The sequence below is a fragment of the Amblyomma mixtum genome, chromosome 1 (assembly GCF_055824585.1).
Source record: "Amblyomma mixtum isolate Tamu chromosome 1, ASM5582458v1, whole genome shotgun sequence".
Classification (NCBI taxonomy): domain Eukaryota; kingdom Metazoa; phylum Arthropoda; class Arachnida; order Ixodida; family Ixodidae; genus Amblyomma; species Amblyomma mixtum.
The window spans coordinates 191077617-191149705 of record NC_143012.1 but is presented as its reverse complement, the minus strand read 5'-3'; the positions used below and the strand labels follow the sequence as shown (position 1 = coordinate 191149705).

Below are 72089 nucleotides of genomic sequence, written 5' to 3'. Positions count from 1 at the left end.
ACACCAAATATAGAAAATAAAGTACAGATATACAAATAACTTGCACGCCCCCATCCTGTCTCTTCTAAAGTGCGTCATTGGCATTGATTTCTCAATGCAGGCGCTCTTTTTCAGTCGTTTCCAAAGTCAGACATACGTTGATTAGTAACAAGAGGGAAATAAAACGCTTATAGATAACTACCTGTATGACATAGCCTAACAGTATTATTTTAAAAGTATAATTCTTACCGCGCATTTTTATGCATTTCATTTAACTATTTTCTTGATCCTTCACTCTCCACTTTGTTTTCCTATGGCCGTACCCAATGCAGGGCGGAATTCCAGCGATTTCAGACAACGGCCAAAATTCAAGTTTTTTATTAAAGAATCTCTTTGTTCCTCTCTGGCGAAAGTGTGAAAACGTCAGAACTAACTTTTGAATTCAGCTTTGAGAACGTCACGACCCAAGAACAAAGGCTCCATATAACCTCTAGTATTCTCGTCTTTGCAGTTTTCCCAGAACTTCTGAGAGCCTATGACCTCGCAACTAGACTAAAGTTCTGGCAGAAATCTTATTTGTGCTGCTTTTTATGGTCTCTGCGTGTCGCATTGTATCAAAGGTGGTGTCGTAACATCCTTGCTGAGAATAGAAGTGGCGTGTGACGCTCTCTGGATATGCGGCGGGACAAAGCATGCCGACAAGAGTGCATATTCTATTTCTGTCGCGTCACTTTACAGCTCTAAGGGGAGAAACCTGCCTGAATAATGCATAAAAATTGGAGGCGGCTCTTTGCGCGCATTATGTACTTAATGAGTTCCAAGAGCAACGTGCACGACTGTGAAATATGCAACGAAGCAGGAGTCACCAAATGAATTGACTTGTGCCTCCCCAATCCTGTGACCTTTTTGAGCTCCTCGAGCACTCACCTCCACACGAACAACATCGTTAGCCGGCTTTACAAGATATGGCGCGTACGGAAATGAAAGTAAGCTACAACTCTGTAGGTAGCTTAAATGAAGGCTGCATATTGTTCATCGCCGATATTCCAGTTGCCAGCTTTCTGTGCGAAGCATTTTGTGACAGCTGTTACCGGAATTCCAATTATCTTGTAACACAGAGTAAATTGCCAGCTTTCTTGGGGGGAGGGTGAGAGAAAATGGTTTATGCTTGCAAATAAATGTGTTAATCATTTCTATCGCAAAAAGATGTTTACGCTACATCCACCATACAAGAGGATGAAGAATTCATACTGACCACAATCAAACAGCTGGGACTACAGCTTTTATCTTCGATTCCTGCAAGTTCGTAGCCTCCCATTCGGCAAACGAGGGGATGTATCGACGACACCGGAGTTCAAACGTACAGAGGATAAAGCAAAGGGCTGGCATGCGTTTGAAAACGTGTGCGGCCAGTGCATTGCTGCAAAACGCACTAAAGGCCGGGATACATGCGACGTTTTTTTCGACGACATTCGCGCGGCAGAAAACGTCGCGGCGGCGCCACGCCCGGCTGGAGATGCATGGAGCGTTGAAGCGGCGGTGCGCCGCCGCGTATCCCTCGACGCGAAAGCAAATGTGATCAACAAGTGGCAAACACCACTGTGCAAGGAGGTCTGTAAGAACAGCGACGCTGACCACTCTGTTAAAATCAGGAAAGTCACTTCGACACCATTGTACAACTTTTAGCACGCGCGCTTAAGTATCTATAAAGATTTGCGTGCTCGAATGCATGCTGTCGCGTACCTTTGGACGCCCGCTCGACCGCGGACACCATTGGCTGCGGTTTTCTTCGACAAATTCGCTTCAGGGAGGGAGCGCAGGCATTCCGATCCAAGATTCGGCCGTGTACTCCAAAAAAGCGACATTTCAAGTCTGATGAAGCGTTTATTTTTGCGACAATAACATTTCCGTGCCAAAACACTGCGCAGCTCGACGGCCATGGCGGCCATGTTGGCGGCGGCAGGCAGAGGACCGGAAGAGCGGGCTTTCTGCGCTGCTATTGGCTCGCTTCAGCCGCCGCTTCCGGTCTCACCGGACGCCGCGCGTCAAAATCTAGCCGGTCCTGATCTGCGGCGGCGGGCGTTTTTCTCGACGCCGGGCGTCAACACTCCGCCGTCGGGCGAAAATCGACGGCTCGCCGCGGTAAAAACGCTCCATGTATTCCGGCCTTAAGAGCGGGTATGACCACCTGTAGCGTTAACCACGATAGTCACGTGCCAGGTCTTTCCCACTTTCACTTGGTGTTGATTCGGGGAGCCAAAATGGGCTCGAGACCGAATATTGACGCGCGCCGCATCAACGGGCTGCACCGAGTCAGGCGCTGCTCATACCGGATAAGGTCGCATGAGAGTCCTCGCGTGGCAAAAGATATCGAACAGTGTTATCCGACAAACGTCATAGCAGCATTCATCAGCCTTCGCAATTACTCTCTCAGCTTTGAAAAAGTGTGGAGGGTACAAATGTTGAACAATCGCCCAAATTTTGCCTGTCACCAACGTCTACCATCACCTGCACCCCTGCACATCACCACCTGGCGGCCTCTGTCGGCGCCCAGTCGCGGCGTCCCGTAGCCAGATGAGGATTTTTGGGTTGACATTATGAAAACACCACAAAGTGCGACGAGACGCGCTGTCCTGAGTTATAGATAATGATGGTTTACCTTTATCATCATCAGCAAAACTACTAACACTAGAGGACATAGGATTCTCCCATATCCTACCTTACCCCTGTTTAAGTTCGCCCATTTTCTTACAGGCAGCATAACCTGTCTTGTGAAAATATACCTGCGCTAACAGCAGTTAGTTCTGTCGGATATTAAAGCTTAACAATGTGTACCGTATATTCGAAATCCCCGGGATTATTTTGATGAGGTTACTTTAAACGGTGTGTTTTTTCTCTCAGGTACTAGAAGAATTAGGTATCCAGTACGAATCGGCGCCACGACAGCGAGAAAAATTTTTGTTCATAAATCTGAGGCGAAAGGGCAAACCTGACTGCGGCAAAGGCTTTCTTTTATTTTACCTCTCTATTAGAGACACCTAGCACAGGCAGTGTCATGCCCTTTCCTGTAATGAATACGAATTCATTTGGATTTCTTTTCGGTGCGCCGCTATGAAACGTCAGCTAATTTCTATTTTACGTCAAGTGTAAATTGAAAACAAACAGCGTGGTATTTAGGCTTTTCCCAGGTGTTGCCCGTCATCTCATGGTAGAAAACATGCATTCTATCCTCGGTTGAATCATCATCACAACGACTTGATGAATAGTCTACCACATCCCCGCCTCTTGAAAAACTCCGTCATTCGAACCTGAAAGCTACACCAATCACCGCCACCCCTACGACCCTTCCCCCCTCTTTCCCGCCACTCATTTCCCATAACGTATTGAGCGCACACGGATGAAAGTTCACTACAACAGTGTGCCAAAGAACGACCTTCAGTGCCTCCGTTTCTCAGAGGCAGCGTTGCAGTTTCACGCGAATCATACTGTTGGCGTTGTGGTGTTCACTTCTTCCGAGCACACCTACGGTGCCTATTGCTGTCGAGACCACACAATGGCGAGACAAAGAGTCTGGAATGTCATGGTAGACACACTGAACGATAAACACCAGTATATGCTGAGACTTCTCGTTTCGTAGACGCTGCTGCAGCAGCCGCGACGAGCTCCGGATATCAAGTTGCTGGGGGCACGGCCATGCAGTTTCAAAGATGCACCCCTAGGTCCGGGCGACCTGGGGTGCACCTCACTGCGACTTGCGAAAAAATCGCGCCTAGGAAACCTTCTCGTGACTTCTCAAAGGCGAGCAATTCTCACCGTGGCTGTTAGTCCGCCCGTATGACCGCTTTACAGCAGCTCTCGCGAAGAGAAATGATTCGTAGCCAAGTCTTGTTTTATGTGTTTTCATAATAAGCGTATTTCCGATGAACTGTTTCGAGTTAACTTAAAAAAAAATAATATTTGGGCATCCTATGATGTTTCGTTGTGCTTTTCGTCCCAGCTCACACAGGCGACTTCGGTGCGCTGTGCAGAATTTTGATGTTGTTTAATTAAACAAGAAAGTTGGGCTAGTTGGTGCTGGGACACTGGCTGCGACACTTTAGCTAGCGCGAATGAAATAGCTGGCAGAGACAGAGAAGCAGACAGGACACGCGATATACATCAAATGAAGTTTGATTCACATTCAAGAAAAGATTCCCAATTCGCCAAATCACGACTGCACATGCGCAGGAAGGTCAACTTTGTAAATTTTTCCTTTCATACCGGAATAGCAAGCAATCACAAAAAGGATAGGAAAGAGACGCGCGTCGTTTTTAGTATGTATGACAGCTCTTTTACAGTGAAGGCAATTGAAGGAGTGCTTACTGAGTTCACCCTTGCTTTATCAATGCAAAAAGCTTCAATAATGTCCCTATCAGCCTGCTTGCGGAGCCACTTCAGCACTCGAGTGCGGTGAAAAAGAGGGGTGTACTTTTCTTTTTTTTTGAACATTTTTCGGTGATTTTCCTCTTGTGCCAATGAGCAGCCAAATGGCATGCGGCCTTCAGAGCACAGGCTGTTGTCCTGTGCTTCCTCGGTCGGTCTTTCATTGAGGCACTGGCCCGTCTCGCCTTATAACACTTGCCACAGGAAAGCGAAAAATTATACCACTCCTTATTTAGACTTGGTGATGTTTACCAATTCTCATTAGTTTTAATGGCCTTTGTTTTCATGATAAAGTATACATTGTTTTTTCCTTTATGCAGTAAGTATCGATTCTTGCGAATGAAACCTGCGAAGTGAAATGTGGCCATGCTGGCAGGGTCAACATAAGTTCCTGCCCATTCACAAGACCCGATTAGGTCAACTGAATGCAAAGGCAAAGCTGGGCTTCTCTTCTTTTATTAAAACGCAAGTGGAAAACATAGCAAAAAAATGGCTGTGGCTTAGCTTTGTTAAGCCCGGTAATTGCGAAAGCAATATCCGTAGCTACGCCATGGTTCAGCTGGTAGTGTAGCTGGTGGTGGTGCTTGCGGTTAGACTTGTGGTGATGCATCGGTTATACAATCCCATCCAATCCAATCCAATGCGATCCAATCCAATCCAATATGCTAATTTGGTAGCTACCGGCCTCGCTACGCGACGGGCTGAAAGTGCAACTAGTATTGCTTTCGCAATAAAATGCCCGTCAAAGGTGGCTTTTCGGCCAGTGGAATCCATCGGTGCAAGCGGTGGTGCAAGCGGATTAACCGCGACGTCATGGCAACCAGTCGACGCCATTGTCCGGAAGGCCTTCTTTCAGATGTATTCGCCGCTGCCGTCTTGAGTGGCATCCAACGATAAATGGGCATTCCAATTTCACTTCTCAGTTAGTATGTGAGGTCTTCAAAACCTCTGTTTAAGAGACAAAACCGATAAAAGATTTTTGTTCTACCAATAAACGCTCTCAAGAGGTCCCTCACCGTCAGGATTCAACCTTTGCTAACGATACGCTTAAAAGAGGACTTTAGAAGACGGGTCCTACCTCGGCCCTCTTCAACATATCTCACTGGCGACAGAAGCTCTGGTGTGAAGAGCATCTAATTTTGGTGGCCTTTTCGGTCTTGTGGTTCTTTCTTCTACTAATATTCGAGCATGCATTTCTAATCTCCATACACTTTACTCGCTGCTGGTGCCGTTGCGCTGCGACTGAGACCGCCAACCCCCCTTCTCTCCTGTCTCTTATTTTTTTCTCCCCGTCTTTCTTTTCTCCCCGCGATCCCAAACGTGGGTGGACGGCGACAACGCCTCTTCTCCCCCTTTCCAGTTCTGTTTTTTGTTACTTTCAGTTTTTATTGTATTTTTATTTACTTTTTTTTCAGCCGTTCTTCTCGCCCGCATCGTTTGCTTGCTGTTTTGGTTCATGTGTTGGACACCTGTACAGATGCCAAGCCCTTAAGAAGAGAAGCAAGAACCCTGTATCTTCAGTCTTGAAAAAGGACAGGCGCTGCAAGAAACGTCGACTAGCAATAAATGTTTACCTAAATGAAGCGTATACTTCGCTATATACCCCTGTAAGCAGTCAAGTACTTCATGCTCTCGAAACACACACACACACACACACACACACACACACACACACACACACACACACACACACACACACACACACACACACACACACACACACACGCGCACACACACACACACACACACACACACACACACACACACACACACACACACATATATATATATATATATATATATTTACCGAAGTATACGCTTCGTTAAAGGAAACATATTTATTCAACTCGACGTTTCGATCGGAAGACCGATCTTCTTCAGGAGTGATTTTACATTGTTAATGCATCCCCTTTTATAGGGGATGCATAGCAAGTATATCGAGTACAAGTTACTCCAGGATCTAGATAACTTTTCGCGAACTCTCAGATTACGGGAATATTTCTTCGACAAACCGAACACAAATAATGTGCGGTACCCCCAATCTCAGGAACAGTGGACACCCAAAACTGGTAGGGACAGACATCTAGACCTATATATAAAAGCGGTACAAAAGGAGATTCTTCAAGCTTTTGGGACACGAAAATCTGGGCCACCTAACCTCACAAAAAAAGAGCGTAACGCCTTAGGCTAACTTAGCAAACGAACCGACATTGTCATTAAGCCCGCCGACAAAGGTGGAGGCATAGTTATTTTAGACACAGATAACTACATTCAGGAGGGCAACCGCCAGCTCAACAACCCAAAATTCTGTACTAAACTCCCATCAGACCCGACCGCTAAGCAAAAGAACATCGTAGAGCAAACTATAAAAAAACTAACAGATGAAGGTGAATTACCACCGCGAGTAGGTAAGGCGCTCACGCCAAGAAATTCCTCTGCGGGGCGCTTCTACATGCTTCCGAAAATACACAAACAGAATCATCCAGGGAGACCGATTGCTTCTGGTATTGGCACAATAACAGAACCGATCTCAGAGTATATCGATTCGCTCATCAAACATATACCTCCGAACCATCCATGTTACATACGCGACACTAATCACTTCCTGAAAGAATTATCGAATGTAACCTTCCCTCAAGGCGCTTTCCTAGTTACCCTGGATGTGGTATCACTTTACACTAACATCCCACATGACGACTGAATTCAGGGAATGGTTGAATCATATAAAGAATACAAAATTCTAGACACCCCTAGTCCAAGTGCCGTCGAGACACTTGCAAATTTGGTCCTTAAACTTAACACCTTTGAGTTCAACAACTCATATTGTCTTCAAACTAGCGGTACAGCTATGGGCACAAAAATGGCTCCAAATTACGCCAACATATTTATGAACAAAATTGAATCAGACTTTCTGTCCTCATATCCAACAAAACCAGCTTTTTACAAACGTTTTCTGGATGACATATTCATAGTTTGGACAGAAACCGAGGACGAACTCATCCATTTTATCGCCTCATTCAACAAAATCCATCCCAATATCTCTTTCACACACACCTACTCAACCAATAAAATTAACTTCCTGGATGTTCTGGTTCGAGTAGAAGGAAGTACATTAATCACTAGTGTCTATAAAAAACCCACAGACAGACAACAGTATCTTCATTTCAACAGCTGCCACCCACGCCACTGCAAAACTTCAATCCCATACTCACAGGCCAAGAGATTCAAACGAATTTGCTCACGATCGGAAGATTTTCACGAAAATGCTAATCGCATGCGGGACACTAAAAAAACAACATTACCCGTCTTCTATAATCAACGATGCCATTAAAAAGGCAGAAGCAACTGATATTAATCATGTCATTAAGGAATCTCAGCCATCATCACAGCGCTGTAATCTTATACTAACCTTCACAAATAATCTCCCGAATATTAACAACATCCTAAAAAAACACTTTAATATCATAGAACAGAGTGACCGTCTTTCAAACATTTTCACAACGGTCCCCCAAGTAACATATAGGAGACCAAAAAATCTGCAAAACCTTGTTGTCCATTCGACAGTCAATAAACCGAGAGCTGTAGGTTGCACACCATGCAAAAAAAGCCGATGTCAAGTCTGCAAACACATGGAAACCACGGCACTGGCTAAAAGCACCCATTCAAATTTCAAGCATTCTATCCGGGAAGACCTGAATTGCGATTCCAGCAACATGGTTTACATGCTCGAGTGTGGCGACTGTCGAATGCAATACATAGGCCAAACAGACCATTCCTTCCGTTTCAGATTTAATAACCACCGCTCACATACCCAATCCCTCCCCAACCTCCCTCTTTCGAAACACCTCCGCGAGAAAAGTCATGAGTTTGAAAAACTTAAAGTAACAATACTACAGAGTGGCTTCAAAAACACTCGTGAGCGCGTGCAACGAGAATCATATTTTATTTTTAAATTTAACACAGTGCAAAATGGCATTAATGAAACTTACGGCACCCTCACCTCTCTTCTGAGGTCAGGGGCCTACGAAATTAAACAAAGCACCACTGACTAGTCGTCTGAGGTCATACCCCTTTCTGCATGCCACACCTGTGCCACACCTGTGCCGTTTCCCTCCCGGGTGTGCTCACCTTGTGGTCACGAGAATGCCACACAATTTCTTTTTTATTTTTTTTTATTTTTTTCCTTTTTAATTTTATTATGTAAGCTCACATTTTTTAATATTTTTTTTTTTTACATTGCTTCCAATACTTCCCCTCAACCAGGGGTGGATGCACTATAGCTGGGTGCGAAGAAAAAGCACTACTTTAAAGGTTTTCTTTTACCTATTTCACTTTTTTTTCGAGGTTTCTTCCTTGCTCTGGTCATTTTCTCTTTTTTTTCTTTTTTTCAGTTGTCTGCTCTCTCTGTTGGAGGGTCATATTTTATATTTTTTTGCTCTCGCGGCCAGGAGAAGGAACAAGTTTTCGCATTTTTCTACGAAAGTTGTTGCACGGCCACGCACCTGTCCAGCACCTCACAGCTGGACACGACTGTCAATAAGCAAGCCTGTCGTGCTTAACAAAGCAGAGGCCGCATCTGGACGTTGTATTTTCTGACTGAGTACCTGTTCCTCGCACTCTCTTTTTTTTTTTTGGTGTATGTGTGTGTGGGTTGCACTGCCTCTAATAATTTTTGATGCGTATTTTTCTGCTATGTGCTTTGTTTTTCCCACTTACCTGTTCTGTGCCCGCCCCTATAAAAGGGGATGCATTAACAATGTAAAATCACTCCTGAAGAAGATCGGTCTTCCGATCGAAACGTCGAGTTGAATAAATATGTTTCCTTTAACGAAGCGTATACTTCGCTATATATTCTTATAAGCAGTCTAGTACTTCACGCTTTCGCAACATATATATATATATATATATATTATATTCGCAGGAACCGGTTGGTCGGGGCCCTTATTCCAGGGCTCCGATAGAGAGAGAGTAACCTTTATTGCAGTTCTGCCCTAGAGGTTGCTCTTCTGGAGTATTAGGGCAGGGAACAGGAAAAATATGGAGCCTACCTTTTTGTTGTGTTTAGGCTATTTTGCAGTTTGTTTCAGACATCTGTTTCTCTTAGTACGGCGAAGGGAAATAATAGGTGGTCACAAAGAAGAAAGAAACAAAATTACTCCTTGAAAATTGAGACAGCGCTTACCGAAAAGGAAGCATTTGGAGAGAAAGCGAAGATAAACCCTCCCAAACTGAGGAGGAGAAGGAAAAAATATTAGTTCGGAAACAAAAAGGTAAAAATGAAAATTCAGGTGGAGGCTAGGCGATCAGACGAAAGGCTGGCGCGAGTAAGTTTGTTACAAGCTTCAGAATCTCCGACAGCCAGACTATACTCAGAAATGGGACCCCTGCTTCCCGGTATTTTCCTTTTTATGCGAATTGTACCAGCCTCGAAGCGGCTGTTAGTACTGCGTCGGAGGAATTCGATCCAACTATCGTATTTTACACTCAACTCTTCCAATTACATTCATAGCAAGTGCCAGCAGCGAGTGGTGTGAAACCTAACGTCTATTAAGGAGGAAACCTTGAATGCCTCATCGTTGTAAACTGGAGTTTTCGACAGAAATGTCACGCTTTTCAGTTGGTCGATACGGTCGTGACGTCACAGTGCGCGAATTTCAAACGGGACCAGTTGTACTTTGGGGCCAATTGTACTTTGGCTAGCAACCATGCAACCAATTAAAGGGATCGTATAGTGATGCTCCAAGTGCGAACGAGTTTAGTTAATTGCTTAATCACCCAATTAGCCTAACTAACCTTTATAATCAGGCCAAATAAATAAATAAAACCGAGTAGGAAATTGCTGCAGTTCGGGAATCGAACCCCGGTCTCCGGAGTGCGAGACGAGCATGCCATCCACTCCGCCATGGCAGCTTTTTTTTTTCTTTATTGCCTGACTTTTACACAGAAAATTGGACAAACCAAGCAATCAAGAAAACACAATAAACGCTATGTACATACTCGTGGTCAGCCAGCATGAATCTGGCTTCATCTAATTAAAATTCAGGCAATGTACAGAGCGGCTCTAGTTTTGAGAGCCACTCCGGAGGGTCCGCAGCGGCCTTCTGAATGGCCAGAAACACGTCCATATTTTCGCGAAAGTAAATCCTGGCAGGTCTTGAGTCTCGGTCACAATGGTAGCCTGCCATTCTGGAGCGCCATATACAGTGGAGGCCTGTCAGCATTATTAAGTCGAAAGGCACCCCATCCTCATTTTCAACAGATAAGTACCGAATGCCGTACGGGTCTAGCGGAAATTTTTTCTTTAAGGTTCGCTGCAACACATCCCAAAAATAAACCCCTTCCCAGCAGTGTAAAAAAAACATGGTCTATTGTTTCCGGCTTCCTGCAAATTAAACAGTGAGATCCCCTGGGTAAAAAGAATTCCTTTCCCGCTAAAAATTTTTTAACCGGTAAGGTTCCGGTGTGCAGCTTGAAAAAGAAGGTTTTTGTTCCTGGCGGCACCTGCATTTTTTTCACTCTCTTTAAAACATCTTTGCCTGGGCCTCCACTGTACAAGGCCCTGTACAAGGGCACGGGGAAAACTACTTCGCACAAAGCACGGTACAGTTTCTTTCGTTTCACAGTGGACAGAAAGTCATTCGAAAACCGCGCGGAAAGAAATCTTACACTGGCAACGATTTCCCGGTAAAAACCGCTGACCCTACTGTAAACCTCAGCAGTTCCGACTACGTACTCCGGCAGCAGGCGCCGCAGCCTAACTTGGCATACGGTGCGCAAAAACGGGTCTCTTGTGTCCCGAAAAAGCAAGAAACGATTCACCAGCTGCCGAAGAAACAAATGGCCCAGTCCCAGCCCACCTTCCTGTACCCGTCTGAACAGGTTGGTCCGGCTGCAGCGCTCCCAGTCAGACGACCAGATGAAGACGGCGAAAATTCTGTGCAGCTTTTGAATGCTTAACTGTGAACAGTGCAACACCTGCATGACATACCAGAGCCTGCTGATGAAGAACAGGTTGCAAACAGTGGCTGTGGCAAAAATTGACAAGGTCGTCCCTTTCCACTCGATGCTTTGGAATGAACAAAGGCGCGTCTAGTGAATACAGTGTCTTCGTACACTCCCATCTTCCTCCCTTCCCGTTGAGGCAAGGTTCAGGTGTACACCGATGTATGCGAGACACACAATTTCCTTTCCTCAAAAGCCAAATTACCGTCGAGCAAGGCGTACACCCCGAACGGGCGATGGCGTTCTGTGGGGTCCCTGGCAGCGTCGCAAGACGCTGTCGCCTTCCACTCTTAGAAGCGATTAACATCTTAACCACACGTCACTGACACAAGCAGCAACACCGCGCTTAAGGCTTTCTCCTCACCGCAGTTTAAGTCAACAAAGTGCCCTGCTCAATGTTTTTGGCGAATGGTGAAATGGAAATAGGGACAAAAAGATGATGTGAGATGTTAGGGGATTGGCGGAGATTGGTTTTGGTTTTGTGGGGTTTAACGTCCCAAAGCGACTAAGGCTATGAGAGACGCCGTAGTGGAGGGCTCCGGAAATTTCGACCACCTGGGGTTCTTTAACGTGCACTGACATCGCACAGCACACGGGCCTCTAGAATTTCTCCTCCAAAGAAATTCTAGCCGCCGCGGCCGGGATCGAACCCGCGTCTTTTGGGCCAGCAGCCGAGCACCATAGCCACTGAGCCACCGCGGCGGCGATTGGCGAGAGATAAATAGCAAAAAGGCGCTGCTGTATATACATAACACCCTCTAGAGCTACTGACCCTAATCATATTTTAAAATGGAGGACGCTTAAGCTTCGAACAGCTCAAATGTTGACAACTCCATTCGCCGCAATACAGCCAGAATACGGGTGAAACCACGAACCTCGACCAAGTTTTTCGAAAGCGAAGGATTCAATGCCACTGACGCCCTCTAGTCGCTTGCAAGGCAAGCAGTCGCCTTTCTGCGGTGTCGCCTCAATTCGTTAGATGGCAGGACCAGTGTGCAGCTCGTGCTGCGCTTGTTGTTCTGTGGAGAGGCGCTCCAATGGGCGCGCGCCTCAGGCGTCTGACGTGTCCTCACTTTTTGCAAGGCAAGAACAAACCATCGTTCGAGAGTCAAAGTTCCTCTAAGTGCTGGCGTTTTTCAGAATGAACTCACGTGTCGTCTTTGTTGGAGGTGAGTGGCCATTTTCCTTGTCTGACCAGAAGTCGAATTGCCATGGCTTCAGAGGAGAGCAACCTTACCATGCAATACTAAACTCACCTGTGCCGTGCGAAGACGGCGCAAGTTAAGCACCAGTTGGCCTAAATTCCACCGGAGCCTTCGACTATGCCGTCTCTCAGATCCCAAACGTGGCTTCAGGACCTTGTAATTCAAGTTTTTCTTCAGGAACTCTGCAAATTACAAGTCATTTAAAATTAACGGTGGCCTCCAAACGATCCCGATCCTGTCGCCGAGGCGTGCAGTGGTACAGCTGAAGAGTATTGGGGAACAGGATTAGCCGCCTGTCTTTCTTTGCTGTGCCTTATAATGCCGCTATATCTCAGTGCAGACGCCACTTGCCGGAACCCGCCGTCCGCATTCGCCATGACCGGTAGCTAGCTTGGCTGCAGCATGTCGGTTTTTAGCTAAGGGGTAACCTAATAATCTTTTTAACACGTTTAAATTACTAATGCTGTCACATTCCGTTCCCCTGTACAACTGGTTCATGAACAATTGTAGTTTTCTTTTCTCAGTCCAACGAGCCTCTGCGGTCCATGAGGACTTTCGCGCGAACAAAAAATTGCTTGTTGGAACTGCTTGCTTGTTCGGATTTGCTTCATAGCACTCTTTAACGGGTTCCAAGCCCAGCGAAGAAAATTGTGTGGATCCTGCCCTTGAAGACGAACTGCGCGACCGGAGCCGGTTAGTGGCCATGCTGGTCCCTATGCGGAACCCGTATCGCCAGCACGCGCGTTACGTAATGACGGCAGCTCACGCGCCGTTGTTTTTTTTGGTTTTTGCGGAAATTAAGTGGCGCAGTGACTGTCACACGTATCGTGGTGGACACCCGAATCACGCCGTGAGGGAAGTTAAATTAAATTGGTTTTATGCGAAGCATATTACTAGAGCTACACTACAGCCCGTCGAGCGCGGCGGTGGAGCTACCATTGACCTTGAGCGTGACCACCTGACACCATGTGACAACATGACGTCACAGCAGAGGAGAGATGGGCTGCCGGCTCGCGCGGTCGGCAGCCCATCTCTCCTCTGCTGTGACGTCATGTTGTCACATGGTGTCGGCCGCTGCGGTGGAGTCTCCACATCAGAGGCGCGGCGGCTGACCACGTGACATGACGTCACAGCAGAGGAGAGATGGGCTGCCGGCTCGCGCGGTCGGCCGCGGCGGTGGAGGCTCCACATCAGAGGCGCTGCAGCTGACCACGTGACGCTACAGCAGCGGTATAAAGCTGAGCTTGCCTCGCTCTCCGGGCACGCTTCGGCGAGCGCGGCTTCGGCCGCTTATCTGATTTTTTCAGCAGCGTCTGCTCCGGCGGACGCAGTTGTTGCTGCGACGCGTGTCTTTTCTTGCCTTTTTCTCTTTCCTCTGATCTCTTACCTCTGCTCTATCTGCACGTTGGCAGCGGTGGTGGCTTGGCTAGAGCCAGTAGCAGGCCCGTGCAATTTCCTTTTCATCCTTCTCTCAGTCACAACAACAACAACTCTCCGGCCACTTACGAGGCGGCCAGGTGTTGGGATGCCACCTAAAAGCAGGGCTGATTTGAACGAGAAGCGAAAGCTTCAGCGTGCCACAGAGACCAATGAAGAGCGGGATGAACGTCAACCAAGGAAAGCCATGTATTACCAAGCCTAGCCATCAATATGCTTCGCATCTGACTATATAGGCTTAACCTCAGCTAAGCCTCAGCCATTTTTTTGAGGAAAGGAATGGCACAGCATTTGTCTCACATATCTCGGTGGTAACCCGAACCGCGCCTTAAAGGAAGGATTAATGGAGGGAGTGATAGAAGAACGGAAGAAAGAGGGGCCGTAGTGGAGGTTTCCAGATAGCAGTGTACTGAATTAGGAAAGGGGGATGGGATGGTCGTTGCGGTGGGTGGCAATTGCTATTCCGGGACGCAATTCACCGCCGCCGCTGCCTGTGCTCTCTGCACCAGGGGTCGCTGGGCCTTGAGGTCCGAGCTGGACAGGGCCATCACCAAGCCCTCCCTAGTTGGCTTACTTAAAACGGCTATATGTGTATTGTACTGGCAGGCCCACACCATGTGGTACAAAGGTCAGCATCATTTGCGTTCTGCCTCCATCAAAACGCGCCCGCCGCGTTCTTGTTCGAACCCGGATACTGCGGCTCGGTAGACGAGCGCGCGTCACTGCGGCGGTAAATTGGTAAAATGATTTTTGAGGAAAGCAAATGGCGCAGTATCTCTGATATATCTCGGTGGACACCTGAACCGCGCCGTAAGAGAAGGGAGGATGGTGGGAGTGAAAGAAGAAAAGGGGTGCAGGTGGGAGTGAAAGAAGAAAAGGGGTGCCTAGTGGAGGTCTCCGGAATAATTCCGACCACCTGGTTTGGGGTATTGTTTATGGGGTTTAATGTCGCAAAGCAACTCAGTCTGTGAGGGACACCGTAGTAGAGTGCTCCGGAAATTTCTACCACCTGGGGTCTTTAACGTGCACTGAAATGTACAGTACACGGTTCTCTAGAATTTCGCCTCCATTTAAATTCGTCCGTCGCCGACGGGATCGAACCCGCGTCTTTCGAGTCAGCAGTCGAGCGCCATAACCACTGAGCCACTGCGGCGACCACCTAGGGATCTTTAACGTGCACTGACATCACACAGCATGCGGGAGCCTTTTGCATTGCGCTTCCATCGAAACAAGGCCGCTCCGGCCGGGTTCGAACGCTGGCAGTCCTGCTCAGTAGCCAATCGCGCTAACCGCTGAGCCATCGAAGCATGCTGCGGACACCTGAACCGCACCACACTGGAAGGTATAGAGGAAGGAATAAAAGGACGAGATGGAGAGACGGCGTCGTGGAGGTCTCGGGGTTTAGTTCTCCTGCGGTCTATTGCGTGAACTGATGTCGCACTGCACACTGCCACGGAAAGGTTCGCAACCCTATCGGGAATGATGGAGGGAAGCAAATTAGATTATGGGGAAAGGAAAGGCACCGTAAACGTCCGAGTCTGAGTGGAGACCCTAATGTCGATTTAATGATATTAAATAAATTGGTTTTAACGACAGTAAATGGCGCAGTATCTGTCTCTCATACCTCGCTGGGCACCCGAAACGCGCCGTTTGGGAAAGGGTAAAGGGGGAGCGAAAGATGAGAGAAAGAGGTGCCGTAGGGGAGGTCTCAAGAATAGTTTCGACCACCTAGGGATCTTGAACACGCACTGACATCGTGCAGCACGCGGGAACCTATGCGTTTCCCCTCCATCGAAACGCTCTCGCCACGGACGGGTTCGCCGTCGATTTTCATTTCCTGAAATCTAACGTCCGTTTGAAAAATTTGTTTCGAGGAAATGAAATACACTTTTAGCTGCTCCCCATGGACACCTCAACCACGCCTTGTGAGAAGACAGGGGGGGTGGGAATGGAAGGAAGAGTGCAAGAGGTGTCGCAAAGGAGGTAGGCAGAATAATTTTGTTCAGCTGGGAATCTTTAGCGTGCACTGACATCGCAGAGGGCGTCAGAAAGTTAGTAGGTGGATAAGTTTTCAGGAATAGGGAGGCTGCAGTTAGCGCACTACAGGGTTAATTGGATATGAGGGAGGTCTCTCTTGCTGTGGGTGTGGTCACGCTGAATGGTGATGATAATCACGTCGAACAGCACACATGCACCACCTTTTGCATGTCGCATCCATCTAAATCCGGCTGCCGAGGCCGGATTTGAACTTGGGTACTCCGTCTAAGCAGTCGAGTACTTTAATCACTGAACCACCGCGACGGTTCATTTGAGAAAGAGGGGGAAGAATTGATAACTTTTTTTCAGAAAAGCTAAAAACGCAGTAACTGTGCCACCTGAAAATTGAACATTGCATTTGAGGGGACAGTATGGTTTTGAGGAAATGAAAGTCGCAGCAACTGACTTCTCGCGGGATACTTCAACCACTTCTTAAGGAAAGACACAACGGTGAGAGTGAAAGAGGAGAAGGAGAAAGAGTGCCGTAGTGGAGGGCTCCTAAATAGTTTCGACCATCTGGAGATCTAGAACGCCCACTGTCACCGCGCAACACACGGATGCCTTTTGCGCTTCGTCTCCATTGGACCGTTTCTGCATAACAGGACCGCGTTTTTATTGGGGTACCAGGTCACCAGGGAGTTGAAGTTCGGCCCGAGCTTTTCTTCCCCGGCATCCTTCTACGTCCTCCTTTCCTGATTCTGGCTCCCCCTCTCCGCTAACGACATATTCAGAAATATTGCAACATTTGCGCCTTGAAAGGCAGACACTCCCGAGGCCCGCTAAGGGTATCAGTAAATCAGAGGAATGTCACATTCGCAGGCTACAAACTATGTCTTTCAATAACCCAGCTACGCTTCACGCCATTGAGCCCGAGTCCTTTTCGGCACAGTGCAAATTTTGTGGCCAGCAGGCAAACTTGTACCCCATGGTATGGGCTTGTCAGAAAAATGACAGCATTGAGATCATAAATCAGCCAACGCGGGAGGGCTGGGAGGCGGCCCTGTCCAGCTCGGACGTGGAGGAACAACGAGCCCTCGTCGCCAGAGCACGGGCAGCGGCTTTCACCAACGGCGTCCCGGACTAGGGACCCGATCAGCCTTCCCTTCAACTAAAGCTTTAATAAACGTTTACATCATTATCATCGGGGTACACACTGACTCAGCAGCCGAGAGCAGTAACCACTTGAGCCACCGCGGTGGGTTTTGTAAAATTAACAGCGGAGTAACTGTCACTTCTATGTGGTTCTATATGGACTCCACAACAGCGTCGTGAGGGAAGGGAGGATGAAGGGCACACTGAAAGAAGAGACAGAGGTGCCGTAAGGGAGGTCTTTAGATAAGTTTCTTATTTACTCTACACTGACATCGCATGATGCACAGGCGTTATTTTCCGCTACACAACTGTGCCAGCTGCGGCCACAGTTACAACCAGGGCGATGATGGCGAACAGATGCGGGCGACAAAAATACGGCCCATCCCCAACCAGCTCGAACAGCTAGGCGGAGAAGGGCCTCACAGCAGGCAGAAGGGAGGGACAAAAATGCCGACAGCCGAATCAGGAGTGATCAGGCCTGTACTGGACGCGACTGCGCCGCCATGTCGAGACGGGCTATGGTGTAACATGCGGGATGGAGCAGCTCTCCCCATAGTGAGATTCTTCTCCCTCACTGATTGGTAGGAACAGCGCTGTGCACTGCAAACTGTCTGAATATTTCGATAACTGAATGGAGCTGTCTGTGCTGTGCACGTAGCGGCTGAGACGCGCGAATTCTCTAACGCGCTCCGGATCAAACGGAAGGGTATTTTAGGAAATTGAAGCTGCGCTGACATTCGCCGCGTAAATAGCTCGATCGTTTTGAAAAAAGTATGTCAGCGCTAGGTCTCAATGTTGTTACCGCTGTTGCGACTGAAGGAAGGATGAAAAATTCAGGCGGGCATTTTGTTGTCCTAAAGCGTGGTGAGGCGAAAGCCTTATGCGCGGTGTTGCTGCTGGTGTCACTGATGTGCGGTTAAGATGTTAATTAAGTGCACACTTATTTGGGAATTTTAAATGCTGCAGGCACTGGAGGGCTTTTGGGAGGCATCCGTCTGATTTGACGCCTTTCTGCAATCTCCAGCGTCCTAGAAAAGGAGAACTACGTATTCGTTGGCAGGAAGTAGCGTAGCCATGAGCACGCTCGGCTGAGGAACGGAAGGATGGTGGTTGAAATCCCAACGTCCACAAAGGTTTTTTTGTGCTCTGACTAGAAAAGTGTGAGACTTCTGCTTACAACCTTCTGTCGACAGCCTTCTGTCAACAACCTTCTGTCGACAACGATTAGGCACTAAAGGCTTTCGCCTTAAAAGAAAATTGCCCGGGCCTGAACGCTGGCTCAGCTGAGCCACAATCGCTGCCACGTGCAGAAAGAGGAGAGTTGAAAGATGTGATGAAAGAACAGGCGCGCGTCACAACAACCGCGTCCGCATAAGCGACGACGCCGGCTGTAACAGACACCCAGATACCCCAGTGCATTCCTCCCTATCCAATGGATGCTTGGGTGCAAGCGGGTAAGGCTCGGCGCTCTACATGTGGCAGATGGAATAGGGAATGCCGCGCAATCGGAACTCTCACGTGCCGCCGACGACAGAAGCGCGAACATTCGGCAGTAATTGGCTGCAAAGGTTTCAAGATATTCTAGTTGCAGGCTGCAAACTTCCTGCTAAGGTGTCCACCAGAAGTGTACACCTCAATCGCGCTTTAAGCTGGGAAAGCAATGGAGAGGGAGTTGGAAAGTAGAGGGTGAAATTGGTAAAATGGTTTTTGAGGAAAGACTCAGTGTCTGTCTCACATATCTCGGTGGACACCTGAACCAGAGTGAACGTGCAGAACTGCCCTCTTGGAACAGTGGACACCTTAATCGTGCTTTAAGCTACGTGGCGGTAGTGGCAGATGTGGTCTGCATGCATTGGCATTGACAAAGTTGTGTCAGAAACGCGGCGCTGAAGCCATAGGCCGTCGGCGTTCGTTGTGTTCATTGGCGTTGGCGTTGACAACGTTTTACACTCCGACAATTTTAAGGAAAAAAGTGCGCGTAACTGGCTCCGTTGGGCAATGGACGCCTGAATCGCACTTATAGGTACGTGAGGATAGTGAAATGTGATTGCATGCGATATCGCTGACAACGGCTAGCGAACTCTCGCGATCAATCATTAACTTCCACCTGCCTTGGTGGCAGGGTGGGTGGGGACTTTAATGCAGATATAAGGACAAACAGGAATTTCTTACCACTTATGCGGGAGAACTTCCCGTTCCTCTCGCTCGTAACGCCTCCCACAGCTGTGGCAACCTCGCGAAATACTTGCATAGACCTAGTCTTTTGGAACCAGGCATTAGTGCAACAAGTCGATCATACATCCATCTATTTCTCCACAAAGCTTCCTTCATGACAATAAAGAACTGTTAGTGGAGTGTATCTTGAAGAAATAACATGTGTGAAAAATAAAAAGATCTCTGTAATTGCACAGGGTCGTCCACTCTTAGTTAGAACACGCTAGCGCATGGCCGTGCTCTTTGGAGGGTCACTGCGTCCAAATCGGCTGCGCATCGAAGCGAAGTGGCAGATGACGCGAAGCACCATGTCCAGGTACACCTTCTGCGCCACTTTTCTGCGATGAGCGACTGTGTCGCACGCGGTGGCCCTCTGAAGAGTGCTGCCATGCGCTAGCGTGTTCTAAGAGTGGACGACCCTGTACATACATGTCGCTTGAATTCTTTGCCTCGGTCTGTCGAAAAGCTGAAACAGCTGATGAACTGAGCTCAAATTTCGCATTAGGAAGTGACATAATCGTACGCAATTTTTCCAAAGAGAGTCAAATCTGGCGATATATAACAACAGCATATATTAGTGCTTCTCGAGGAAAGGAAATGGCGCAGAAACTGTCTCACTTCTCAGCGGATAGCTCAACCGCACCGTAAGGGAAAGGAGGAAAGTGGGTGTGGAAGTAGAGGGAGACAGGGGTGTTGTAGTCGAAGGCTCCGGAATAGTTTAGAGCACCTGGGGATCTTTAATATGCACTGGCAACGCACTGCACACGGACGCCTTTTGCATTGCGCGCCATCGAAACGCGGCGAACGTGGTCGGGCTGCAATCCGGGTAAGCCGGATCAGTGGACGAGCTCTCCAACCTGTCAACCACTGCGGCGGACATAGCATAACATCGCGCATACATGTAGAGCCAGAGGAAACTAATGCAAGGATCACGAAATCGCAGCATTGCATTAACCTTTATGCGAAGGCTCGTCGCTGCTCTCTTTAACTAGCGTTTTTGGTATATACCGCCTCCAGACCACACAGTAGAGAGGAGCACTTACTCTGGCTTGGCGCAATGCATTCAGCAGGCGCGATTGTTCACCGCGAATGCCCAGTGCGCGCAAGGCAATCATCTTCGCGCTGCTCTTTCTACCTCGGGTAGACTTTACCATGCGCCGCGGTTGCCCAGTGGTTATGGTGCTCGGCTGCTGACCCGAAAGACGCGTGTTCGATCCCTGCCGCGGCGGCTGAATTTCTTTGGAGGAAAAAATATAGAGGCCCGTGTACTTTGCGATGTCAGTGCACGTAAAAGAACCCCAGGTGGTCGAAATTTCCGGAGCCCTCCACTACCGTGTCTCTCATAGCCCTAGTCGCTTTGGGACGTTGAACCCCATAAACCAAACCAGACTTTATCCTGCCACCTAATCCTTTTGCGCGAAAGTAATTTCAAAAAGCGGACTGTAGAAATGTAACGAAACCCCTTCCCTTATTTTCCGTGTGTGAGTTGCCCTCAAATCCATCCCTGTCACGAGTGTTCACGTCTACAGCGCACCATGTATATCGACACATAATATGCTCTCTTTTAGGGCAATGGTACGTGAGCCCTTGGTCGCCTTGCCCGCTAGTGAATATAAGCATTCTCCTGCTACTGGTTATAAAAAGGTACCGATATTCCCAGTGACTGCGCTATCTGAATAAGGGAGACAGCAAGCACAGAGCGCAGACCCGCGATCGTTACTTTTTTTAGGTCATTTATCCGTACGCGCACAGTTTGAAGCTTGTGTTTCATGTTTTAACGCGAAAGCCTTAAAGAGGCAGTGTCGCAGAAGAACCGGCGTCGTCGTCGGCGTTGGTGGCCGTGAGCGATAAACCCAGCAAAAAAATCCTCATAAAGGCGACCGAGACGGTAGGTGGGCCACCTAGGCCACGCGACCTTGTCGCATCATCTCAACCTGCGCACCGGATCGCGACGAAACTGCCCACCGTTGCAGCTGACAGTTATATTATTGATTGGTTGCGAGAAGTTCCTCGGGAGGAGCAACGTGCGTAGCACAAGCTCCACCGGTAGCAGTAGCTACCACGCAGTACAGAGGCGCTTCGCTTAGCCGCTGCACAACTGCACCAGGTATGAGGACTGGTATGAGGACTGGTATGAGGACTGGTAGGAGGAATGGTATGAGGATTGCTACGGATCTGAGAATACAAAAGTAGAGAACGACCAGTTCCTCATATATGCGAATTAACCCATTAACGCGTTACCGTCATAGCCTTAAGGCGAAACTTGTGCCCTCCAATACTGGGGGGGGGGGGGGGGGGGCTTTTGCGCTTTGTTTGGAGCGTGAAAAAACTTCGTTGTGACTGCATTAAGTCTAATTACAGTGATGAGGCAAAAGGTAGTGCTAACCTTGCTTCAACTTATGTTTATCGGCAGGTGCCCTGAAGAACGCCGCACCTTGATTACTCCAAGTGTCCAGCGTTTTCGGCCCTGCAACACACGCGGACACAGGTCCGTCAGCACGTTTAAGCATGTCTCAAGCCTACTACGACTGCTCGCCTTGGTCCTTGGACTCTTCAGGAGGTCGCAAAGTATGTGGTTAGTTTTTGAACTGTGCACAGTTGCCTGCTCGCTTATTTTCGTCACAATTCTCTAAGGCTTGAATACCGCCTTTTGCTTTTGTGGCGATTGAATGAATCAGCTATTTATTTTGAAAGGGCTCTCGAAGCCTTTTGTTGGGAAATCGGGTTGTTAGGGTAGCAAAAAGTAGGGACCAATTGATACTTGGGGGACGGCTTGGGCGGTCAAGTTGCTGCACCACTTAGCATATATGCCAATATCTTCCCAGATTCCGTTCGTCCCGGTTCTGGTCAATGCACGAAATTCCTCGCCATCGGTGGCAAAACCATGCTTGGCGACGATGTTGTCGCGTCCCTTGCGGAACTCTGAGCCATGCCAAACTAGGTGGTGCAGATGAACATGGCACATACAGCTGCAGTACGGACAATCCATGACGTCTGTGCAGAAGCTTTAAACGAAGTTTTTTTTTTTTAAATAGCGTTGTATGTTACCTTGGAAATATGCGCGCCGCGTCATTCAACTGAGTGAGCGCATGGGGGAGCTGCGATTAGGGCATGCAGCTAAGGTGCATCGAAGCCAGGGACGAAGACTAGAATGGACAGGGAAAAGAGCTAAAAAGAAAACTTCCTGGTCCGGTGGGATTAGGGCACCCTAAGCGCAGACCTTATCTAGTCTACGCCATTTTCCCGACAAATATACTGACACCTGAACATCCGCGCTCTGCCAAAGCCACGCACAGTGTGCGTCTGCGTGAAAGCGTCGTTTAGGGCACAGCGTTGGGATGAGAGCTGTCTGGTGCGCGCCTGAGAGAGTTATATAGGTGACAACAAAGGTTCCTTTTGCTGCTTCTCCTGGGGTTGTGGTCGATGGTTTTTCATGCGCAGTGGGCAATCGAAGTGACGTCTGGGCAGCGCAGGCTGTTATGCCAGTGCGACCTGTTTTCAATGAAGCCACTCTGCGCACCATGGAGCTCTCTCTGAGGAAATTCTAGCTGAATTGCGAAACTTTCGCCTCACTAGAAGTGAGCAAACTCACTTCTTGAGGTCGCCTGATCCGCAGAATCATCGAAGATGGTAGTCGAATTTAATAGCTGTCCCCAGAGATGTTTCTCAGCGCCACAGTCACCTTACATCCAGAAGCTGCATATACGCATTTCAGGCCACAGTTTTGATCCGCTGTTCAATTGCTAAAGACGTCAGCATTCGAAACGTCACCTCTACGTCCCAACGTCTCAAATCGCAGGCGTCAACCGCGCAACGTTTCTGATCATCTCATAACGCGGACGTGCTGATGAATCCACTTCAGTGCCTGCTGGAATACATGTTCACAGCTGTCGGCTGTATCAGAACAGAGGCATTCCTCCGTTTTCAATGTGCGATAAATCCCACATACCACAGTGTTAACCTTAGAGCTACTGAAAACTTCGGAAGTTTAACCATTCCTGCGCATTCGACGTCGCTGGTGCGGCTCGCCTTGAAGGAATTGACATCCGAAAACGTCGTCCCACTGAAAGGTCTCAAGGTTTGTGCAAGCATCAAGAGGCTCTGACTCGTAGTCTCAACTTTTCGCTTTGGTGGTTATTACGTCAAGGTCATTACAGAAGGAACCGAAGCTTTTTGTCTCAATTACAGACATGGAATTCTCATGGCGCGACTATCAAGAATATGGGGCTGTTTAGGCCCACCGTCACCTGTGCTTATAAAGTGTCAGGACAGCGTGATCACTTTCATATTCCCAGTATTACAGTTTAAACCAATTGCACAAGAAATGCAATCCTATTTATCTCGCTCTCTACTGCTCCAGACCTAATCAGATAACATTTCCGGTGTTTACCTTACCACAGGAATGTTCGTTACCCACTACTACTTTACCGTTTATTTTTTTAAACTGACTCTTTCCCTAACAGTTAATCGCTTGTGTGCTCGCGTCAATGCGGGTCCTGTTCGCCTAAGTTCATTTCATCACTTATTTGGCTTGGCATTCCTTCATTTGCACTGTTCGCTGTTTGTGTCTTAGTAGTGCGCGTTGTAATTATTGAAAATGGCTTGAAAGCACAAAGCCATGTGAGAAAAATGCACAAACAACCGGGCACCAAAACGTTACTCAAGCTATCCATATTTAGCTGCTGAAATATACTTAGTGCCTTAGATTTCACTGCTGAAGGCGGATAATCGCAAGCAGCTAACCACACAAATGAAATAGTTCGTACCCCTGCGAATTTAGCTTGCAGTGTTTGCTGCGCTGATTTAATCACACATTTGAGCTTTTTCGGTTTCCTGGAAGCTTCGGCCTCTAAGCATTTTACTTCAATGCTTCAGCCTTGGCCGTTCATTTTCGACAAGGGCGGGGACGATGTTGCAAGTTGCCGAAGTGTTTCCTAAGGGTTGTGGCATAAGGTACTTTATTTTAATTTTTGTTCTAATTTTGATTGCGATCCTTTCATGTATGCCTCTAATGGAAAGTACCACGTGGCTTTGGGGAAATACGCGGTCGAAATTAAAACAGCAAAGCATTGTATAAAGATTAGCAGCGCCATTTTTTGTTGAAATGTACGTTGCCCAACTACACCATTCGTCAACGAGTACGTTGCATTGTTCGCCTTCGTTCAATGCCATACAATCGTTTGGAAGTCCGGATGAAATCTGAATTCGCTGCGCCATTATTGTGACAACGCATGAGTTCACTGGCTAAGTTTAAGGCTAGTTTCACTTTCTCATGGAAGTAGAAGAAAAAAGATGTCATCAAGAGTGCGCCAAAGGATTTGATGGAAACGTGTAGGGCACATAAAAATTAAATTTATTCATCAATTATGCTTTGCAGAAGAATCACACTTTTATGCGGACACAATTTGCGATGGCGTAAAGGACGAAATACGTCGGCTATTAAGATGGCTATAAACGGAGCAGCGCGTGTCCACACAGGGCGACGCGGCGCCCCCTTGCACCTGCGACAGCCGTAATCGCAGGCGCGTGTTGTGTTTTCAAGGCAGGAGGTCGTCCATAGTTTTCGGCAGCTTCCTCTCCTTGGTTTCAGGCAGGAATTGAAGAATGCCGAGGGCGCTGAGCAGCAGCGCGTTGAAGACAACGCTCGCCACTTGTGGATGAAGGCGGGACGACAGCAGTACGAGGTAGGGCGCTACCATCACGGCAAGCTGGCCGAAGAAGTAGACGATGGAAGCGCCCATGCCACGAATCACCGTCGGGAAAAGCTCGAGCGTGAAGACGTAGACGACGATGGCTTCCCCTACGATTGAAGTGATCACGATCTCCTCCAGGATCCAGGTGACGGTATGCACCTCCATGCCCTTGACCACGGTCTGCAGGCAGGCTAAGCAGCAGGTGACCGGAAGCGCCATGGACAGGGCACTTTTGCGCGGGAAGTCGCGCAGCAGCTTCCAGGCGAGAGGGCAGGAGCAGGACCTCATCAGCACCAGTGCAGTCTTTTCACGGAATGTCTTCACCTCCTGGCTGGTGCTACACAAGCCGTACTGGACCACGAGCAGGCTCAGCAGGATCCAGGACAGAATGGCCGTGCGGCACCGTAGCTCGTGAGTTGCCACGAATGTGGCGAAGTTTATGTCCAGCTGGCTGGTAGGCCGGTATCCAGTCGAGTTGCTACCGAAGATGTAGTGCCCCGCGTGTGGCTGTCGATTGCGTGCTGATGCCTGCTGGATGACGTTCTCAGCTCGATCGTAGTCCCGATACACCAGGAGCCAGCTGACAGACTCATCGACGAAACAGTAGGCAGACGTCAGGAGCATGGTCAGCACGAACACGATAACGTTCAGCATGATCCGCTCCGTGGCGTAGTAGTCCGTGGCTGCAACCACGATCCCTCCGTATATGGCACCCAAATTTGCGAGGCAGACGTAGAAATCCCGGTAGCCCTCGCCTGAGTTCTCGAAGAGGACCACGATTAACAGCAGCTTCACGATGCTCAGCGATGCTGCCAGTAGCATGCAGGACACGACAAACGTGAGGAACGTCTTCGCGACAACTGATGCTCCGGCCGAGGCGACGGCGACGATAATGCAGGTGCAGATAACGGGTTGCCGACCGATTCGATCCGAGATTTGTCCTGAGAACGGAACGACCAAGATGGCGCCCAGCCGGTTGTAAAGGAAAGCGATGCAGACATACCAGGCCCGATCACAAACGAGGTTCCACTCACTGACCACCGTTTTCTTTCCAGGAGTAAGGTCGTATATCCAGTCAGTGCAAGGTACTTCAACCTTGCTGCCATTTGCACTGTGTGCCGTTGGATGGTACATGGTACACTTGCTGTAGCTACCGTCGGGCATAATGGGGATGCTCGTGTTTTTCCAGATGTCCGAGGAGAGCGCGTACCCCAGTGGAGGCCGACACCAGTGGTCCACGGGAGCCAGGAAAAGGCGCATGGATAAGTGATGGATCGTGAGGAGCGCAGAGGCGACTTGGGCGAAGAAAAGGATGAGCAGCTGAAACGGACCGTTGCCGAGGAGCGTGCTCATGTCACCGGGGTCTTCCTTGGCCAAGGCTATTGGATTGCTGGTGTAGTTTTCGCTGCTTGGGTTGCTCACTCCGGGAAAAGCTGCCCGGTGGGCAATCTGCTGCGAGTTGCGGCTTGGATCAGGCTCCCAAGTCTCAAGTGACACGACGCTGTCTCTTCGATGGGTCGTCTGGACCGATCTGGAAGAAAAGAGATTGCGTCAGTCAGCCATCACGAGGACTTCGTCTCTACCAAATCACTCTCAAGTGTTCGTCGCACTCGTTGGCTGGATGGCTGTGCGAGGTCCTTCGCCTCTGAATGTGCGGATGGACACAAGGAAAAGTAGACGTGAGTTCATACTGTTTGTTCTCGCATGCTGATAAAATCCTCTCTTATATAGGTTGCACTCCTGTTGGTTAAAAACCAGAACAATTCTTCCATTGTTACCTTGGCTGAGGTCCCAGGCAGCAAACGTAATTGGCCCAATATGGGAAATGTATTGGAAGAGGCCGGCCCTACAAAGGACAACATTTAAAGCATCCATTTCCAATACTGGGCTGAATACTTGTGCTGCTTGAGAGCGTTCAACATTTCCTGTTACGGACCATGCCTGTGCACTTAAACGGCAGAGATTTTTTTCGCAAACAGTATCCACGACCCTGAAAGTAGCGCCCGGGGCCTACATTTGTGTTGTTCATGATGTTAGGGAAATAGGTAGTTAGGAACCAGTAGAAAGCGACAAGTGTCACCTCGTATGTAATTCGAAAGGCCCTGTCGAGCGCTATGATGAAGCAAGAGAAGATAACCGCCATGGGAGGCGGGCGAAACGAACCTCGGGGAGTCCGCCATTGAAGTCAAGCCTGGCGTGCCGGAGCTTGGGGGCGTAGGCGGCGTCTTGGGCGACGCATGAGTCTGCGACTGGGTAGGCGCTACGCCGTCGTCCTCCTGGTTGCTCCAGGCGTCGTTGTCAGGAAGCATCGTCCCAGGACCAGGGCCGTCTGCGTTCTCGAAGAATGCCAGCGAATCGCGGGGCTGCCGCACGGGCCACGAGATGTTTCTTCTTCAATGCCAAGCTGCCAACCGTCAGCTGAAGCATACGCCCTCTGGCAAAGCTCTCACAGCGTGTCGACGACGGAGAGAAAAAAGTTTCCAGATACAAGTTGCCTTGGGGAAATTCTTTGTAGCGGTGGGTTCTATGCTTTTAAATTTCTCGCATAATGGTCTCGAAGCCAGGCCAAAAAACTGCAACTGCCGTCAAAATATGCAACTATCATCACCAGCTTGCTGGCCGCACGTCGTCCTCAAAATGACGAAGCAGGACACCCTATAAACACGAAGAGCAACTCTGAACAACTACATTGCGCGAAATGGCAATATAAACGCTTTCATGTTGCGATGATCAGTCTGTGAGGCTTTGTTGCTTTTAAACTCGTGTAGTGTGACGTGGAATAGCTTGTGATTCTAGTGAACTAGTTGGACAAGGGTCCTGTTGGCACAGGCGTTGACTGGCATATGTGCCTCGTTCGGCAAAGTGAAACACCTAAATACACGCAAAAAAGGAAAAATTCAGCGTAAACAATTTCTGTTTTATCGCGGCAAAGGTTTCCAGCAAACGGAAGAACACAGGAGCGCATCATTTTTAACGACGGGAAGCGTTTCTACCGTGTTTCATTTCACTGGCGTTAGGAGTCGTCTTTACGGACCTCAAGATAGCTACGGTGCTCGATAAGTGCAGCTAAGACCAATCATCGGCACTTCAGCGCAGTATCTCCCGGGAAGGTTATCCGCGCCAACAAACGAATCGCCAATGAAGGAAATGCCAATATATTTGGCCACTGTAATATGAAGTTTGAAATTCCGTGTTTCTTGCCCCCCGTAAATGTTCTATAGACATGAAGTAACTTCACAATTTATGGCACTATGAACAGAATGGAATTTGTAGTTATATAAAGTTTTCCGCAGAACTTTGTGTTGAAGTGGCGCAACAAGTTGAGTCCTCGGCTACAGCACATCAGCGCGTCCTTGCGAGAACAAATTTCACCGCGTGCGCCAGCTCTCATTAGGCAAAAAAAGCAAAAGTAGTAATGGCCGGATTTTGACAGAGTAAGGTGATAAAAATTGCAGCAGTGGTTACGCCGGCATAAAATTATGTAAAAAGCGCACGTTGCCGAAAGGTTTTCACGGTTTCATTTTTTTGTTACCCGGAGTTAGTTTCGTAGGCGAGAAAAAAGACCACCTCATCGCAGCAAGACGTTCTGACGCTAGTGGGTTCGCCGGAATGCTTTTGTAATCAGGTATAATCTTCTTCGATCATTTTGCTGCGGCCGAGCTGAAAAGACGTTGATAACTGTGCTTCTATGCTAATGTTCTTTGCGGTGTGATTCATCGCTGGTTTGGTGGCATGCTAAGTAAATGCCTTGTAGGTAAACGACATCAGTTTAAAGGTAATGTGGAAGTTCGTATATCGTTGTAACGTTACTACTACCTAACTGATATTCCTCGTGTCCATGAAGCCGTCAGAATTCCCACCAGAGGAAAAAAAGAAGAAAAAGTTAGGACTTATCGCTTCTTTCATACCTATGCAGGTTTGCATCATGTTGTCGACCAGCTCAAGTCAGTTGTTTGACAGCTGGTCACGAACCGCCTGCTAATTTGGCCTGCCAGTACGGAGAAAAGAAAAAGTGACTGCTCTGAGGTCGAGGCAGCTATGCGAGAGAATGCTACCTTGACGGCTATTGGTGAGTAGCTTGTATCAGCTAAGCTGGAATTTGCGACAACAGTATTATGCCATTTAGTGCGTAAATTATACTTCTCGCAATATATTTTTCAAGAGCCGTACAACTTCTAAGAATTCCAGAATATTATCTATCTATTCTTCGGGAGGGAGAGGCAGCTTAATTACTTGTTGTGCCCAGTAAATCAAGAGGGCTTGCGTGGGTATCGTGAGGCAAAAGTTTTGATACAGAAGCGATATCTCCCCGTCAGTCAGGCTTCAATGCAGCGGAAAAAGCAGATGAGATCGCCACGGCCGTGTATGCGTCTTGAAGCAAAGAAAGCATTTTAATTGGCGGTTGAAGGTGGAGCTCATTGGAAGAGATCAAAGTATGTTGTATTGATACAGCCACCACGATCTGCTAGAGAGCGACTAAATGCCTTGGACATTGTCGACTGCATCTATATGCGCGGTGACGCATCGATGAATACGGAATGACACGTTTCCAGGCTAGAAGGCAGGGTTGCGTTTTGGTAAGCTAGCTGTAGCAGTTCGTCACAGATTATGTAATGACGTAAAGAGGCTACAGTGGGGATTTTCAAATTTTATGAAGGCGGCTGAAATCAAATGTACATATAGTGGGAGTTGCACCTAAAAATTTACACAATTTTTAGAAATAGCCTTTCTGAGTTAGAAGAGCGCTCTTTTGGGCATAGCATTCTCAGCGGTGTAGTACATCAGATTCAGCTAAGATATGCTAACTAGCAGGCTGGTAAACTTAGATTGAAAAGGTGACCTGGTAAACTTACATTGAAAAGGTGACTTTTTAAGTGTTACTGTTAGGCTTCTTAATTATTGAGAGACGTGGAGCCCATACTGAATAATTTCTATATCAGTTTTATATTTTCGAAAACACGGTTACCCTCGCCGCTGTGGACCAACAATTTTTTGATAAATCGCGCCAAAATACATGCGTTGTCGAGAAGCTTGCACACAAAGCAATCTCTTCACTGCACGTAACTTGTCGAAATATCCAAAATTATTTGGGCCATAGCGCTGAGTGTAAGCACGTTTTAGAAATTCCAGAAACTGATCTGGATATTAAGGTGGGCTACACGCCTCGCAATAATTAAAAGCCCAGCAGTAATAGTTCAGAAGTTAACTATTCAATATCAGTTAACCAGCGGATAGTTAGCTCGTCTTAGATGTATGCTGGTGTGCTACACTGCTTTCTATGCTATTCCGAAAAAAGAGCTCTGATAACTCAGAAACCAATTTTCAAAAATTTCTTAAAATCACCACTGTAACACCCTGTAACTCAGTGGGCACTGCAGAGGTAAGATAATGAACACGATAAAGAGAACATGAATTAAGGGATACAGTGATGAAGGCTGTAGTACATTCGACAGGCGGCAACATGAGACGCTAAACAAAAATGAGATATAAAGAACTGAAGCGTAAAGAAGGTGCCCATGAATTTTTATATCTTTCGACTCTTACTGGTTTACTTTTCATCCATGCTTATCGTGTTTCATGCTCGCGCCTATCTCCCCCTGATGTCCGACTTATCAATGTCGTCGTTGCATTTAGCCTCCTCTCAAAACTATCGATGATCTGGTTAATTTGGACGGTTTTCTGAAAATCAAAGTCAGTGTGCTCTATACACCTGCCTACGTGGTCCCTGCCGCGTCGTTCAAGCTGGCTTACCAAAGTAAAACGACGGGCGCAATTTTAGACCGAGAAAGTCAGGTTTCAGCCAGCCTGCAGAAAAGGGTTAGCTAGATACCGATGTAAGAGTTGCACTGATCATGCATAATTGACTGAAAATGGGGAATAATTCTGAGCCACAGCTGTCGTAACTTAATCCTGCTGCTCCGCAATAGTTAAATTCGTCGAAGGGAATAATTACTCTGCTTTTTCCGTCCACCCAAGCGCAGCCATAGGGCTTCAAAGGTAAACTTTACAGCTTGCTGAGAAACTTCGTAGTTCCCTGTCCGGGGTTCGAACTTGAGATCACCGCTGAACATCTGCTTTAACATTTGACAAAAGAGTTAAATTAGCTGACCTCTGTCGGGAACAGTGAATGGGAGACTCGTGTAACCGTGCTCAGCGGGAGCTTTAGCTTTTGCTTTCTTTTCTCCAGTTCATTGTTTCATATGAACTGCCTTAGCGTTTACCCCACGCCTGCTTATATCAAGTAAAGAAAATAGGGGCAAGACACTGTGCAGCGATTAAGGTGTCAGTTTTTTAACAGCGCGCTAAGTACCAATAGAGGTGTAGACGATGATGAGGACGAAGCTGTTACACTGAGTTGCTACTTATTCGCAAATTGGTCGTGTATGAAAAGGTATCTGGTCAAGCTGGATGTGGTTGAAAAGATGACCTCCCCTTATTTCAAAAGCGCGAGATGAGAAGCATTGAGGAGGACACACACGACATTACTACAGGCACACTCCAGATATTATATTATGCCTTTTTATCGACGCACGTTAAAGAACACTAGGTAGTCCACGACTACATCGCTTTTTTGTTTTCTCCTAGTTTCCCTCTCCCAGTTCTAGTTCCGGTGTTTTCCGGATATGATCGAATTACTGTAATTTACTGGTGCTCTTTAGAAATAAATTTTCCAGTATGTATGTATTACCAGGCCGCAATGAAGCTTGAGCACCACGTATGAACCTAACATGATATCTACTCTTTGCACATTCAGCACAGTAAGCAAGAAGAGTCAATTTTACTTGCGCACAAAGGATTGTGCGAATTGTATATTCATCAAGTAGTTGCAAATTGACCGTGCCAATTGAAGAAAGCGGCGCAAGTTCATTCATATTTGGCTTTGTGCAGTGCTACGCATAATTTAATGCAGCCAAGGTTGTCTGTCGTCCTCAGTCCTTGGCTATTACAGCGTTTAAGATGTCACCAAGACACAAAGGTAGTTTACTCTTCTCGAATCGTGCTAGTGTACAGTTCACTACAGGTTTGGGCGACAGATTTTATCAATACGTGGACGCCTGTATTGATCGGATACTTGTTGCAGGCAATGTGCACAAATACAGAAATGAAGCTCTTAACTTGATCACATTTTCCGAATTATACAATCGTTTGCCCTTCTGGAAAGTAAACAAAGGCCGGCCTTTGTCAACTAGGGCGGCGCACACTGCTGGGAACGTAAAAAAAGTAATTTTCAACATATGAATGTTTTAGATTAGGCGTGTAGTAAACTCATAACCGGCAGGCTTAATCAGTTTATTCGATTACAACTCCTCTGTCGTACTAGTGTAAATTATAGCGGGTAGCAATTCGATTGCTTTTGCACGCTCGCACCGCTGTTCATGACACTCAGCGGAACTGGGGCTCACGGCAGGCTCTTGATTGGCCAAGAGCCCGTCTATGCAAACGCCCAGTTTGCTTTGGCCTTACACAGACGACCCCTGATTCGACCCGCTCCTGTGTAATTATTTTGGATGGCGCGAAAATTGCTGGAAGGAGGCACCAATGACTTGCAAAATCCAAAGAACGTACCTTGTAGAACTGATACGGCCTGCTGTTGGTACGGAACACTTTGGAAGCCTTGGACAGGAGCACGGACTCCTAGAATAGATGTCCAGCGTTAACACATTGCATTTTGGAGGTTTGTAGCTCACAGCACTCGCGATAAATATTCAGCACGTGATAGTTGTTTTCAACGAAACGCACTGAAATTGGACACCAGTGTAATAGCGTAGGTGCCATTGTGATAGAAGGCACTTCTGAATGTAACGAACAAGTGTCTGACGCAATCTGGTAATAATAAATTTTAGATTGTCACCCAGTGCCCCATGTTGCGTGGTTAATCAGCCTGCTGCATACGCAACGCCATTAAAAGGACAGCTACGAAAAAAATGGTGCTTAAACAATTAACGCTTACAAAGCTTACGATTATTATGCCCATGTCTCACTGACAGTGCCAAAAGGCTATGTTTCCGGACATAATGAAGAGGGAACTAGAAATCCAACTGGACCAATAAATTTCAACATTTTAGCACTGGTGCATTGCAAGATATTTTTGAACATTGGGACGCGCCAGGTTGCAACAATTAGACGACCTTTCTACAACTCCGTATGCAATTTTTCAAGTGCATGTGCAGTTTTACTGAATTTTTTAATTGTTGCCCAGAGCTGGTCTCACCTTGAGAAAAAAAAGGCTACCCAGACGTTGCGGGCAGATCTTTTTCTTCACTTGCTCGGTTTCTCACGGGATTCTGTCATAACGGGCACGTGCAATGCGAAAAGCACAGCTGAGAATTGAAAGAGCAACAAAAATATAACTGTGCGCTAGCCTGTGTACGGCATCATCATCAGCCTAATTATGCCCGCTGCAGGGCAAATGCCACTCCCGTGCCTCTCCAATTAGCCCTGTCCTTTGCCAGTTCCGGCCACCGTATCCCTGCAAATTTCTTAACCTCAGCCGCCCACGTAACTTTCTGCCGCCACCTGCTACGCTGGCCTTCTCTTGGAATCCAACCCGTTACCCTTAACGACGAACGGTTATCTTGCCTTCGCGTTACATGCCCGGCCCAAGCCGGCTGCTGACTCGAAACACAGGGGTTCGATCCCGGCCGCGGTGATCGAATTTCGTTGGAGGCCAAATTCTAGAGGCCCGTGTACTGTGCGATGCCAGTGCACGTTAAAGAACCCCAGGTGCCCAGGTGGTCGGAATTTCCGGGGCCCTTCACTACGGCGTCTCTCATAGCCTGAGTCACCATGGGACGTTAAACCCCATAAACGAAACCAAACCATTTCTTCCTCTTGATTTCGAGAAAGAAGACATTAACCCGCATTTGTTCCCTCACCCACTCCGCCCGCTTCCGATCTCTTAACGTTATACCGATCATTTTTCTTTCCATAGCTCGCTGCGCTGTCCTTAACTTAAGCTTAACCCTCTTCGTTAGCTTCCACGTTTCTACCCCAAAGGTGAGTACCGGTAGTATACAGCTGTTGCATACTTTTCTCTTGAGGGATATTGGTAAACTGCCATTAATGACCTGAGAGAACCTGCCATGTGCGCTCCGCCCCATTCTTATCATACTAGTTATTTCACTCTCATGATCCGGATCTGCGGCCACTAGCTGCCGTAAGTACACATGTTCCCTTACTACTTCCAGACCCTCGTTACCAGTTGGAGCTGCTGTTCCCCTTCTAGACAGCTGAACATTAATTTTGTTTTGTACATGTTAATTTTTAGACTCACCGTTCTCCTCTGTATGCCATGATGTCAAAAAATAAAACGTGCACTGACAACGCGCAGCACGTGATGTCAGTACACGCTTTAAGGTTTCGACCACTTGGGGATATTTAAGGTGCACTGAAATTTTTGTTCTGTGCGATGTCAATGGACGTTAATGATTCTCAGGTGTTCCATATTGTTCCGGAGACCTCCACTACGGCATAACTTTCTTCCTTTCTTCTTTCAATCCCTGCTTTATCCCTTCCCTTACTGCGCGGTTCGGATGCCCATTGAGTTGTGTGAGACAGTTACCAGTTCCTGCGCCGCTAAATTCCTGAAAAACAGGTTTCATTTTTTTTTTTCGTTGCCTTGCAACAGTTTAGCGGCATCAAAGTTTAGTTTTGTGACATTTTAATCTATTTGCAGCGGCGGCAATACAGCTGCACTAACCTCCTCTCAGAAGGTATTGGAAGGACCTGTGACTGCAACCATGCCGTGCTTCCGGAAGCTCGGATGGGGCCTGCGCAAGAGTCATAAAGACACAGAGGAGGTAAGGCGAATGTATGCACTAAGCTATCAGCAACTGATCTGGTGCAGAGTGAAGTTTACGAGCAGGAGTGAAGCCGGAAACCATCTTTGTGCTTGAAGCTTCCATTTCACAATTAGCGATTTGTGATTCGGATGCACTTCACCTTTGTTTTTGTTTCGTTTCTTATTTTCTTGTAATTGATACTGCATTGAGCACTTAAAACTGACTACTGATCAGTCCAGAGTTGTTAGTAATTAATGCTATCATGTGTACCGACGGGGAGGCACATGATAGCATTGTATATGGTAGCATTGGTCAAATGTTTAGGGGAATCCCCCAAGGTGGAGTAGATTTGTAATAAGGCAGTAATTACTCATTGACGTCCACCCAAGCGCAGCCATACGGCTACAAAGGAAAGCTATACCGCTTTCTCAGAAACTTCGCAATTAAAGAAAAATTCGTCCTGGTCCGGGGTTCGAACCCGGGACCACCGCTACACCGGTGTAGTCGCTCTACCAATTGAGCTAACCGGGACGGCAAGCTTATGGTAGGGCGAGAGCGAATTGATCACTAACTCGAAGTGGGAACAGTGTTGGTCAAATGTTTAGGGGAATCCCCCAAGGTGGAGTAGATTTGTAATAAGGCAGTAATTACTCATTGACATCCACCCAAGCGCAGCCATACGGCTACAAAGGAAAGCTATACAGCTTGCTCAGAAACTTCGCAGTTAAAGAAAAATTCGTCCTGGTCCGGGGTTCGAACCCGGGACCACCGATACACCGGAGCAGTCGCTCTACCAATTGAGCTAACCGTCCCGGTTAGCTCAGACGTTAGCGGACGGTTAGCGGACGTTAGAGGACGGTTAGCGGAACGGAAAGCAGTATAGCTTTCCTTTGTAGCCCTATGGGGGCGCTTGGGTGGATGTCAATGAGTAATTACTGCCTTATTATATGGTAGCATTGCATGTACATACCGACAGGGAGCAGCAGTTACTCCGGCGCAAGCGGTGACATCAACTTCAGATTTCGGATTAGGAGCACGTTTAACAGAACAAAACATTAAACAGAAGAATCAAGTAATGCAAAACAAAATGTCAAAATGTATAGCGGAAAAAGTGTAAATACTTAGTTTGTGTTTGTCTCTGGACCTTGTAACCAATTACAACACATTCACCGGCCGCACATGGCGTACCACTGGCGTAAGTGCGAGTGCACCCTGCATTTAGCTGACAGCTACATCATCCTTGGGCGTGGACTGCAAACTGCTCACCAAATCTCGGATACCTTATTTTCGCGAAATGAGGCTAGCATATTATGGCAGCGAGCCGTCGCTTGCGTTTCACAATGAGGAAGTATGTTGTTAGAACTTAACGACAGAAAATTCGTTTACAATCGCGCATGAAGGGCACCATGTATTGTGCTCTTTTTTGTGTTTTCTTTTATTTTGTTTGCTTTTTGCTTCGCTTTTTTGTCAGCAATATCATGTTGTGTGGCTGCCGCTATTCTCAATGTATATAAATTTTAACGTGTCAGTTGTTAGCGTAAGCTTGTGCGTCTTCCTCCTTTGTTTTTCGTCCTTCGGATGGCTTCTATACCATTCCAACCTACGAGCTAACCCATTACTCTGTGTTAAATGTTTTCTTTCGAATAAAGAATAGGGGTGTTAGGGGTACCGCCCAACACGTACTTTGTAGGCGAGATTTTTACTCGGCGTCAGACTGTCCAATAAAAATTTTAGTATAATGAGCCGTCCTTTGTATAGAAGCACTGCACGGCGAAAGCTCCAGAGGAACGGTGGCCTACGACGCGGTCGGTATTTTATAATATTTAGTTTTGTTTTCGCATCTGTTCGCGCTGTGTCGATGGTGCCGTCCGCCAGCCCTTGATGACCGGAAGGTAACGATCAATCAGCGAGGACGAAAAGAAAGAAACACGCAACGTCACAGAACGCGGTCGCAGGTCTCTAGTGAACAAAAAGCCTATCAAAGGCGCATGATAATGAGGTTGATCTTCGCGCACAGGAATCATGTGCCTCTATTAGCGTGGAGGCAATCTACATTTTGTGTTGTCCCAGGTAATGGGGATCATGCAACAGTTGAGAGATGGTTACGAACTACGAGCTCGTGCTTGCTTCTCAACAAGCAAACTCACTAACCGATGGCACTTACATCCCCACTTGAATAGATGAAATTCTGGCCAGTTGTTCGCTAAAGCTGTTTGACATGTCGTGGACTTATCAGTGAAAAAATGAACGTCTGACAGACTCCAAAGCAAAACAAAATACCGCACCCAGCGCTTGTGGGACATGTTTCTACCAGCGTGGTGTACCCCCCTGTTTCTCGACCAGCTGTCGGCGTCAACTTTAGCTCCAGAAACGCTCTCAGTCCCGCCTAAAGTTAGGGCACGGAGGTTGGAAACCTAGCACGCAACGCTGTTTGCACAATCCGTCGTATCGGCAAGTGGAAGCCCTGGCAAGTGTTCTGGGCTAGAACGTAACTCGCAGTTGAGATCAGCGGGCGAGTTGCGGCTGAAAGCAATACAATTGACTCCAAACAAACCTGTTTTTGTCGCCTTCGCTGGAACGACTCAAGAGAGCCATTAACCGAAGATTGACTGCAGCAGCGTACCCCGCGGTAGAGCTGGCATTGCCCGTGCGGCCGGTAAACGGGGAGAGCAGCGCAGGTCACACTGGGTAGCCTTGTTCAGGGGGCGTTGATTGGCTCAGGACGTTAAACTTCCGGGCCTGCAACATTTGAGGCAAATACTTACCAGAAAGGTACACCATTAAAACTGCGGTTTGCTGCTGTGCCTCGTAGTGAATCTACAGACTGGACGTTGATGTTGATGACAGCGCCGCTTCCTAATGCATAGAGGTAGTGGGAAAGTGATGACGACGCTCACGTACTACTTGCCTCTCTGAAATCACATCGCGAAACATGGGCGGTGTCCGGACTCCGGGTTGTCCGGTGAAGATCGGGCAGGCAGGGCGCAGAGGTATGCAGTTTACCTCATGTAAACTCCTTTTCTCGACGCAGCTGACGATTTGTCTCTGTAAAACTGCGCTATTTTGGTTTGAAAACTGTACACACACCACATGATTGGTTTAGCAGCCGCGAATCTTAATTAGCGGAAGTATACTTTTGTGAGGATCTTAATGGCGTTCAATACCATATTAGTGCTTCAGTTTGCTAATTTGGTAATTTCGATATGCATTCTTCTTCTTTTCTCACTTTTCATCGCATTCAGGTCATCAGTGCGCTTTAGTTCGGGTGGCGCATTCCAGGCGCACACCAAGGACATCGGGTGAGCTTTAAGTAGGCAAAGATTTTTCTGGAGACTCTTTCAAAAGGTTTGTTTCCCCACGGAAGTCTGGAGGATTGAAATATGGGGGATTTTGTTATCTCGAAGTGAACTTCACACAGAAATGCTGAGAGCATCGTCTTACCGGAGCAGGCCAGTGAAGTTTTCACTGGTATGAGCTAGCGATATTTTCTGAAGGAAGCGCACGATTTCCTCACAATAAACCCATATACTAAGCTTCAGAGAAGCCCGATGTATGAGTATGGACTCAACGTAATTTGGTTCGAAAGTTTGTTTTGGAAGCCTCGCAAAGCATGGTACCGTTAATTGTGCGGAATTTCTGCACTGCCTCTCAAAATTCGCATTTGAGGCTAATCATCACTTCGCAAAACTAGGAGCGGAGCTAACGAGGTGTTTCGTGATTGTTGTAGCCGCGGCGAGCGAATCGGGGGTAGAACGACTAAGCAACGTGTTTATTCAGCATGCTGGGCCGTACAGATTAAGCCTCACACACGAGCTATCTGCTCGATGCATTCTCAACAAGAGAGCAACGCTCCCCCTCTCGTCATGGCATCATCGCACACGTCACAGCATGACACTACATTCCAGTCGCGCACAATGCGATCACATGACACTTCAGTGATTAAAAACCTCACGTCGCCGGGTGCTTGGCGATCACAATAGGCGGTTATAACTCAGGTGCTGACCAGTCATGAGCTGTCGCCACAGCCCAACATCCTCGTTATGGCGTTGGCCTGCACCTACTTTTGTTGTCGAAATACGGCCGAAACTGTCGATGATTTTCTGAGCGTCGTTCAGTTCAGTCGAAATCTTATTTTCTATCAGGCTACCGCCGTCACGAGAACGCCTACTTTTCCTGTAGATATAAATGAATCTGGAGCGTAATTAAGGCCTCCAGGTGCTTGTCTTTCTGTGGCAAGTCAACCCATGATCTGCAGTTCAAGACAGCTCTTGCACAGGATGGAGCAGAGGGACACCATACACTGACCTGTGGAAGTGCTGCTTTGACCTGTAGACCGCGCATAAAACGTCAGCACTTTTGATGTTGTAAAAACCACGAGGGTCCTTTGTCCTAACATTGTTAATCAATGAGAGGTCATTCAAAGACATCAGATTATAAAGAACTATTGCGCTAAATTTCAAGGATATGTAATGCTTTGGAAAGAGGATAAATGCTCCATAATTTAGGGTAGGAGTCCGAGGTGTGTGCTGAAATTTACTTCGTGGTATTAATGCGTGAGTAGTGTCAAAATATCGGCATAAGTAATGTTGTACCGTCCTATTGTGAGCAGTTTCTGGTCCAAGCAATGCATCACATTATACAGTTCTTGAAACAACGCTGACAAACAAGGCGCCGTAATTACAACTCTTGCAAAACATTCCATATAGCTCGCGTATCAAAATCGGCAGACTGCTTGTTCCAAAACATGCAGGTCAGTACTCTGACCCTAACCTCGGCGTTCTAACGAACTGCTCTTTGAACGCCAGGCGGGCAGGTTCACATTTTCCAGGCGCGACTGCCTTTCTTGATAGGCGGCGCCTTTCTTTGACGGCTAGTCTGTGGAGTCTGGGCACAGGTTATGACCGGGTAATCATTTCAAGTTCAGTTGTCTTAATTTTGAAAGAATTACGGAAAATTGGGTATTGCTGTTTAGTTCCAAAAGTTTCCCAGCCGTAGCGTGCCTAGTAATAACGCCAGCGAGCTTTGGGTATGGTTTCTTTTGTATCACCGCCACCGTGATCGAAACTCCAGGTTGGTCGACTGCACCTCGGTTGCAATCTCGTGGGTTCACACGTCCGAGCTTGAACGCAGCAGCGTTTGCGTCATCGCTGGAACAAATGGAAGAGTATGCAGGAAAAATGAATTCCCACTCTTACTGCACCGCGTATTAGTGCAGAAGGTGGAACCAGCGAAAATGCACGCAGTACAGGAAATAGAAGGCGAACGCACAACACCCCGGAACTGGCAGCTGGTTAATTCCGATGAGGGAAACATTTATTCGTTTTTCCTACGCAAGCGCAAACCCCAAACACATGTGACCGAAATATATTTACGATCATAAAACTGACGCTGCTTTTCACTGATAAAAACGGAAGGATGGCTCATTCATAATTTACCGACATATAACTGTTGTTTTCTGTGTCGGAATAAATCAGTTGTAAGTGCGGCGGTGTTACGTGTGCCTCCTATTTCCTAAGGTGCGTCCGTTTTCGCTGGTTGCACATTCCGTTCATTATAACCAACTAGCCCAGCAATATACGATCACGTCTTAGTAGCCTGTCTGAGCGGTGTGGAACCGACCGTGCGAAGGCACAGCTGTGTTTTGCGTGCCATTTCTGTGCAGGTGATTAAAGCACCGAAAAGCGAAGGTAATGACTGCAGCCATAGAAGACACAAGTTACAATATTATTTTATTGCGAAGAAGCTTGCAAAAGCGAATCTTTCGAAGTTTCCGACGGAAATATTCTTCACTAGACTGCTACTCGGCTCCGTAAACTTCAGAGATGTAGTTATAGTCAGAGTTTATTATCCAGATGCAGTTTGATTCACGCAAAGAAACCTTGTTTGGCGAAAAGTTTTCTGGAGATATCGGCATGAAATCGCCGCTGTTTTATGTTTATTTTTCAAACATGACCATTTTGATATTGCACCATGTTACAGGAGCATTTTGACATGTGTTCACGAGGCATATAATTTTATTCTGCATTAAATTTATTCCAGGCTTGTACTGTGCAATAGCGTCGACTTAGAGAAGGCAGGATTGTATTCCACAAAATCACGCAGTAACTTGGTAGTGCCTGAAGAAGACACGGGGAAAAATTTGGTTACTTTTAGCCACGATCTAAGGTGGGGAAGCATCTGCCCGAGCCGTTAGCAGACAATGGCCCCTAATTCGTGAAGGTGCCATAAGTTGTCTCTTCATTAAGCAGATCATTTTCGCGCGCTATTTGAATTCATTACATTGGTAAGAGCCGGCGCCTTGATGACCAAAGAGTAATCCTCACCTGGCGGTGTGTTGTGTTTTCGCTTCTTAATCGATTGTCGAATTTTTCATTCGTCACCTCCCGTTGCGTTTGTCAGTGCATGTCTGGTCTAGCGCCCGCGCTCAAAAAAAAAAAAACGCTTACTACACCTTTATTGCGGTGTTGCGCTGAACAGTGGGCAGATGGCAAAACGCTAAGAAAATTCCGCCGCGTGGTATCACCCGGTTTAACTTGTCCATGTATGTTTTTTTTTTGGCAAAGATTCATCGCTGGGCCGTTAGTGGGCGCTGCGATCACAGGTCGTATTTGGACATGCATGAGTAGTAGTTTATCTGTCAGCTGCCGTACATTGCATATCGTGTGTTTTGTCCCCACTTATACATCTTGCATCGCGAATTGGGCTCTCGGCACACCTGCAGCCTAATGGTGCACATCTTATGGTTGTGCTGTTCCAAACTGCGATCGTATGATCGTGCTGTTCGAAACTGCTGTGAGCGGGAACGTAGTTTTCTCATTGTACCGTAAAAATCAGCGTCGGTTACACCTATATCTAAGGCATCACCACGCCGGTCCAGTCACTCGTAAATATTCGATGCAAACCGAGTGCATGCATAATTATACCGTATTTTGTGAAAGGAAGCGCCAGCCGCAGTCTTACAAATGTGCGTCTTGCGACGCGGCAGTCGCACCCAGAAAAAAAGAAAGAAATTTCTCGGGTTGGTGCGTTTTAATTTCAGTTCCAGAAGCGAAACGGCCTCCACAAAAAGAGCAAATTTAACGACACCTTCGGTAACCAGCTATTTTTTCAAGCACTGCACACCTCAGCGTAGTATGGTGCGTTAATGAGTAATGGAAGAAAGAAGAGGCCAAGTCCAGTAACACGTGCAGAGCAAGGCGAAAGAAAAAGCTGCTTTGGGACTGCAAAGAACAAGGAAGAGGAAGTGAGTTAGCTCCGAACGCAAATGCGTTGCTTTGTTTTTTTTTTTTCATATTTCTGTGCAGGAAATCCGCCCGGAACGCAGGACGAGGGGGCTCTGTCGAGTGAGTCAGTGAAAAAGATTACCGGATGTCTAGCAACAGGCGGGCATGGCTGCAGCCCATGACCGATCGACCAACCAGACTTGGCCATCCAGGTCTTCGCTTCACTGGACAGTGCGACACCTGATCCTGGTAACACGGCTTTTGAAGGATGACGTTCACAAGCAGTCATTGCAATGTCGTCACCGCTAGAGCAATTTTATTCGTGACGCCTTACACGTGCTGTTATCAACTGCTTATTCGTGCTCATGAAAAGCCGGATATACAGGGCGTTTGTAGTCAGGGTTTACACAGGGCTTTCGAGTTAGAGAGCGCTTTTTTTTAATAGGATTGTCAGTAGTGTAGTAAAGCGGATTACAGCTAAGACGTGCTTACTAGTTTATGGTTTACGGCGTCCTAACGCCACAAAGCAACCCAGGCTTTCAGGGACGAAGTGAAGGGCTCCGGAAATTTCAACCGCCTGGGGTTCTTTAATGTGCATTGCTATCGAACAGTACACGGGCCTCTTGAATTGCGCCTCCGTCGAAATTCGACCTCCGCGGCCGGGATCGAACCCGCTTCTTTCGAGTCAGCAGCCGAGCGCCATAACCACTGAGCCACCGCGTCGGCAAAATTAGCTAAAGGGCCTGTCACACTAGCCAGACACGACGCCGACGAAGAACCGACGACGTCATCTATCATCGGCCGTCCGTGTCTGACAGACCAAGCTGTCACCCTCCGCCGAAAACGACGCCAAAGCGACCGAAGACCAGATGCATTCCCAGTATGACATGCTTTGACGCCCACGGCGCCGACAAAGCTAGTCTGTAGACATCGGCGTCCGTGTCTTCGTGAGACCGGCCGCCTAACTATAACATTCACCAAAGACGAACTCGTTTCCGCTATAGTATTGTTTATTTACGCTCATAACGAGCTCTCGGATAGATTAGTGCCAAAAGTGTATCATTTCTGAGGATTATTGGCCAATACTAAGGTGCTGGTGCAAGTTATAACTACGATACAAGCAAATTTTATCCTATTGTCGCTGGCTGCTTCTGCTTGGCAGCGATCGAATTTAGATGGAGTCGAAATTCTAGAGGCCCATGTACTCTGTGATGTCAGTGCACGTTAAGAAACCTCAGGTGGTCTAAATTTCCGGAGCCCTTCACTACGGCGTCCTCGATAGCCTGAGTGGTTTTGGGACGTTAAAACTCCACAAATCATAAGCTGCTTGGTGAGGCTCGCCAGGCGTCTGCCAGATCCGCTGCCCGAGACGTCGTGGAAATCGACCATAACTTCACATTATTATTGGAGCGGTTCGCAGTCAAGGGGTGAATACAGCGATCTTTTCTTACGGCGCTGGCTAGTTCTGAAGCACGAAACAAAACTGCGCGAAGAAGGCGGGACAAAAGAAAGGCACGAATACACACACACAAAGCGCAGACTTCCAACTGACTTTATTTTGTAAAAGCAGGGTGCTTATAAAGACAATCACAGCAAACTAGGAGACAAGCAGAAGCAACGTGCGAACGGCAATGACAAAGTCAACAATACCACGTGTGATTACGACGCATGAAAAGTTCGAATGTGACCATTTAAGAAATTGATTTCTTGACATAAAAGAGATAAAGAAGGGGCGCTAACAAACTTATCACCCCTTTTAGAAATGAAATAGGCCTCGATAATTTCTCTTTCGGTTTTAGTTTTGGGTTTAGAAAGGAACTTTGTTTTTTCCAGGTAAGGAGAACAGGTTTTCGTGTCGCAGCTCTTACAGTGCAAGGGTAGATTGCTGCCAGTGCCACTGCTAAGGGATCGCCTGTGTTCTAAAGCGCGCTCATTAAAACAACGGCCAGTCTGGCCTATGTAGGAACGACCGCATGACAAAGGTATCTCGTAAACAACTTCGGAAACACATTTTGTAAACTTGTTCCGGTGGTTCTTCTTGCAAGTGGTGGGTTGCTTTCTTGTTCCAGCCAGTAGAGGGCACACTTTTTTCAGCTTGCAGGAGCCGAAAAAACAACGCGTATCCCATACATTTCTGCTACCTTCTTGATGTTATGGGAAAGGCAATGAAAATACGGCATGACAAATGGTGGCTTGGGATCCGAGCATCCTTTATCTTTTTCTTGTGAAGATTTTAGCCTTTGAAGCATGCTTTCGCAGATGCCAATAAGTAGATGACGGGGATAGCCAGCGGAAAGAAGGCGCTCAACTTGACAGTGAAAACTGGATGACATGGTGTGGGTACAGGATTTCTGCAGGGTAGAGAGGCAGGCAGACATGATGATGCCACGTTTGACTAGCTTAGAATGGGCGCTTTTATAGGGTAGTAGACTATTGTTCGACCTTGGGCTATACGACCAGCAAACGTGGGCGTCAGTGAAGTGCAGATTTAAGTCTAAAAACTGTATGCGGTTGTCCCTTGTCAGTTGATGAGTAAAAAGTAAGTCTTGCCCCTCAGAGGAGAAGGCGTTAAGAATGTTAGTGACAGCACTGTCAAGGTCATAGTTAGAAGAATTGTCTAGAATCACTAGAAAGTCATCGACATAACGAAACACACGTGATACAGGGTGGTTTAAAAGCTCTTTTTCTAAGCGTCTGTCTAAAAAAGCCATAAAAATGTCACACAGCACTGGAGCAACCGAAGACCCAATGCAAATTCCGGACTTTTGAACATAAAATTGTCCGTCGTAAAAAGTGGCTGTGGAACTCAGGTAAAACTGTAAAAGCTCTAAAAAATGCTCGGTAATGATGCCAGCCATATTGCGAAAAACTAATTCACCATGCTCTTGAATGCAATCCCTCACAGCAGTGTACAACCCTTCATGCGGTACTGAATAGAAAAGATCTTGTACATCAACGGAAATAGCTGTGTAAGCGGAGGGCATTCCCTGTTCCAGAGCCAGCACAAGGTCCTTGGAGCTGCGGGTGAGGAACGGATCACGACCCAAATCACGACCCATCCGCAGCTCCAAGGACCTTGTGCTGGCTCTGGAACAGGGAATGCCCTCCGCTTACACGGCTATTTCCGTTGATGTACAAGATCTTTTCTATTCAGTACCGCATGAAGGGTTGTACACTGCTGTGAGGGATTGCATTCAAGAGCATGGTGAATTAGTTTTTCACAATATGGCTGGCATCAGTACCGAGCATTTTTTAGAGCTTTTACAGTTTTACCTGAGTTCCACAGCCACTTTTTACGACGGACGATTTTATGTTCAAAAGTCCGGAATTTGCATTGGGTCTTCGGTTGCTCCAGTGCTGTGTGACATTTTTATGGCTTTTTTAGACAGACGCTTAGAAAAAGAGCTTTTAAACCACCCTGTATCACGTGTGTTTCGTTATGTCGATGACTTTCTAGTGATTCTAGACAATTCTTCTAACTATGACCTTGACAGTGCTGTCACTAACATTCTTAACGCCTTCTCCTCTGAGGGGCAAGGCTTACTTTTTACGCATGAACTGACAAGGGACAACCGCATACAGTTTTTAGACTTAAATCTGCACTTCAATGATGCCCACGTTTGCTGGTCGTATAGCCCAAGGTCGAACAAGAGTCTACTACCCTATAAAAGCGCTCATTCTAAGCTAGTCAAACGTGGCATCATCATGTCTGCCTGCCTCTCTACCCTGCAGAAATCCTGTACCCACACCATGTCATCCAGTTTTCACTGTCAAGTTGAGCGCCTTCTTTCCGCTGGCTATCCCCGTCATCTACATCTTGGCAGCTGCGAAAGCATGCTTCAAAGGCTAAAATCTTCACAAGAAAAAGATAAAGGATGCTCGGATCCCAAGCCACCATTTGTCATGCCGTATTTTCATTACCTTTCCCATAACATCAAGAAGGTAGCAGAAAGGTATGGGATACGCGTTGTTTTTTCGGCTCCTTGCAAGCTGAAAAAAGTGTGCCCTCTATTGGCTGGAACAAGAAAGCAACCCACCACTTGCAAGAAGAACCACCGGAAGAAGTTTACAAAATGTGTTTCCGAAGTTGTTTACGAGATACCTTTGTCATGCGGTCGTTCCTACATAGGCCAGACTGGCCGTTGTTTTAATGAGCGCGCTTTAGAACACAGGCGATCCCTTAGCAGTGGCACTGACAGCAATCTACCCTTGCACTGTAAGAGCTGCGACACGAAAACCTGTTCTCCTTACCAGGAAAAAACTAAGTTCCTTTCTAAAGCCAAAACTAAAACCGAAAGAGAAATTATCGACGCCTATTTCATTTCTAAAAGGGGTGATAAGTGTCTTAGCGCCCTTTTTTATCTCTTTCATGTCAAGAAATCAATTTCTTAGATGGTCACATTCGAACTTTTCATGCGTCGTAATCACACGTGGTATTGTTGACTTTGTCATTGCCGTTCGCACGTTGCTTCTGCTTGTCTCCTAGTTTGCTGTGATTGCCTTTATAAGCACCGTGCTTTTACAAAATAAAGTCAGTTGGAAGTCTGCGCTTTGTGTGTGTGTATTCGTGCCTTTCTTTTGTCCCGTCTTCTTCGCGCAGTTTTGTTTCGCTCTAACCATGAACCGACTAGCCCAACATCATGTCTTGCTTCTGAAGCACCTTCAGCTGCGGCGTAGATGCGAAACCAGCTAGGCTTAGTGACTGTCAGGGCAACCGGCAAGCAGCGCAGTTGTTCGCCCGAGGCTGCCGAAGGTGGCGTCATTGCCGAAAGCTCGGCTATTGCACAGCATGCAAGCTCGGCTATTGCACAGGCATGCTGTCATTGTTTGAATATAGCGGGCAACCTTTCTGATAGCATGGCTGTTTTATCTTTTCTGGTGCTAACGTGAAGTAGACCGATCCTGCTGGCCGGCCGGCCATCCTGGATCCGGTCCGCCTTCGTTATAAAAATCAGCTTAGGATTGCTTTTGATGCAAATCGTAAATTGTGGGAAAGAGAATTGGGAAAATTGTATAATTATAGAGAATCATTGATTAATACCGAGTTGCTGGTGGAAAATAATAACTGTGATAGGAGCAAAGTTCTAGGCGGAATCGCTTCGCAGCCGCCGTTGGCCAGCCGTTGCGGTCCGGATTGCTTGGTGCCCGCAGCGGTCCGCTAGCTCTGCTGCGGAAGGCGTCGCGTAAATTAACCATTTTTTTAGTTTATTGTGATATGGTGCTGTTGATAGCATTGTGGTATTCAGAGTGGAGCTTGTATTATAGCGCAGGCGAGTTCCGAAGCGGCGTCCGCTGCGCCTTCAAAGCGACGATCAGGGCAGCCATGCAGCAGTGCAGTTCGTCGTCCGGCACTACCACGCGCGGTGTCGTTGCCGAAAGCTTTTTGCCAGTTGCGCAGGCATGCTTTGTCACTGCTGGAGTATAGCAGGCAGCCTTTCTTACAATATAGCTGTTTTGTCTTTTCTGGCGCGAACTCAACGCCAAGCCAAGCAGCGGTCAGTCACTGCTCTGCGGTGGCAAAGCATACGCTTTGAGCTTGAGTCGAGCGGCGCATCGATACTTATCGCTCCGTATGACCCTGCTTGCAGTTCGCAAGCGGCGACCGGTGCAGGCTGTGGCCCAACAAATTTTGGCTACATCGCGCGAAAAAAAATGCGCTGTCGAGAAGCTCGCAGCCAAAGCAACTTCTCAAGTGCGCGTAACTTGTCGAAATAGCCAGAATTTGTTCAGCCACTGCGCCGAGGGTAATCGCGTTTTATTTAAATTACTTACGGATGGGCACACACCTGTCCGTTTTTAAGGATCCTAAATGTAATAGAAAGTTAGCTATTCAATATAATTTAACCAGCCTGTTAGATAGCACGTCTTAGCCGTATTCCACACTTCTACTCTCTCAACAAAAAAAAACACCCAGACGGGAGTAAATAGCTTGTTCTCTAAAGGGCCGCCGCGGTGGCTCAGTGGCTATGGTGCTCGGCTGCTGGCCCGAAAGACGCGGGTTCGATCCCGCTCGCGGCGGCTGAATTTCTTTGGAAGAGAAATTCGAGGCCCGTGTACTGTGCGATGTCAGTGCACGTTAAAGAACCCCAGGTGGTCGAAATTTCCGGAGCCCTCCACTACGGCGTCTCTCATAGCCTTAGTCGCTTTGGGACGTTAAACCCCATAAACCAAACCAAACCTCTAAAGTACAGCCAAAAGGTGGTTTTGTTTACTTCGTATAAATGGTGTATTTACTCTCTTATCTAAGGGATGTAATTAGGAGTACAAGAGATTGTTTTTACTACCCTCAGAAATAGAGCCCAAAAGTGCCTTCATGTTTATTTATCCTCATTCAGGCTCAGTTTAATAGCAGTGACAGCGGCGGAAAGGCGCAGTAGCTGCACGGGCCGCCGGCAACCCATCTTGGGAAACTGCGCTGCCCTAATGTGACCCCGCGTCACGCATTCTTTTCGCCATCTGCAAGCCCAGCGGCGGAGTAGGCGGCAGGAGTCGTTTGCTTGTCGTCTCCCTTTGCTGTACGAGCTCGTTTGGTAGGCAATGTTCGTAGATAAAGGGACGTAACATTATGATAAATAGTTGAAAAATTAAAAGGAGTCGCTGTGTAGTTTTCAAGGTAATGCACCCCGCTATATCTTACTAAAAACCGGAGGAAAAAGTTTAAAACACCCATGATGGTAGTTTGGAATAGCAATATTTGCTTTCATATTCACTTCTTTCAGGCTTGAATTTCCAATATGATTGAGGAAAAATGTAGCCTCATAGGCTCAATCAAGAACTAGCGCAAAACTATGTTCTATCACAGGTCCATGTTCATGCAACACATAATCTGCAGCCACACACCCCGAGAACCACACTGTCAAAAAGCCTGTGAGAATTAGTCCTAAGCAGGGGCTGTAACGGGGTGGAGACACTAACAAAGGAAGGTTAAGTATGACTAGAGCACTGGAGGCTTCACAGGAATAGTTGAATTGTATAGCTAGCTGTAGCGGAAAACCGCGGCAAGCCGATATCTTGTACATCGGCAAGCGCCTGCAAAAGAGCAGAAGTGAGCAGAGGTCCAGCGACGATGGTAACCAAGCGGTCGACACTCATGCCCATTATCAGATGACTGACCAGAAGCAGAGGAGACCCTAGATGGCGGGACGAATTCCGCAAAATGGTGTTTTTTTTTTTGCTCAATCGAGGAATTGGGGTGCTTCATACCAAGAAACTCCATTTTAAAATAGGAATTATGAGGAGGAGGATCTTCCGTTATGCCTTATTACTGAGCGCAGGGAGCAAAATAGGTCATTTAGCACATTTATACTCCATATTGATAGAGTAAATGTTTCCACATATGGAGTTTAAAGGCAGACGCCAACTATTTAAACTCCCATTTGAGTTTATTTTGTTTACAGTGTACACCGCTCACAATGCTATGTCCAAAAAGCACTCTTCTAACTCGAAAAGCCCATTTTAAAAATTGTGTGAAATCTTTGGTGAAACATCCTGTATTAGAGAAGTTTCTCGGATGACTGGGTGCTGGAAAGCCATAGCAAGATCGCAAAAAAGTGGACGCTGGCAAGGAAGACTGAACACAACGCTGAGCTCCGTTGTCGTTGTAATCGTACGCACTTTTCAGGCTACAGCTGTGGCAGTTTTACGTTCCGTTCTACGTGGTTTGTTTAAGAGACTCGGCAGGTACAGTACGGTCACAACTAAGCCACTCTCTTCAAAATGTAGCAAATAGCCTCCCCATTTCAATTTTAAGGCCTTCTAAGAAGAAAAAGAAAACACCATAACAAAGTGCAACGAGGCTGCATCGAAAGGATTTATAGCGGGCTTCAGCCAATCTAAGATCAATCAATCATATATGCTTAAACTGCCGAATATGCAAATTTTAAAGAAAAAACACTTCTAATTACGGAACAGATCGTAGACGGATGTAAACGAGGGCAGAAGGCCTTCAGCAGGAAGTTCTGATGAAAGCTGTGGTGAGGAACGACAGATGATGGCGAATGCCTCCGGTGCTTTTCGCACGTCATGACCCGAAGATATAACACCGACATTTTTACGTGCTTATTCATGGTTATGTAGCGCGAGGGCTTTCTGCACATCAGTGCACATCATTGCATTTGAAATTCGATTGCTGGTAGGTACGACGGTGAGTGTTAACGCTGCGCGTGAACATCTTGCTGAATTGTATACGGGTTAGTGGCAGCAAAATAAACCTAAGTCTAATATCTCTTCATCTCCTCCTTGCAAACAGGTGACGGCAAGAGCTGTGCTGCAGCGTCGCCCGCCAAATGAGCGTCCACTGCTCGTACCACGTGCGTTGGAACCCAACAGGCGGCTCATTCTCGCGAGGGGCAGTTCTGTGGTCTCCATGATCACGTCACGTCAAATATCCTTCTAGCCCGATGCATCCGGAGCGCGGCCTGCCTTGACGACGCCTCCGTGCAGGGTTCCTTATTGGGAGCGGCTTCTCCCCGTGCCAGAATGAGAGGACCCACTTCAAAGTACGCGTCAGTGTGACCATGCTTGGCACCACAAGTTCTCGAGGTATCTGCTTCCGGCTGACTTGGATCGTGTTCACGAGATATTTCTCTCCCTGAAAATGCAATAGCGAGGGTGATCGCGTCTACGCTGAGGAAATTACGCAAGAGAATCAGGGAGAACCCGGTGCTCCTCTCTGAGGCAACGCTCTGCTATCGTTCCTTACGCAAGCTGATAAGGGCAGAAGGAAAAATACTCAATAATAAATATTTTCGACAGTTCGCCGCTCTAAAAAAGGCGTAAACGTAGCTGCGGTAGTAATACTGATGGCTCTATTTACTCCTTTAGCAAACACATTATAAACTATTGTATAATTGTTACATTATGACATTCATTGGGCCAACGCTGGAACTACCCAGAAATCCTGGACAAGCGAATTTTCAACGAAAAATAGTGTGCGAACACAATTTTGCATATATTTAAGATTTGATATTAACAATCAATATATTCAGAGATCTCCCGTCGGCATGCTTGCGTTTTTTTGCTCTTCACATTTTTGCTATCGTCAAAAACATTATGCAGTGATTTTCTCTGGAAATCTTAAGTATGTACTCTATGCGAGCGATGGGCAAACTTTCAATGAAAGTTTTTGCTACGCGTCGAAAGAATGAACCGTTAGCCTCAATATTTCCATCGAAGCGCCTTAAAATATTCTAATGTTCAAAAATGATGTCCAAGATTCGTGGGCTTTTTAAAAGCGTCAACAAATAGGTAGGCTATTGCGAGACGCGACCGCTGGCTATCAGCAGAAAACTGCTCTGCACTTGTACACGGACTGCCCGCTTGCAACGTCGCCCTGTATCATCTTCCAAATCAGCAATGTTTCCAGAATCTGGATCGAAGAACGGTTCACCTCTGCCGCACAAATAGGATGACGTGAACTGTTCCAGGCATTTGTATTGAAAGGAAAGGCGTCGCTTACGTCAGTCTGTAAAAATTTTAGTGCATTATTTTACTTTTCAATTTTATCTGAAAAGAATGGTGCTAGTTTGGGTAGCAGTGTTATGCAACGTGAGTTAAAAAATTAACACCTCGTCTGGCTGTGCAGAGATTTCATTCTAATTAGTATTTTGGCTTTTTGTGAATCATATTCCTGGCTGCTTGTAAGCAGTCGTTCTTTGTTATACGCTTTTTCTTGTGTTGTTTTTTTGCCATGCTAAGAAGACTATAAGGAATATGAGTGCTGCTCTCTAAAGAGGATGTCAGGATCGTTCAAGCTGCTTATATAGCTGACTCTCTGAATTTCATCACAAAAAAGCTTCAAACTATATGCAAATAATGTCAAGAGTAATAATTAATTATAGCCCTTTCTGGCTCTGATGATGCTTACCCAGCACCTAAAGGCCAGTTTGTATTCAGAAAACTCAAGTTCAAAATCCTCCCGCCAGTCCATTCACAGTCGTAAAGTCCTTACCAAAAAGCGCAGGTTACCACGGTTTTGAAGTAAACCACACTGTAGCGTAGCCTCTGGGGCCGCAAGTGTGTGTGGCGACACTCGTAGGGTTAAAATAAGGTTTTTGGCAACCTTGAATAGGCATCCCTAAACGGCGTCCTTCCCGCTAGGGCGTTTGTCGCAACCGCTATATTTAGGAGAGTTACGTCAATCACTGAGCTGAGCGACTGGCTTCTGAGAGCTTCAACCGATTGCCAACATGCTGGACATTCCTGAAGCAGCGGATTTCGTTGCACATAAGAATTTGGTTCTGATGCAGTGCTGCCGCATTTTGCCAGCCAATTGTTACCCCCACAGGTCTAGTGTTTATTGAACTAAATCAGTTGCTCTGGCTTCAACAGGCAGACGTAGTGACCGGACTTCACAAAAAAATGTCTCTAGTTTTATCTTTAGTAGTCAAAAGTGTGCCCCGCAGATTAGTCTTCCCGTACCTAGCATTTCTTATCGATCGCCAAGCCTGGTTCTGTGTCACTGACACCTGAACAGTAACAACAAAAAGTATGCTGTGAATATGAGCTACGGAAACGTAGTATGAGAGCGTGCCGAAAAGCGTGCTAAACTCCAACAGAGCTCGAAGAATGCAGGAAGGGGCTCGAAGAACATACGAGGCACGTCCATTGGTATTCTGGCCTATAGGCCACATGCTGCCGCCTGACGTCCATCCGCAAGCGTGTGCTGCGCCAACCGTCTCCAACAGGCGCTCGCGGGGTGACGATCTGATATGACTTCCAAGTACTCAGAGCTATCCGAGCCAAGTCAGCTCACGCCGCAGCGCGCCTACTCTGGACATTTTTTGCTACCGCCGACCGCGCCTCTGCCTTCACATAAAAGCCCTCCAAAATTTCATTCAACGTCGACGCAACGCGCAACTTTTTCTTGGTAGTCGTTACTCCTTGTTGTGTTCGCACTATGAACGCAGAATTACTTTATGCTGCGCGCATGCATCTCTTCTCTTTCTGTATGAGTGTCAATAAAGTCCGTTATGCAAAAAAAAAGAGAACACATGCATGCGCGCAGCAGAAAGTAATTCTGCGTTCATAGTGCGAACACAACAAGGAGTAATGACTACCAAGAACAAGTTGCGCGTTGCGTCGACGTTTAATGAAATTTTTGCATGAGTGTCAATAAAGTCCGTTATGGCCGCCGCGGTGGCTCAGTGGTTACGGTGCTCGGCTGCTGACCCGAAAGGCGCGGGTTCGATCCCGGCCGCGGCGGTTGAATTTCTTTAGAGGAGAAATTCTAGAGGCCCGTGTACTCTGATCAGTGAACGTTAAAGAACCCCAGGTGGTCGAAAGTTCCGGAGCCCTTCACTGCGGCTTCCCTCATAGTCTGTGTTAGAACGGACGGTGGCAGCCGCACAGGGCATTACCCCTTGCCTTGAGACCAGTGGGCGCCGAATAGAGGGTGTTGGCCGAACGCGCCGAACCTTCCCGCACGACGACCTCGGAGGGATTATATGCCCTTTCTGGGAAAGGGCGGGACGGTCGCGGTGACGACAGAGACGGGTTGTCAGGCAGTATGTGGGCAGTGTGTGTGGGGAGTGTGTGCTGTGTTGTGGACTTGCCGTGGTCGATGATGGAATGTGCCGCCTTTTCTCATCCATGTAAATAAATGGTGGTTGTTGTGTTGTGGAAAAAGAATATGTGTGGTGGCGAGTGATTAAAACGCCGGACGGATCCTTCGTTACTACACTAATTTCTGGTGCCGAAACCCGGGAGAATGATTCTGCAACATCAACGGACCACCAAGATTGACTCCTCGAAAGACATGGAGATATCGAAGAGAAAGAGGAAGGCCCTGCGAACTCAAGCAACGCGTCTGGTTGGTGAGGCAGACGTCTTGCTGAAATCTACCGCACCGAACGCCGAGGATCTGCAGGTTATTATCGAGCGTCTGCAATTGACTCAACATCAACTCAACGATGTAGACGCCGCGATCGAGCCTTTGATCACCGAACAGGAAGCCGACGCAGAGTTCGCAACCATCATCGAATACGGTGACAAGATCGTGACTTCTCTAGCCAAGCTGAAGTCTGCAGCGAAACGCAGCACAAAAGGAACGAACGTGGGCAGCACTAAATCAAACGAAGATCGAAGCCCAACGACAGGAACGACTGCCAGGGCAAGACTGCCCAAATTGGAACTCCTGAAATTTAACGGCGAAAGAAGGAATTGGCAGCCATTTTGGGAGCTATTTTAAACATCGATCCACAAGAATTCGGACCTATCACCAGCAGAGAAATTTCAGTATTTGCGATCTGCAATGACAGGAGATGGAGCATCTGCCATCGAGGGGTTGCAGCTGACGGCAGAGTGCTACAACCACGCCATTGACATCCTAAAGCAGCGATTGGCTAATCAGGCCATCGTCATCCAGGACCAGATGGAGAGCCTCATGGCTGCCACACAGGTGTCATCGACAGGCAGTGCCCACATTCTCCGGCGCTGGTATGACAGCCTTCAGGCTCACATGCGAGGCCTTAAGGCGTTGGGTGTGGGCGAAGAATCTTACTGGGCGCTTCCGACCGACCTGAGCCTGCTGTACTACAGGATGATGGCTTCGAAGGACGCAGAGGGCTCCAACAACGGCAACACCTCAACTACCGACAGTAGCTCCGAGACAGGAACAGAGTCGGTGCATAAGAAAGAACTTCGCGCACTTCTGGAATTCCTTCGGATCGAAGTTGAGAGCCGAGAAAGGGCGGGCAGGGAGCAACACAACGACGCAGCTGGTAAGCCCATGTCCCGTAATCAAGCGCATGAACTGGTGAAGAGTGCTGCATATCCTGGCAAGCCTCGACACTCGTCGGCGGCAGCTTTGCATGGCACAATGAAGGACGTGGGATGCTTCCTGTGCAAGTCCAAACAGCATGCAAGGGAGGATTGCACCACCGCAAGGGAGCTGTCGGAGAAGCGCATGTTACGGGAGAACGGCGGATGTTTCCGATGTACGAGGCCAAAACATATGGCAAGGATGTGCAAGAGCATGATATCTTGCAGCAAGTGTCGCGGCAGGCATGCCTCAACGATGTGTGAGCTGAGCTTCATTCCCAACCGGCGAGACGCTCGACCGCATGAGAGTCAGCAGGGCATAAACCAAAGCGCTAGTCCAGTCAGCCTGCAGGCAACGCAGTGGGGCGCGACACCGGCAGTTCTGCTCCAAACTGTGACGGCATGGGCCGAGAGTCAGAAAAAGAGAAAACTGGCTAGAATTATGTTTGACACCGGTAGCCAGCGCTCGTTTATTACCGAACAGCTATCAAAGAAGCTGAAATGCAAGCTTCTCGGTACCGAAATCCTAACAGTTGGCGTGTTTGGAGGCGATAAACAAGAACGTACCTTTCGACAGGTTCAGCTGACTTTGCGAAGCAGGCAAAATAACCGAAGGTACGAGATCGAAGCTCTCGAAACTCCGACTATCTGTCAACAGGATCTCCCAATCCCAGACGAAAGTATCATACAAGAATTGCACAACTTTGGCTGCAGTTTAGGCGATGACCTGAACGAGCTAGGACACCGCTGAATTGATATTCTGATCGGATCGGACCATTACTGGGGAGCGGTGACAGGCCAAATTCGTCGTCTAAAAGGCAGCCTGACCGCGGTGGAGACGATGTTCGGATGGGCGGTGCACGGAAAGAGCAGTTCATCTTCCCCGATACTGAGTTGCGCCCAGGCGATCGTTCTGCAAGCCGCAGTAGAAGAAAATGACAGAGCGGTTGTTCCCAGAGAGTTCTGGGAGCCGGATAGCGTGGGAATTATCCACACACCGGCAGAAAACACAAGGGAGATCGAAGTAGGACGAGGGTTACATAACCTACGAAAAGAGCCCCATCGTCCTGCCGAAGAACCATCCGTATTCCACCCTCCTGGCGATCGACGCACACCGACACATGCTGCACGCCGGAGCAAGCGACACCCTCGTGCAACGGCGCGAGAGGTATTGGGTCCTGCGCGGCAGAGAGCTCGTGAAAAAGGTGGTGCGTGCTGGTGTCACTTGTCAACAATTCAGTGCTCCGCCGCAAAGTGCTCCGACGGGACCGCTACCAGAAGATCGGACAACGCGCAGACCTTCAAGTGAGCAGCAAACGAACGGACCGAACTGTGTCTGCGCCACCCAGATGTGGACCATTTTGCCTGTGCATAAGTTGAGGGGCGCTTTATTGTTGAGCGGGCGCCATGGTGGGGTGGTTTCTATGAAAGGATGGTGCGCTCAGTGGAGATGGCATAAAGAAATGTGATCGGAAAGAAATGTCTAGAAGCTGAACGCTTAGCCACCATCCTTTGCGAAGTTGAAGCCGTTGTGAATTCTCGGCCATTGACTTATGTGTACAACGAGGTCGGAGAGGGCGACCCCCTAACCCCATCAAGCTTTCTCCTTCGGAGACGGCTAACGATTCTGCCGACGGCGGATGGGGAGCCGCCCGCTTCGACCCCTGAGATGCTTCGTTCATTTTGGCGGCAGCGAAAAAGGTTTCAGAACCAATTCTGGGAGGCCTGGAGAGCGGAATACCTCCGTGAGTTGAGATCGGCTTACGCGACGCACCAAGAGCAGTCTCCCTCGCCTAAAGGCGGCCAGCTGGTGCTAGTTAAGGCCGTTGTACGATCGCTTTTGAGCGGATCCGCCAGGCAGGCGGACTGGCGGACCGAACGACCAGACAATAGGCATTCGCCCCGTTCGGCAGGCGAAAGGAAAGTTGGTGAACTTCAACTTTGGGGCGGACGAGCGAACCACCCGGCGACCGAATTGCAGCGATTGGCTGCTTTTTACGTGACGTAGGCATCCGCTCCTGCCGGGCAAGATGGCCGTCCGTCGACTGAACTGGGGAGCGAGGCATAGGTCGTGGCTGTAGTGGTGGCACCTATGCCGCGAGGCATACTATATTGGCCACATGTTGATATTACGAGTGTTCAGAGCGACTGCGAACTTCTCCGCGTGCAGCAGCGGCGAGCAGCGACAGTTTCCCGAGTTGAAATCGACGCTGATGTAGTTGACAGAGCGCCTCTTGAAACCGACGCTAGACCTACGCGTTGGCGGTGTCACGAAGTGTTTATATGGAGCTGTTTGTGGTTGCTGCAAGCGTTCCTAATTCCTGCGAGGATCATCACGCACAGCGGCGAACAACAGCTGCTCACGGTGAACTTTGGTGCGTGCATGAGCTGCGTAGCACAGTGACTAGTGTCCGCGTAGTGAAAGTGATTGCGATCGAAGCGAGCGCTTTTACGTCAAGGCAGTGAAATGTGCGCCTTCGAGAGCTCACTACGCACGCCGTGCTTTCCGAATGCTGAAATGAACGTGGCGTTGTGCAGCTAGTCGCATTCGTTTCGATGGTGGCAGTGATCGCGACCGAACCGTGCACATGACGTTGTTGCTGGCTACGCATTCGTTACCATTTTGTTCGCGATTCGTGTGGGCACTGTGCTACGTGACGCGACGCGAGCTTGGCTGCACTGCCGTAGGACTCTTTTGCGGCGACAACAGCGATGTCGCCATCCTTTGCTTTGGTGCTCCATTCAGTACGTTTTGTGATGATGGGTGCTCGGTTTACGACTCGCCGGAGAAACTGTGTAACCTGTGTGAAAACATCGGTGCAGTGCAAATGTATCTTCGGGAGCGTCATTTATTTTTATTTCCTGCCGGCTGTGCGCACATTTTCCTGCAATAAACATATCGGCGTGATGATTGGGTGACTGAACACTTCCGCTAGCCATTTCGGTTTAGGTTGTAACAACATGGTATTCCGCGATTACAAACAAGAATCATTGCCGCTTTTGAATCACGACTGATTGACAGTGTACAAATCTCTAATATGTGCCAACTCATAAGTCTGTTTTTCATGAGCATTTCAATTGATGTAGTGCAGAAAAAAAATAAAAAGTGTGGCAGCAGCTTATGCAATCAAAACTGACCACAGAGCAAGTTGAGCATAACGAGTCTTGATGAAAAAGAAGAAAAAAATATTGAGAAAACCTTTGCCATTGCTTTTTTTCTCTTTTTGCATAGCAGTGTTAAGTCAATATTGACAAATGCTTGGCAGTATTCAGTTCAAGTGGGATGGCGGTTTCCACTGCAATCAGAAAAATACAGTGGTCTTGAAGCACCTCATAGGCAATGACAGTGTCTGTTGATTTTGCTCATGGTCCTTTTCGATCCGGGGATCAGTGGTACGAAACTGGATGTGTTCGCAATGCTATTGTCGCAGAGCTGCTCGCGAAATCGGCCTTATTGGTGTTAAGCGGTTGTTCAGCGGCACTTCCTGGGTCAGCCGCAGCACTTTGTTTAACAAGCCATTCTCGAAGCTTTGAGAAGATCTCGTCGATGCACTTGCATATGTCTGTCTGCTACCACCTTCATTTGCCTGTGACTGCTTGCTACAGACATGACTACTTGCAGACTGCAAAATAAGCCCTGTGGAGCTGGTAAAGCTACGCTAGGAACAAAGACGATGGTAACAACATCACTGCACAGGGTAGCAATTCTTGATCTGTCGTCGTCTCTTAGCACAGTTTCGATATGCCAACTTGCCACCGGTGCACCCCACAGTACGCTATGATCAAGTTCTGTGAAATAAACAGAAAGCAACAACGGGAGAGGAAGTAGGTTGTATAGGCATATCTAGTGCATGCTGTACAGATAGCTTCCTGCCTTATTATAGCCTGGCCCCTCTGTTTTTAATCCTTCATCACCCAGCACCTATGGCCCTATTTGTGTTATTGGCATGTGCTGCAAATCACCAAACACATTTCATACTCTTGACCCTGCTAGATTGTTTTGGCCCATTAAGTTGTTTGATTCAAATCGGCAAGCTTTTAGAAGACATTTCTGCAATAGCCAACTTTTTCTTGTTCTTCACGACATGCACCTTGACTGCAACATCCCCCTATGATGCTTTTGTTCTTTGCTTTGAAAAAGCATGCGAATCCCCTATTTATGTGAGGATGGTTTTCTTGTGCTTTAATTTGCATCCAATAGCTCTAAACTGGATCCAAGCTTAAACAGCCAGCCTTCGGCAGATTTCTCTTGCCAATTCTTATGTATCTTGCCTTTTCCTGCAATCTCGGACGTCCGCCAAGGAACTCCTTTGGACCTCAGCTTTTCATTACTTGCATTATTACCGTCCCTTCAGTGTTTTGTCATATGCCTTCACTGACAGCCATATGGGGTGTGCCATATTGCAATCAATACCAGCATTTCAGTTCAAAACAACAATTAGCATGCCCTGGATTGTCCTGTTTGCTAATGTTACTAAGAATGCAGTAATATTGTTTTTATTGTCAGCATTACATTTTGCCAACTTATAAGGACTTCCGATAAAGGTATATTCACTGTATACTGGTTCAAATACCTAATAATCCTCATACACCCACCCACAACCTAGGATATTTACACCATGAAGTGTTGTTAGTATCACCGTCTTCCAAGTTACTTGCATTCAATTCCCCTGTGTGTCATCAACTTGGGTATTCTAATTGCACATGGCACAAATCTAATTTAACTAGAATCCTTGAATTAGTTCAGTCCTGAGCCGCTTGTTTTATTTTCTCAGGCCATTTTTGAAGGTCCAGTGTGACAGCACTAAAAGTGCATATTTGAATGTCTTTATCTTATGCAGGTTTTTTTTTGCTCCTTACCAACACGTCCCCAACTAATCAGTCCCAACTTGTAGTCTCTCGTGCACTAGGTGCACTAACACTCTTGTGCCTCATTTAGCTCATATGCAACTGAATTTCAAGATTCGTTTTTGTTCGTGCCACAGAAGGCTGTAACGGTCTTGCATCCCACAAGGCTGTGTATCTTACTGTCCTTCGAAGTGGTTACTACAGAAATCATGCTATAAATTACGAACTCACTGAGCTCCTACCTGGCACACCATTTTAAAGCTCGATACTAAACTAACGTCATTTAGGACCACTGAGGTGTGATAAATATGAAAACAAATAGATCTGATATAGTGCTCAGTCACTCGGTCACCTCGGCAAACCAGTACAATGCTCTCTTATGCATAACGTGTTCATTGAGAACTTTGTTCATAATTTATTTCAAACTATATCGGGGCAGATTTACACAATAGTAGCATTTGGGCTAACTTTGCACAAGCTAGCTCTAGCTACCTACATTCGCTCACTTTAAAGCTAAACATGCATTAGTGCACCCACCTGTTGTTGACCAGGCTTCTCTTTGTGCTTGTCTGTTCTGCTCAGCTGAGCAACACACTGACTTCATGATGTGGCTCAGTGAGAATTCTACATGTGTATGCTTATGCATGTAACTTGTATATAGTCACATGTACTAAGGATAGTATTAACTGGGCAATTGGTTGAGCTTAAAAGCTCTCATCATCAGATTGCAGCAAAGAGATAGCAGTAAAAGACAAAAGTCATCACTGCCTTTCCGTTTTTCTTCGTCATCCTTCGGCCTGACTTCAACTTGGTTTTTTTCCAACTTCCTTATGACTACTGATGGCTCAGTTAATTTGTTTCCTTGCAACCCACACTGGCAGTGGAATAAGGGTATTTTGCTAAGAAATTGGTAATTAGTAACTAGTACGACATTATTCTATATATAACAAGTGGTGCGGATATCGGTTAACAAATACAGATTCTCTCTTTTGCTTGCTGCTTTGGGAATCAGAGTTGCCCTTAAAATTTCTCATATTATTTTTTACTGATCAGAAAGGACGTACCTTCAAGATTGCTGTAGAGCTTTACTGGAGAACTTAAGCATCTATGGCCCACACATACTTCAATGGCTTTTTTTTCAATTCATTCTGTCCTGAGACATCATAGCTCTTATTTCTGAAAATTAACTTTTTCGCATTCTGCTTCATATGATTGTGTTTGTTTGAGGTAACTGCAAAATATGAAGCAGTTCCCGTTCCCTTGACTATACAAAGCATTCTATCCTAGTCTCCGCCAATATTTGCTATGTAAACTTTCCAAATCGGTTCTTGCATTTCCTTAACCTCTAGGCCAGTGTACTTACTCCCTTATCTAATTATGTATGGATTAATGAGGATGGCACATGTATACTTTTTTGAAATACGGAGCAACCACTTTGTTTTAAATTCATGGGACAGTTAAGAATGCTTTGTGGTCATACGCACAATACGCCACCTTGTTTCTGTGCATGTCAACATTGATTGGCTCTCAACAGAACTTTCGACACTTGTTTACTATGCTGCATACTGGTTTGCACAATGTTCACTGCAATGGCACCTCAGGAGGCACTGGTAAAAGGAAGCGGCCTGCCCACTGTCACTGCAGAACAAAAGCGTGCACTTTAGTACAGTGATGCACACCATATCCGCTTTGAAGCCACTGAGTAGCATTTCTATTTCGATTTTCGTAATGGTGTGAAAAACATGACGAAAAAAAAATCAGAAAAGAAATCAGTATTATTGCGTCGTCATTTTTCTGTGATATTGTAAACACCTGCAGATCTTCCATATTAGTAAAGGTTGGGAACATTGTAATTTCCTCATGTATAGATGCATTCATATGGTAACATGCTAAAATATGCTGATTTTTTCATGCATGCATAATACACACATACACATACACCTTTTCTTTAATGAGAGACAGTGGCGTGTTTGATGTCATTTGACCACACATACTATGATGTGGATAGAGTTGAAGTGCGGCGGGAGTGAACAGGGACACAAGAAGAATGATATACAGGTGATGCTTGATTTCCCACAGCTGAAGAACCAAGCTGGGCAAAAATGATCTGGTTTGGTTTGGTTTGGTTTATGGGGTTTAACGTCCCAAAGCGACTAAGGCTATGAGAGACGCCGTAGTGGAGGGCTCCGGAAATTTCGACCACCTGGGGTTCTTTAACGTGCTATGACAGAGCATTGTTAAAGGCTGTGAACAAGCAGTCCACATCAGCAGCAGCAGATGCCCTCTCTACAGATGCAACAACCAATCTTGTCAAGGTCACCTTGATGTCAGAAGCAGTAACATGGACTAAGCCTCGGTACTATTCCCTTTTATCTAAGAGCACACAGAGGCATCTGCTCTACGTCACCTCTTGTGTAGGACAGTCCAGCATACACTGTTCGTGATATCGCTTTGGACAGTTGGCAGTATCAGTGAGGTGTTTGTTGCGGGTTGTCTCTTTTTGTTTCATGTTGACTATGCGTATCTACTCCTACAACAAATATTTTTGTTTGCATTGAATTGGCATCTAAGCTCAGCCAACAACCAATGTTCAGTTTTGGTTTTTGGCTGTCAGAACATGTTATCACCGAACACTATAGTCAGATTCAATTTAAGTCTGCAGTGAAGCTCTGCCATCTGGACCGCCGCACAGAATTCTTCCGCGCCAAAAAAAGTAGTCCGCTGTTAAAACTTTTATTTTATACTACCATAAGAAGCTTATTACAAGAAAAAAAGATAAGCTCTAGAATTCTGGTACCTGGATAGATTAATAAAGTCAAACATCAAACAACTTATTTTGTTTACTGTTATTGGTTAGTGGAGTAATACAGGATGCCTCGGGCCATGACCGAGTGCTAACAACTGCTGTTTCTTTTAAGTTTTATCCTACTATACATGAGGTACGCGGTATGTGAACCAGAATCATAAAATTTCAGTCACAGCAATTTCATCTTGTTCAGATGTTTGATGTGTGTTCCACAAGGTCACCATCCTCAAATCTAGCAAACCATTGTCATGAAATGCACCATTATTTTTTTACTTGCAGTTATGTTGTAGGTAGGCAGCCAACGTCTGTGTTAAAGTACTCCACTCAGGATGTCGGTTTGCTTCTGCAAACAACGGAAACTCACTAAAAGCATGTGTTTGATTGCACAGACAGGTTACCAGTTGAAAATAATAACAGTCATATTCACCCGACATCACTGCTATCATTCAGCAGCACAGAGAACTCTACGCAACGTCGTATAGGCTTGCGCCTACGCTTACGCTGCTGCTGAATGACCGCGTCGGCAGCGACTAACTGCGCGACTAATGGCCAGTTCACCCTGTTTGTGTTGCCCATGTAAGCAGTCAAAACCGCTACAGCCGAGCTACTCATCTGGTAGCTGACGAGAGCCGCGTACAAGAGCAAGAACTTCAAAAACCACGCCATGGCTATGCCGAAGTTCAGCCTATGTGCCGGTCGCCGAGGAGCAAAAAAAGACCTCGTTTTCGCGCCGTCTAGGTTGCCAACAGGAGCATGCTATTGGACAGACGGCAATCCCGGGCGCGCCAATCGGAACGCTTTAAACCATCCGCCTCGTCCGCCAGCTCCAAAATGATCGTACAACACCCATTCCGCCCCACGCCCGAGCGAAGGCCGAAAGCGAGCGGTTCGCTCGCTGGCGGATCCGCCCAAAAACGATCGTACAACGGCCTTTAGAGAACCCCTTCCCCGCCTGCTATGGAAGCTCGGGAGAGTGGAGAAGGTATTCAACGGCAGGGACAGTAAGGTACGTTCCTGCGAGCTAAGAGTGTCACGCGGCTCAGTTCTCCGAATGCCGGTGCGGCTCCTTTACCCGCTGGAGTTGAAAGAATTGTAGAATGCGCTCCACGCATTCTGGGGGGGGGGGGGGGGGGGGGGAGTGTTAGAACGGACGGTGGCAGCCGCACAAGGGCATTACCCCCCTGCTTTGAGACCAGTGGACGCCGAATAGAGGGTGTTGGCCCAACGCGCCGAACCTCCCCGCACGACGACCTCGGAGGGATTATATGCCCTTTCTGGGAAAGGGCGGGACGGTCGCGGTGACGACAGAGACGGGTTGTCAGGCAGTGGGAGTCAGTATGTGGGCAGTGTGTGTGGGGAGTGTGTGCTATACTGTGGACTTGCCGTGGTCGATGATGGAATGTGCCGCCTTTTCTCATCTATGTAAATAAATGGTGGTTGTTGTGTTGTAGAAAAAGAATGTGTGTGGTGGCGAGTGATTAAAACGCCGGACGGATCCTTCGTTACTACAGTCTGAGTCGCTTTGGGACGTTAAACCCCATAAATCAGAAACCAAAGTCCGTTATTTTTATTTGTTTTCATTCTCATACCACTGGTCTCCATCCTTTCCGAAGCGATGGTGGCTGCGTGCCAGTCGAATCGGTAACAGGAACGTCTAGGAGAATAGCTACAGCATTCCTTAAATTTGTGGATGAACGCTGCCTTTGCTCATTTCTTCTTTTCAAAAAATCGAAGCTGTCTTTGGGGCTCAAGCTTTTCGTAGTTAGTGTAAAAAAAACACTTGTTCGAGTTAAGATGAAACTAGAAAGCCGGATGCCGTAGTTCTACTATATGGTAAACATTTCGCCTCTCTATATGCTATGGTCTATCGACCTTGCCTGTATTGGCTAAAAATTCACCACCTGAATCAAAGAAACCGTAAGCGTTACGGTTTTTCTAGACGAAATGGCGGGGCCTCTTGATGCGTGAACTGCATACTTACGTTCTTGCACTCTTTTTTTGCATGTCTGACCTATTAGCGTTGCTTGGAAGGCTTAAATAATGGCTGAAGTTTATTTTCTAGGTATCTCACTACTTAAGCCTAGAACCAGGTAGTTGCTCTTCAAGGTGCCTATGGTGTCACAGTATAAAATCAGTAAAACGGAAGTTGTAGGCAGCATACGAGTCAGGGAGCGAGTGCTAGAAGCTGATAGCGCTTTCGGCCAGTTGCTGGCCGGTGCAGTCGCTGTTGTACAGTCGGGAGTAAAAGAGATTGCTAGGTTTGGTTTGGTTTATGGGGTTTAACGTCCCAAAGCGACTAAGGCTATGAGAGACGCCGTAGTGGAGGGCTCCGGAAATTTCGACCACCTGGGGTTCTTTTTAACGTGCACTGACATCGCACAGTACACGGGCCTCTAGAATTTCTCCTCCAAAGTAATTCAACCGCCGCGGCCGGGATCGAACCCGCGTCTTTCGGGTCTAAAAGAGACTGCACTATGGGTGTTACACTGGAGCGACGGAGAGCAACGCCCGGTGCTGCGGTTACGAACACGCCGATAACAATATTGCCAGGTGGGTTCGCACAAAGCATTGCGCTGCGCCAGCCGCGCGGTGCGATTTTTCTCGCTGCGGAGACGTTATTGTGCTAATCTTTTTTTACTCGCGACTGCGCATTGTGTTCGGCATTCTCCTAAATCATGACGTGATCTAGATAAAAACTACTCAAATACTTTCAGCATTGGCCTTTCTATTCGCTTCCAGCAGCTGCACCTTCCGTTCAGGGCACAGTGTATAGAATTACACCGACACACCACTGGCGGCGGCGCGCGCGTCCCTGTCAGGAAGGCGGGAGCAGTCCGACAGCTCCCGCTGTGCTGCGCGCGCCGTCCCGAAGCAGTTTTGGGCGCCCTTACCGAGCAAAAAATGGCACATAACAACAGCAGGACACACTGCTGTGTTGCAGGATGCAATAATGCATATATAAATTCGCCTGGGACAAGGTTTTGTGGATTCTCGACGTGACATTGGGAGACTGCCCACCCTTTGCGACGGGCAACACGCACGCGCGGTTTCTGGTCAAGCAGTGGTCAAACCTTTGCAGAAGCTTCCTTGACTCATGCATGGCTGTAAACAATATGTGGTCTTAAAAGCCACGCATAACTCGCCCGCAGTCACGCCTGAGGAAGAAGCCCAAATTTTGCGCAGTAAAGAATCGTTTACCTTAGTTCCAGTTATGCGCGGAATCCTTGCTCGCTTCCACTGCGCCTTGTCGTCCAGCCTCTTTTTCGACAGTAAAGGCACGTTTTCAGAGGCAACGGCAACATGTTCCTGATAAATCTTGGCCTCCACATCTGAACGACTGGGTGATAATTTAGTACAATGCTAATGTCGAAAATTTAGGGTACTTGTACTGAATGTGTAGAAATTAAACAAAGCTTGCAATGAAATCCCGCTTTTAGAGCACACGCTTTCTGCAAGAATCCTGCATGAAATAGCTGGGATACTCCTTTTTTGCACAATCCCGGTCAAAAAGTTTTATGTTTTCCGCAAGAGTTTCAGTGCGCACAGGCGCTTCGCCGCAGCTTGCATCCTTTTCTGCTTGCAAAAGGTCGTTCATTGGACATCTCATATCATCAAAACACTGACGCACGTGTTGCAACGATAAGGACCTGGCAGTTGCTGGAAAAATTAGAAAATATGAGCGGCAGATTACGCCATGGGTACATCATTTCAAGGCGTAGTTTGAACAGGGCATTTCACATCGAACACCGAAGGTGCGGCAGACGAGAATGTTATGAAGTCAAGTTTGCGCCGCTCGCTCAAAAACTGGACTTTTCTAATTACCTTCAATGTTATGCCGCCTGGCCGTCTTTGAAAGTTTAGGGTAAGTTTTTTTAAATGCAGGAACACCCCAGGCTTGGGGGTGGCTTGTTTTGGAGAGCGTTTCACACGGCTTCAAAAACACGGCAACGGCAGCAGCGCATTTACATTTGCCTGCGATGCCTGCCTTGAAACTACAGCTTGCGGTAACAAGCTGCCTACTGGAATATAGCTACATAAAAAAAATGAGTGAGAGTTCAGCAGTAAAAGGCACCAGATACAAATATTTCTTAGCGTTAATTTTATGGTTGTCGGTGGCGCAGGGATGCTTGTCTGCGCAGTGCACCGGGCGGCTGCTTCGCTCCCGTCGCAAGATGCCGCCTCATTCACGTTGTGTACAAGGCCTGCTTCAAAAAGCTTCGTTTCTTTCCTGACGTTCGATCCTCAAAAGAATTTTTCAGCCTCATGAATGAATAGATCGAAATCCCGCCTCTACGAACAGCGGCGCAGCCGCTAGCAGACGCCATCCCTTCGCAGTCGCGGGGCGAGCCTTCCTGACAGGGACGAGGAACTGGCCGCGCGGGGGAGCTGAACGCAGCCTCGACGGTGGCGGTGCCTGGCGGGTGCAGGGTGCCTATATCACGTGCAACATTTTTCGACAAAAATTTTGAATATTGGAAAATTGTAATGTACTGTTATGAAAATATTGAAGCCGATAGTGCATTCTTCTTACGCTTAGCAAAATCTTTTCCTTCAAAGTTTCTTCCGTCGCTCACATCTAGCAGTTGAGATTGCCACTGAAAACGAATTGGGAATGCTTTTGACGATAACGAAAGCGTTAATTGCAAAAAATGCAAGCCGGTAGACGAACGACCTGGGGTATATTGTTTGTTATAGTGAAATCTTACAATATATGAAAAAGTTGTGTTCATGAACTCTTTTCCGTTAAAAAATGCTTTTGTCCAGAATTATTGGGGGTGCCTAGTACATGAGATTGCGGCTGATATCGCAGGATGCTTCCTTTGTTGTTTCGTTTCGTTCGACTGCTTTGCAATACCTTCCATTATGCAAGATTCATTAAATTCCAGTGATGCACACAGGGAGCTGCCGATTCTTCATCGCAGCGTGTGAGTTGACTGAACGGTCCAACATCGTTCTTTCGTAAAGCATGTTGAACTCATATGCGGGATTTTCGAGGCAAAACCTTCATCCAGTTAGCTGGCGCTTTATATTCAAGTTTGCGTTCATGGTTCTGTAGAAAACCAGACACATATTTCTGCAAACTAACCTTGCAGTATTGAAGCCAAAACTTAGTAGGGAGGAAGGCTTAGAATTACGGATTTTACTCTAGCAACCCGCACCTGTAGCTCCCGAGTTCGAGGTTTGTGATACCTGCCATTATGCAAGAATCATTAACTTCCAGTGGCGCACACATAGAACAGCACCTTCTTCACCGCAGCGTGTGAAGGATGCAAGGGTACAATGCATGTGGCTCATTAAAATATATGCGCCTTCATTTGAGCCCATATAACCAAAAGTGCTTCTCTGAAGTCTTAATATGGTTCATGCCGCGCACGTGAGAAGCTGATAAAGTGGCTACCATCGCCAAGCTGCTACAGACATTCTTGAACAATCTGCAGTGAAGTAATCTCAAGTGTCAGCCCGATCCTTCCTCTATTACGAGAGCACAACCTAGCAAACAAGTGCAGGAACAAACAAGCACAAAGCAAAGCGTAAAAACATACAGTAACCTGCAATACAAGGCTTGTAACTGAACGGCTGCCCCCGTACGCAGCAGAGAGGGGGAGGCAGTACGCTACGAAGAATCTATGACACGTAAGAAATGAAATATTAACAATGCTAGTGAAAGGACAATGCATCGCCGTTTTACTGTATGGTATCGAGGTATAGGTAAAAACAATTCACTTGGGTTTCGCGTCTTTTAGTTAAGACCTATTCGGAAAGGCAGCCGCGAAAGAGAAAAGAAAGCTACAATGAAATTGTGGTGCAGTACGTTTGGCGTGAGCGCTCAGATGCTTTCAGTTCAGAAAGGGCAGGACAAAGAGGTGTTTCAGGACGTTTACCCTGGCACTCGTTTTCCAGGTGCTGCCATGGGTGGCCTCCTCCTGTGTGCCCTTACCTGGATTCCCCCTGTCGCCCAGACTGCTACGCCTGGGATCCTCGACCTCGTGGATGACGGGTCGTTCATTTATAGCACCAGCCACACCCGGTCACAAAAATTTGGTGCTGAACGACACACTTACCAGGAAACCACCCTCTACGGCTACGTCACGAAACGAATGGCCAGAGCGAGGAGTATTTAACCGGCGTGGGAACGTATTCCCGCTTCCGCACGGCATCGACTCCTGCACGATGTGTACGCCGGGGCTGGCTTGCCAGGTTGATTAGCTACACTATGCATCGTTCTATTTTCTTTTCGTCTTACCCCTGTGACCTTAACTGGCGCTCTGCAGACTGTGTCGTCTCTTGCTCACGGGCATTTCATCGGCTGTAGCAGCTACTGCTGTCGCTCTCGGGAGATGTTTATCTTATCCGAGACCCCGAAACACTCAAGCTTTATTCGTTTCCTGGCGTTCCTTAACGTCTTGGAGAATACCATCGAGTCATGCATGCCTAAAAACGTTCGGTAAGAGCAGTTGCCCCAGAGTCATACGAAAGAGAAACAGCCTAGAACTTACTGGAGATTAAACACCAGCTAGTTGAAACAAAATATCGCGAAAATGAAGGCTGACAGCATTGAGACCAAAAATAGAATGCGGCAGAAATACTTATTTTTCAGATCAGATGGCTGCCAGAATTACTGAATGAATTGGGGAAAAAGTTGTCGCGTTTGGTGAAAAACAACTACTTATTGCTTGAACCAAGCACAATTAAATGCACCCGTCATATGCGTCAATCGTATGAAACGAAAAAAAAACTGCGAATAATGGCTAAATTGCTTATACAGCAAAAGAAAGCGTGTTTGCCTGTGGTTTATTTGATACTGGCATTTTGTAATGAAGGGATGCTGCTTTGACCACTTTTAACATTCGCTTCAAATTGGGGCAAAGTATTCGGAATGCCGAATGTAAATTAAGCTTCGGTTTAACAAAACGGCGCCAACAAAATTGTCTGCACTTACATTGGATCTAATACATTATTGAAGCAGAGACGCTCAACAAGCACGTGCCTGAAACACCGAAGACGCGGCATTGCACAGCACACAAAGACGAATGACTCACTGGTAAGCTGCTACGAAGCACAGTCGCTCTTTATCACCATTTACAAATATCGCTTTCAGGAACCCAGCGTAGTGCATTGACAAATCACCGTAAGGGTCACAGTTTCATTAAATTCAATATCGCTATTACAGTTGCCCCACCAGCTACACGGTTTAAGGGAGTGATAGCAGGCTGCGACGTATTCCATCTAGGTTTTTCTCCATCATGAGGTGCAAGGATCAGAAGAATCAAAAGGAGCAGCCCTATAAATGATTTAAAGCACCCTTAAAACATGGCTCATCAGCCTTAACAACCGTGAAACAGCATCGACATGCCTGCTGTAGTGCCGGCGACCACATTTCGCTGGCTAGCCTCTCTGGAAACAAGCGCTGCGCGCCCGCCGTCGCTCAAAGCAGGCCCAGACTCTCTCGGACATGTCGCGACGTGCAGCGTGACTCCTCCAGCCACGCCGGCGCCGACACGGACCCTCCCTCCTCTCCGTCGGTGCGAACTCCTCCGACGCTCGCCGGCTCTCGACCATTGGTCTAATTTGAATGGTGGCCAGTTCCGTGACCTGATTGGAGGATTTGAACGGCTGGCTGCCGCAACCGTTACCAGCGGCTTTAAAAGCGGAGCCGCGCTGAACCCGCGCAGCAGACGGGCAGCAGAAGAGCCATCACGCCGGAGCTACGCTCGCCGCCGGGGCCGCTCTTCTTCTTTGTGCTAGCCCGTGGTGCTCTTGGCCCTTGTATCATGTAAAAGCCCTTGTACATACTGTACATAAGTCATTTTACTCACCGTCGCCTCGACCGTTTCCTGGCTCGGACTCCTAGTCCCAACAGTGGATGGCAGCTGCGGGATCGACCGGCGTCAGCTACCTCGGCGCGGTGAGTGCCTGATGTTTTCCCCTCAATTTGCCAGACTGCTCTAGCACACGTGATTGTAGTTTTGAGTAGGGCTGTGTGTTGCACTGGAGAGAGCTTTGCTGTTTCGAGCCAAGTCGGAGCGCTTTGAAACGAAAGCTGGTGCAGAGGGAGTAAACGAGGCGTTTTGGAAATAATTACTTGCGCGTGTCATGCTAGTAGCGCTATAGTAGTGAACCGCAAGGGAATTCTTAAAGGGCAAACTACAAGAGGCTATTGTGCGCGATGGAGAACTTCAAAGTGAAGGAACTCATCGAAATTTGTGAAGAGTTGGCCATTGATTTGGGCCCCGCAAAACGAAAGCATGCGATTCTTGAGATAATGCGGGCAGAGGAAGTAACGGCTGAGGAAGCCAATGAGGCCTTGGATGAGATCAAAGAAGGCCGTGAGCGCGAGGAGGCCAAAAGACTCCGTGAGCGCGAAGAGGCAGAAAAACAGAGGCAGCTTCAGATAAAACGGCGTGCTCGCGCTAAGAAACTGATGGACCTGGAGCTTGAAGCGCATCAGATCGATTTCGAGAGATATAAAACATTGTCCGCTCTGCATGAGACTAACGGTCAGCAGCTGAGGGACAGGCCGCAGCCCTTCGTGATCGCCGAAGATATGGCGAAATATTTGGCGGAGTTCGAGCGCGTCTGCGAGAAAAAAGCGCGTTGAGCGGAACGGTTGGGCACAGAAGTTGGTAGCCCTGATTTCCAACGAAGCCTATGACGTTGTCAAGCGCCTGTTGGACGGCGGCTTGGCGGACTACGATGAGCTGAAAAGCTTCTTACTGGCGAGATATAACGTGTCACCGCTGGACCATCGCCAAAGGTACCTGCGAGAGAATAGGACCCCATCGTTTAACGATTTTCCCTACCAGTTTAAAGCCGACATTTTAGAATGGCTCGAAAATGCGGAAGGTTCGGAAGATCGGGACACACAGGGAGAGTGCGTCGCTGTAGAGCAGCCCTGCCAGTGCGGCACAGAGGAAGGTAGTCCGTACGTGGCAGATGTAACTGCTGCTGTAACAGTGGATATTGCCCCGTATTCGCCAACTGAGAAAGCCTCTATACCATCGGATAAGGTCTTCACAGCATCGGACGATGCACTTACAGAGGTCTCGCCCATTGAAATTGTGGCGGAGTTACCGGAAAGCGGATCTCCTAGCGCGTCGAAAGCGGGAGAAGTTGCCGAACAGGGCAGAGAGGACGTCCGTCTGGACATTAATGAAAACGCCAGCGCCGACGCAAGCGAAGTAAACGAGGACGGCACACCGTGTTGTGCAGCGCATTCAACAGAAATGCAGAAACCTGAGACTTCCGATCAACGGATGCGGACGTATATAGAGTTTGCGGACGCTGAGTTGTGCGCTAGTGTTTGCAGCGAGCGATGCGAAACGAGTCCCGTGCTTTCGCACTGCTCTGAGCTTTGCGACTTTCCAGAAACCAGGTGCAGTAGCGAGAACACCGCGACTGACTGCTGAGCCGACCCTCATCCGAAATTGGCTGAAACACGTCAGAAGCATGACGAGAGCTGCATGCCAGCACTCATGTCAGGAGAAAACACTGGTTCGTCAGCGCCTGAAGAAGCTAAGGTGCTGGACGACAGTGGAGAACAGAACGTTACAGACAAAATAGCGGCGGTAGACGTCAACCCGTCCGAGAAA

The 72089-nt window shown here is 47.5% G+C and overlaps 1 protein-coding gene and 1 pseudogene across 2 annotated transcripts; one reads left to right on the top strand and one right to left on the bottom strand.

The window, feature by feature from the left end:
- The first annotated feature begins 12435 nt into the window (after positions 1 to 12435).
- Positions 12436 to 70885, top strand: LOC149370320 (uncharacterized; annotated as a pseudogene). Its single transcript, XR_016291184.1, has 8 exons — positions 12436 to 12572; positions 21802 to 21956; positions 26271 to 26760; positions 28998 to 29150; positions 34758 to 34881; positions 42168 to 42335; positions 50335 to 50584; positions 68401 to 70885. The product of XR_016291184.1 is annotated as an uncharacterized LOC149370320 (transcript).
- Positions 24896 to 26565, bottom strand: LOC149370321 (organic cation/carnitine transporter 2-like). Its single transcript, XM_089583079.1, has one exon. The coding sequence runs from the start codon at positions 26432 to 26434 to the stop codon at positions 24926 to 24928; it is 1509 nt and encodes a 502-aa protein (XP_089439205.1). The 5' UTR covers positions 26435 to 26565; the 3' UTR covers positions 24896 to 24925.
- Positions 70886 to 72089: the final 1204 nt, after the last annotated feature.

Bases quoted from the DNA above. Each gene is read 5' to 3' on its own strand.
- LOC149370321 (XM_089583079.1), bottom strand. From the start codon at position 26,434: ATGAGCACGCTCCTCGGCAACGGTCCGTTTCAGCTGCTCATCCTTTTC.